We start from the raw sequence: 72089 nt of genomic DNA on the forward strand, positions 1-72089 counted from the left end.
CCACGGATCGATGATATGGCGGCCCGTCCAAACCAACGCAGCCCCACCCACCCGTCCTGACGCACGCACTACCACGCCTACAGCCCCACCCACCCACTAACCCACAGCCACACCCCACACCCCACCCGTCCACGCACACCACACACCACACAACACACCCACGCATCGAGGCCGGCGCTGGCAACTGGCGAGCGGAGAGGCGGCGGCCCCGCCTCCAGTAGCCTCCGGCGCGGCCGGCCCCTACCCCCGTCGCCCCCGGCGTGGCCAGCGCGTCGCCCGTTGCCTCCGCTGTGCCGACCCGGTGCGACGTCACCCCGGCGTGGCCGGCCCGTCGCCTCCGTTGCGCCGGCCTATCGCGGCCTCCTGTCACCACCTCCCCGTCGAAGCGTCCGTCCACGCCCACGGCCCGCCGTCCCCGCACTCCCACCGGACAGCCCGAGCTCTTCTCCCTTTCCTCGTTTCTTTCCCTCTGACCGGAAGTTCTCTCTATCCCTCCACCATCTGCAGGAGCTGGCCATGGAGGTCGTTGACCCTACCACCGATCGAGCTCCTGTCGTCGCGCGCGCGACCCAGCGGATCCGGTCGAGGTCGAGCAGCCACCGCCGGATCTGATGCGCGTGACCCCGCCGGACCTCCCTGCCTCGCCCCTCCGTGCGTGCCACCGGCCCTGCCTCGCCCAGCCACGTCGCCGGCCCTGCCTTGCCAAGAGAAGACGAAGATTCGATTTCTTTTTTACAAATTTTTGTAAGGTTCTTGCAAGAAACCAGGACTAATTTCTTCTTTCTTTTTATGTGGGGGCCTTTTATGTAAAGTGTAACCACCACATATATGAATATATATATATATATATGAATAAGCACTTAAGCAGTTCTGGGTCGTACGTTTCCTTGACCGCATGCTTTTCCTTCACCGAGTACGTTTCCTTAGCGTGTCCACCTATGCATTGTTGTTTTTATATTTAAACAAAACAAAATCTCTTTGCCGTCTGTGGGTTCGAGGATGATGGCAAACATAGAGTCAACTGATAGTAAAGACGAAATCGCCTGACAGCAAAAGATGCAAACTTTGCCGTCTGTTATTTTTGTGGCAGACGGCAAATGGATAGTTGGCTGACGGCAAAGTCTTTGTCGTCTTCCCGATGAAAAGTTGATGGCAAAGTATTCTTTGCCGACTTATCTTTGCCGTCTGAGTTTGCCGTCTGCTTTCTGACGGCAAAATCTGTTTCCTGTAGTGAAAAGAGAAAAGAGAACAAAACCGGTAACGAGGTAACTTGCATGGTGGACAAATTGTTCGTCCATGGGGATGCAATAAATCTCACCTCAGGTGTTTGTGATATATCGTGAAGCAACAGGAATAGCTCACCGCAACTGGAGGTTCATTTGAATATTCATTCGTGTGGGTATAGGGGTCAATATGGGTGTCCACGGCTCCGATGTTGATCATTGATCGGAAGGGGTTCCAGGTCATGTCTATACTTCACCGAACCTATAGGGTCACACGCTTAAGGGTCATCTATCTGCTGAATACTAGACAGGGAGTCTGAGAGAAAATCACCGAAAAAGTTTCGGACACCGGAAAAGTTTCAGACAGCGGAAAAGTTCCGCACAGAGAGGTCACCGAATGAGTTCCGGTGAAACTGAAAAGTTGTTTCAGGGGATACCATAAAGTCAAATTGGTTTCGGCACATGCCTGATAATTCTTGGAGGGTTCCAGAATCATTCTGGAAGCTTTTTGGAATTTTCCGGGATAATAACCGGATATGCTCCGGAGCTGCCAGAACCACTTCAGATGCTTTTCGCAGATGAAAATCACTAAATCGGAATTGTTTCGGAACGCGTTGAAAATAATTTTGGTGGGTACTGGAAATGTTCTAAGCCTACACAAATATTTTCAGTTCGAACGGATGCTGAAAAATATCGTCGTGAATAGTGAAAATCAGCTTTATGGTTACTTTATGGAAAGCCACCTTTTGGGGCTTTGCTCCAAAAGATCTTGGGGATGACATGGATGGATAGGAGCCATTTTTTGGGCCCCTCATGGGGGTGTGGCCGGCCACATGGGGTATCCCCCCTTGGAGACCCTCTTGTTCATTGGTTTCACTCCTAGGTCCTTGTGGAAGGACTTCATTCATGTGCATTTTGGGTTTTTGTGTGAAACTACCCTACCCCTTGGGATTTCCTATAAATAGAGGTGGAGGGGTAGCCCTCCACACTCACTCTTTCTCACATACATGCCATTGCAATGATCTGGCTTCTTCTCTCCCTCCCAGCGAAATAGTTTCGTAGAGCCGAAAGGCTGTCTGGGTTCCGGCAGGAACTAGTTCTGGACGGCGAAGCCCTGCCGGATAGCTGACACCGCATGTGTGCAACTCTGTAGAGAGGTCGTAGTTTCGATCTTATTGCCCTGAGGGGCTGTTCGAGAGTGCCTCCCGAAGGGCTGTCCAAGTGACGGTCCGAGTTATGTGGGTCCTCCCGGAGGGCTGTCCGAGTGACCGTTCGAGTTTCGAAGGTCCTCCCGTAGGGCTGTCCGGGAAACTGTTCGACCGCCTCCCGGAGTGCTGTCTGTATGGCGGATGAGGGCATACATCCTCGCGGTTGGGAGGTTGTAAATCCTAGCTGCGGGGATCTGCACCGCCGATCGTCATCGACTCTACTTCCCGCTGTGCTACGAGTCGGTAACGAAAAAGATCAAACCTTGTATGCAGTCTCCATAGTGGTCCTGGGCTGGTGCGTAGGTCGGAAATTTTTTGTTTTCTGCTGCGTTACCCTACACGGATATCAAAACCATGGCACTATGTATAACAAACCATGTACGGGTAAGATAATTAGTAACTATATATCCAAATCACACAAACATCAATTTGGTAATGTAAAACATTCATGAACAAGAGGCTCACCACAAGGTGGTGCCGGCGACAGAACGGTGCGGGCGATCGACTGTGGTTACGACGAAGATTTAGAAGGCACTAAGTAAACCACACCTACATCTGCAAACTAAGTGTTATTTTTTACCTCAAATTGCATATAAATCAAATACTAGCACATATATTTCCTCCCAAATTACTAAACTCATAAATTAATCACTATACAAAGCATTGCAAGAGCTAATCTAGCAATGAGAGATGAAAGGACAAAGTTGCTAACCTTTGTGATCATTTGAATGGATGGGGGCCTTCAAATCTTGACAAATTTTGGGCAAAATGTGTGATGAGCTCGAGAGGAAGAGGGGAAGAACAGAGAGGAGAGGGGAAAGGGGAAGAACAGAGCGAGCTCGGGTGAACGAAGGGTTTATGTAGGACGACCTTTCGCACCGGTTCTGTTCCATGAACCGGTACTAAAGGTGCTGGAGGGGCCCCGGACTGACAACATCCTGCCACCACTCACTTTAGTACCTGTCTGTGGCACGAACCGGTGCTAAAGGTCGGCCACGAACCGGTACTAATGAAAGCGGCCGGCTAGCCGTTGGAACCGGCACTAATGCACACATTAGTGCCGGCTCCAAAGCAAACCGACACTAATGTGCTTGACATTTGACCCTTTTTCTACTAGTGATTGCCCTTTCTCACATTAAGAGTTGGTGCAAACTTCGCCGGTGCATCCAAACCCCGTGATATGATACGCTCTTTCACACATAAACCTCCTTATATCTTCCTCAAAACAGCCACCATACCTACCTATTATGGCATTTCCATAGTCATTATGAGATATATTGCCATGCAACTTTCCACCGTTCCATTTATCATGACACATTCATCATTGTCATATTGCTTTGCATGATCATGTAGTTGACATCGTATTTGTGGCAAAGCCACCATTCATAATTCTTTCATACATGTCACTCTTGGTTCATTTCATATCCCGGTACACCACCGGAGGCATTCATATAGAGTCATACTTTGTTCTAGTATCGAGTTGTAATCATTGAGTTGTAAATAAATAGAAGTGTGATGATCATCATTTTCTAGAGAATTGTCCCAAGTGAGGAATAAAAAAAAGAGAAAGGCCATAAAAAAAGAGAAGGCCCAAAAAAAAGAAGAGAGAAAAAGAGAGAAGGGACAATGTTACTATCCTTTTACCACACTTGTGCTTCAAAGTAGCACCATAATCTTCATGATAGAGAGTCTCTTGTTTTGTCACTTTCATATACTAGTGGGAATTTTTCATTATAGAATTGGCTTGTATAATCCAACAATGGGCTTCCTCAAATGCCCTAGGTCTTCGTGAGCAAGCAAGTTGGATGCACACCCACTTAGTTTCTTTTGTTGAGCTTTCATACATGTATAGCTCTAGTGCATCCGTTGCATGGCAATCCCTACTCCTTGCATTAACATCAATCGATGGGCATCTCCATAGCTCATTGATTAGCCGCGTTGATGTGAGATTTTCTCCTTTTTTGTCTTCTCCACATAACCCCCATCATTATATTCTATTCCACCCATAGTGCTATATCCATGGCTCACGCTCATGTATTGCGTGAAGGTTGAAAAGGTTTGAGATTACTAAAGTATGAAACAATTGCTTGGCTTGTCATCGGGGTTGTGCATGATGAGAGCATTCTTGTGTGACGAAAATGGAGCATGACTAAACTATATGATTTTGTAGGGATGAACTTTCTTTGGCCATGTTATTTTGAGAGGAGATAATTGCTTAGTTAGTATGCTTTAAGTATTATTATTTTTATGCCAATATGAACTTTTATCTTGAATCTTTCGGATCTGAATATTCATACCACAATTAAGAAGAATTACATTGAAATTATGCCAAGTAGCATTCCACATCAAAAAATTTGTTTTTATCATTTACCTACTCGAGGACGAGCAGGAATTAAGCTTGGGGATGCTGATACGTCTCCAACATATCTATAATTTTTTATTGTTCCATGCTATTATATTATCCATCTTGGATGTTTTATGGGCTTTACTATGCACTTTTATATTACTTTTGGGACTAACCTATTGACCCAGAGCCCAGTGCCAGTTTCTGTTTTCCCCTTATTTCAGTGTTTTGCAGAAAATGAATATCAAACGGAGTCCAAACGGAATGAAACCCGCAGGAACGTGATTTTTGGAACGGAAGCAATCCAGGGGACTTGGAGTGCACGTCAGGGAATAAACGAGGAAGGCACGGGGTAGGGGGGCGCGCCCACCCCCCTGGGCGCGCCCTCCACCCTCGTGGGCCCCTCGTGGCTCCCCTGACGTATTTCTTCCGCCTATATATATCAATATACCCTAAAACCTTCGGGGAACAGAATAGATCGGGAGTTCCGCCGCCGCAAGCCTCTGTAGCCACCAAAAACCAATCGGGACCCTGTTCCGGCACCCTGCCGGAGGGGGGATCCCTCACCGGTGGCCATCTTCATCATCCCGGCGATCTCCATGACGAGGAGGGAGTAGTTCACCCTCGGGGCTGAGGGTATGTACCAGTAGCTATGTGTTTGATCTCTCTCTCGTGTTCTTGATTTGGCACGATCTTAATGTATCGCGAGCTTTGCTATTATAGTTGGATCTTATGATGTTTCTCCCCCTCTACTCTCTTGTAATGGATTGAGTTTTCCCTTCGAAGTTATCTTATCGGATTGAGTCTTTAAGGATTTGAGAACACTTGATGTATGTCTTGCGTGGGATACCCGTGGTGACAATGGGGTATTCTATTGATCCACTTGATGTATGTTTTGGTGATCAACTTGCGGGTTCCGCCCATGAACCTATGCATAGGGGTTGGCACACGTTTTCGTCTTGACTCTCCGGTAGAAACTTTGGGGCACTCTTTGAGGTTCTATGTGTTGGTTGAATAGATGAATCTGAGATTGTGTGATGCATATCGTATAATCATACCCACGGATACTTGAGGTGACATTGGAGTATCTAGGTGACATTAGGGTTTCGGTTGATGTGTGTCTTAAGGTGTTATTTTACTACGAACTCTAGGGCTGTTTGTGACACTTATAGGAATAGCCCAATGGATTGATCGGAAAGAATAACTTTGAGGTGGTTTCGTACCCTACCATAGTCTCTTCGTTTGTTCTCCGCTATTAGTGACTTTGGAGTGACTCTTTGTTGCATGTTGAGGGATAGTTATATGATCCAATTATGTTATTATTGTTGAGAGAACTTGCACTAGTGAAAGTATGAACCCTAGGCCTTGTTTCCTAGCATTGCAATATCATTTACGCTCACTTTTACCATTAGTTACCTTGCTGTTTTTATATTTTCAGATTACAAAAACCTATATCTACCATCCATTTTGCACTTGTATCACCATCTCTTCGCCGAACTAGTGCACCTATACAATTTACCATTGTATTGGGTGTGTTGGAGACACAAGAGACTCTTTGTTATTTGGTTGCAGGGTTGTTTGAGAGAGACCATCTTCATCCTACGCCTCCCACGGATTGATAAACCTTAGGTCATCCACTTGAGGGAAATTTGCTACTGTCCTACAAACCTCTGCACTTGGAGGCCCAACAACGTCTACAAGAAGAAGGTTGTGTAGTAGACATCAGTAAGTTGGGCTGCACTTGCTATACTTTTCTTACAGTGTCGTGATGTTGCTCTTCATGAGCAATGAGATACTTCGTCTCCTTAGCATTAACGAGAAAGGTCGGCAAAGTGGATAAAAGGATTATCCCTTATGTGTTGGATTAGAATGAATAAGAAATGACATTGACTTAATTAAGATCAGGTGTTTGCTTAATATTGACCTCTATATACATTTGTACTAAACTATTATACTTCCCTATAACTTGTTAATAATTACATTTAATAATATTAAATGGTGTTTTTACTTAAATACAATCTTTTTACTATACTTATACCTTTATTTTTAATGATGTAACTAGTTGAGTCAAATATTGACATGAAATTTGTTATCATCTCAGTATAATGTCAATAATTTATTTAACAAACATGTTGCCAATAGTACATAATTTAAAAAATGTTACTTTTGAATAACACGTGAAGTTTATTTATTATATGGGCTTCTCCCTAACTACAATAAAAGTAAAAAATATAATATAATACCTCCATTCTCTATGGATTACTTGGTTGCATTTACATGTATTTTGGTGTGTTTATATGTCTTCATGCGAAAGTAGGACTATCCTGAAATATCTTGGTGGAGGGTTCTAGATGGTGTTCATAAAGTCTACCATGCAGAATAACTATTTGAAGTTTGACATATAATAACTAATAATATTATGGACTGTTGTATGCATTTTAAGTTCATGTACATTTTATTAATTCCCTCGGTGTATAATTATTTATGTATATTCTTGAGGACAAATCCTATATACCTAAGAGATTCAACCCCACTAACCTATTTATCTTGACACGTAAACTATCCACATCACCACACATGCCCCTGAGCAAATTTGCCTCATAAAAAAAATCCCAACAAATCGTGTGATTTTATCTTTATTGCCATTTACCCGTCCACTGGTCACCGAAGTTAATAGAGACCCGCTTTCTCTTCCGTTTTCCCTAATCGACGAGTAATGCTAAGCCTAAGCACCCCTCCGTTCCGCGGGCCACGTTTACTCCCAAATCACAAAAATCCATCACTGCCGCCGCTTCCGCTGCATCTCCCACGATCCCTCCGCCTTGATCCCACATGCCCTTCTTTGCTAGCACCGCCGGCTGCCTCTGCTCCTCCGCCCTTACCTCCTCCTGCGATTGAAAATTAGCACGCCGCGCCGTTGACCTAGCTACTGCGGAGGAGGAGTTCTTGTGTGGCCGGCTGCCCTGCCCAATGCATCGTGAGCGCGTGGCCGAGTCGCCCATCTTCTCGACATCTCCCATGTGGAAGTTGGGAGGAACCCGGCCCCCTCTAGAATTCGGGAAGCCAAATTTGGAGTTTTTGGTTTCCTTGCCTTTGTGGGTTGAAAATTATGCAAGTCAACCTTCCATCATACGTATTTCCGTTATGTGACTCAGGTGATTGGTGTGTATGCTGATCTGATTCGTATTGTAATAATCACCAGAGAGCAAATTGGTCGCCACACCCCAACACGTATCCATTGCCTTTTTGTATCTGGTTGGATGCTCCGCCCAGGATCTGCACAACTGCTAGAGACTACGAAGTGTTTTCTCACTCTATTTCTGCTCCCTGTCGCAGGGTACTGATCCAAGGCATGCATCACTAGACCAGCATAAAAGGTCCACGCCCAAGGTCATCTACGATCAGAGAATCCTTTATGTATAGGCTCGGTGAATCTGACAAGGTATGTAACTATATAGTATTGGCTTCTATTTTCAACAAGGTTTGGTAATGATACGAGATTGTCACTTTCTTTGATTTTGTTCAGAATCATGGATCTGTTATATTATTTTATCCATGATGTCTCTCTGCTCAGCCAAACATGAAAATGTACATGGCTGACCATTTATTTTCATTTTTGCGCATCCCAGGAACTGATAAGATTAAAAAGGAAAGTATGATGTTGATTGTACAGATAGATTCGATACATCAAGGACAATAGTCATGTTAAGATTGTTCTAGAGGAATGAAGATTTAGGACGCCCATAAGTGCCACACGTGTGGGCGTTAGGGGGTCTGCCCACACATTTTATGTGGTGTATAAGAGGAACAGCCCATACACCTACGTGTGGGCAAAACAAGTAATGCCCACACACCTTTTTTTCCCCTCCCGATCCCTCTCACACGCGTGCGTGTGGGCGAAATAGATAACGCCCACACGCCCCGTACGTTAGGCCTCGTACCTCGTGGTCCCGCACGCCCCGCGTGATAGTCACCGCGCGTCCCGCAGTGGCCATGGTCCAGACCCTCGTCCATGTTCGTTTAACTGTAGTTGCCATGTCGCTGAACTTCAGTTGCCATGTCGGACCATGATTTCAAAATTTTAGGAGTTGCCACCCACTAACACTAGGCAGTTGCCATGTAGCACTACAAAAAGGCATGGCAAAAAAACATGTTCGGGTAAAAGAGAGAGTTGCCATGTGCTCACAAGCACGCTAGGGCAGTTGCCATGTAAAGAGAAAGAGTTGTCATCTGCTTACGTGCACGCTAGGGCAGTTGCCATGTACCATGCAAAAACACATGGCAACTCGGGTGAAAGAGAGTTGCCATCTGCTTACAAGCAGAGCTAGGGCAGTTGCCATGTACCCTGCAGAAACACATGGCAACTGCCAGTTTTGGGTGTGGGCGAGGAGACGGGCGTGTGGGCGAAGTGATAAACGCCCACACACCAGCCCACTCTGCGTGCGTGAAAACTGGTGTGTGGGCGAATTGCTAAACGCCCACACACCAGCCCCCCGTGTGGTGAAAAAGGACGTGTGGGCGACCAGATGAATGCCCACACACTAGTTTAGTCCTACGTGGCACACAAAAACTGCTAGAACGCGCCAAGATTCGTGCAGAATTGGTTGGACGAGGATCCATGCGTGTGGGCGAGTTGCCAGACGCCCACACGTGTGGGCTTTAGTGTTTTCGAAGATTTAATATAATTTCTTATGATGACCTTTGTTATGTTCCCACGTATGTATGCAGATGATATTGAAAGTGATTCTTCAGCTGTTGCAACAAAGTGTAAGAAAAATGTATGAGGATGCCATAATTCCTTTTGCTGCTTTGTCGAGGAAGGTTGACATATTTGAACATTCATCAACAACACGTGTTATCTATAAATGGTACGTGCTCAGTTTAAATTTTAACCCTTTTCTTTTATATATTTTTCTGCAGTTGCCACTCATCTTTGTGCACCAATACCTGTCTTCCTCTGCTTAAGTATATTGGTTGTAAATTCAAATAACTTAATCCCTGCTAACTGTGTTTTTTCAAGTGTTCTGCAACTTGCATATGATGAACTGACTAAGTGAGAAGTTATTTGCATTTCTTGATTCCAAGTCGACAAGGATTATATTATCTCATACTTATTAATTAGTTGGCTATGCACTTCTCCACCTTGCTCGTGGGTCAGAAGTCAATATTTATACGACCTTTTTTATTGGCATTTGTGTTTCAGGGATAGTGTCCATAAAGTTTAGTCAACGGAATAGGGAATATATTCATTTATTTCTTGATACTAGATGAGATGGCCCACATCATAGCCTCCATCTCATCTGACCTATGTCCTGGAGAAGGCCCATTTTTATTATTTATATAAAGAACATGTGGAACCACGTAAAATATTTGGAGTTTCGCCATGGGGACATTGCTTCAGTGCCAATATTATCTCCTGCTGCATATTCAGTATAGATGAGAAGTTGAATGCCACACATCACAAATCAGATCAAATCATGTCATTGTTGTGTAGTACCTACTTGCTTGACACCACGCTATTTGTGTCGGTTTTCATTCGCTGAAATCAAAGAAATCGTAAATATGCCTATTGTCCCAAGCCTGAACAATAGAACTAGCACTTCCATTCTTTATTTTCATTTGCCTAATGTAGCTTACAAATTTTCATGCATAGTTTATTTTTGTTGCAAACAGATTTTGGCTTCATCTCGATAATTTGGATCTCAGCGCAAATGTGTACAAGTATTGATGCTCTTTTCTGCCCAGCGCCATGAGATGATGGACTTGGTACTCATCGAGAGAGAGAGATAGAGAGAGAGAGAGAGAGACTATAACTTATGAATCCCCCTTCTTTAGATTAATTATGTCGTATCACTATTAAGTAATTCACTTGATCACATAATTCATATTTTGCAATCTTTATAATTGTACTACATTTTAAATTTCGCATCGTAGATCATACATATCTATTATGCAAAATTTATTTGTTATCATGTTCACGGGACTCAGAGTTCCCGCAGCAACGTGCGGGGTATTATCTAGTACATTAAAAAAGGTAGGTACATATCTTATTTGAAGAAGATACCCAAACATCAGAAAAGACATTCCCTAAGTGAAAAGTAGCGCAATTTGGAGCGCATGCACGTTATTCATGTGATGGCCATCGAAAGCTTCATCTGGGCCCTGGAAAACTTGATCAGGGCCCTCCTAAGCCCGTTTCAGGGCCCCAAGGCCCGTTCCGCTCTCCCCACTCATTCCACGCCGTTGCCTACCCCTCCTCATATACACCTCCTTCTCTCTTCATGTGATGAGCCTCCTCACATTGGGCCCTGCTCACCGACCTTCAATGTCGAGCTTGTCCCGCCAGCCTCCAGAAGCAATTGCCGACGTCGGAAGTTGCATCTGCATTGGGGCCGTCCTCTCGCTAGCCTTACCGTCCTAGCTCCGAGCTGACCGACGATGTCCTACATTCCCGTTGGTGCCATCCTAACCATTGCCAAGCCCACCAGTTAGGCCCCAACGGCACCACCATAGGGTTAGGCCGCGCGCTCGAGCCGAAGACGGGTACCGCCACCCCGGCAGGGGCACACTAGTAGGACACTAATCCCTACCGACTTCGTGAATGGCGGGGCAGTCACCGACGACTCCCACTATGACCAGCCTTACTATTACCTTGTTCCGACCTCTGATGCCAGGTGGCGTGTGACTCTCTAGATGCGTACTAGCTTTGACTTGATTATTTTCATATTGGATAAGACACAAAATGCATAGCACCCCACTGCAAATTTGTACCCCCTCAATCCTGAGTACTTTCTTAATGCAAAACACGGTTATCTAGGATTTGCTACGTATGAAAACATTTGGTCTTATATGTTCATCTTATTCTTTATTACCTCAGTTCCAAAAAAAATTGAAGTTTTAGATTTGTCCTAAGTCAAACTTGGCCCCGCTCACAAAGGTTGAGTCCAGCTCGGAGCTTCGGTCGGACTCACAATTCAGGTACAACGCAATCAAGTGGCTCCTTGGACTTGTTTGCAGCCTAGGGGAAGTGTGGAATCGATCACCCTCTGCCAGGCATACACCATGAAGTGTGCTACTCACGGGCATTAACAGACGACTGAGCGTGTATGGGTAATGATGCACCCTTGCACGGTTAAATCTATTCGAATAGTTGTGCCCACGGTTTAGGACAACTTGAATGATTTACTTGATCATAGAAAAACATCAACTAATAATTAATAAAAATTGCCAACCGTGTGAGTGCCTTGGGGATTATTCTTAATGGGTGATGCGAAAGGAGGTGGGGGGGGGGGGGGGGGGGCAAGATTGTGTTATGTACTTATGTTCGTGCTTAGGTTAGGTGGATAGAGTAGATGTTGTCATGACTCATATCCAATATGGATGGCCTCAGATTTTTTCTTCTTCTTTGTAAGCCAATTTATTTGGCGTTTTCAATAATTAGTAATAGAGTATATGGTTGTGTGCATCACTCAATGTATGGGCAAGGTTTTTTCCCTCATTACAAAAAAATGGAAGTGTGCTACCAAAAAGGGATCTACAGATGAGCTGCGCGCACGCATATCCCAATCAATCTGACAGTGAGAAAGGGCCGGCAGACCTGCCGCTGGTCAGTTTTGATTACCATTCCCTTTACACCTAATTACTACAGTTTCCTTCACACAACCTCATCTAACCTTCAAATGGCCCCCCATCTAGGAGCGTCCTACATATACACATGAACAGCTAGCTGAGAGCTTCTCTGTCAGACACATGCACACACTCACACCGAGAGAGGCGCAGAGGGAATGGGGAGGAAGCCATGCTGCGCCAAGGAAGGCCTGAACAGAGGGGCATGGACGGCAATGGAGGACGAGATCCTGGTCTCCTACATCAACGATCACGGTGAGGGCAAGTGGGGGAGCCTCCCCAAACGAGCTGGTAGGTTACTCACACCATCGTCTCTAATCTATGCTCTTCTCCGAACATTACATCAATACATACAATTGTCGATTATGCGCGCGATTTTCTTTAAGTCGATCGATATCTCCTCCAAACTCTTTCTTGCCATTGCAACTGAAACAAAAAGTGTGTGTGTGCGTATGCTTGAAGAAGCCAGGTGACTGAAACAAGGAATGCGGCAAGAGTGAGATCACTGGTTTAGCTTTAGCATAGCTCGAGATGGTCGTGTTGACGGCGTGTGAGATATTGTGTTCAGGGCTGAATCGCTGCGGAAAGAGCTGCCGGCTGCGGTGGCTCAACTACCTCCGGCCGGGGATCAAGAGAGGCAACATCTCCGACGACGAAGAGGAGCTCATCGTCAGGCTTCACGGGCTCCTAGGCAACAGGTGCACATCTATGTTGTTTTCCTTTCGTTTGCATCGTGCACATTTCTGTTGTGTACATGATCAAGCACTGTATTGCTGTTTACTTACACTTACACTTGCATTTACATGCATATTCCTAATGTAATACGGGGTACGTAGTATATAGTGTGAACGAAGATGTACAAGTGGGTCTTTGGTCGTGGAGGAGTATTAATTAGTCACACTTGCTTGAGAAAATTTAGTACTAGTAATAAACACCAAGGTCATGCTAATACCTTTCCGTTGGAATTTCATTTTCTTTTTCCCTACATGGAAGACAGAGAGAGATGTATGATCAGACAAAGTAGGCCAACACCTTCTAAACGTATATAACTTCTAATCAATATGATCAAGTTATCATGATCACCTGTACACACCTACTATCCATATCAGTCAGCATGCATGTTCCCAATTCAGCCATGCCCGAAGAAAAGAACAACCTCTTGCTGACAGCCTGAATGCGTGTCTCTACCCCAAGAGGTAAACGAGTTATTCGGTCAGCAAAGTTGATGATGACATGCATTAATTCACTTCATGCATGCATGCACAACCACTCTGATCTACTACAAGAATCTACACCATAACTTGAAAAGGCTCCCATGGAGGTCTAGAACGAAATGCCACTCCCTCCCTCCCAGATGTGGCACAACAACCACTGCTAATCAATCTACACCATGACTTGAAAAGGCTCTGATCTACGACAACCACTCTGTCAGTCAGACTGTCAACATATGCAGAAGCTGCAGCTAACCTTGTCAGGCGCAAGTAAATAGGGCCAGCTAGAATTCGCTACTGCTAATCAATTGCATGTGCTTAGCTAATAGTAGTAACTAATCCAGCGTCAGATAACAGTGACCGTGGCCCGTGGCAGGTGGTCGCTGATCGCGGGGCGGCTGCCGGGGCGAACAGACAATGAGATCAAGAACTACTGGAACACCACGCTGAGCAAGAGGAACCAGCAGTCCCACGGCGCCGGCTGCTCGAACCACCCGCAGGCCAAGCCGCTGCCGCCGGCGCCGCAGGCCGGTGGCGAGGCACAGGCCCTGCCGGAGGGCACGAGCAGCAGTCCGATACGGACCAAGGCGCTGCGGTGCACCACCACGGTGCTGGCGGCAGCAGAGGGGTTTCACGAGCAGGGCCGTGCGGCGCCGGAGCACGTTGCGGCGGAGGATCAGCTGGGGGACTGCCTGTCGATCGGGTCGATCGATCTTGACCTGGAGGGCATCGAGCTGGGCTTCATGATGAGCCCGTGGAGCGGCGGCGCCGACGGCGTGGGTGATCAGCATTTCGGTGCTCCCGGGGCTGAGGCTGATGGTCTGGAGGAGCTGCTCGGGCTGGGCGTGGCCGGAGGAGGCGGCGACGGCCATGGCGGACTCGGGGACCTGGAGTTGGCGTGGCTTTGCTAGCCGTGGGAACTGTCAAAATGCCAGATGTGTTTGGCGTGAAATATAGTCACGTACAGTAATTATGACTTGCATAGCTCAGTTCATCTTATATGTACAAATTACAGGGTGGTGCTGTAAACAAAGTACTACTGCCAAATAAGCTGGTGTGCCTTGGTCTTGGTTTCAGCCATCCCTCATTCCTGAAGTGCGCATGGAAATCGATTCGTGGAGTATAAAAAAAAGGAAAGAAAAAAAAACAGAACGCCCACCGTGGGGCTCGAACCCACGACCACAAGGTTAAGAGCCTTGCGCTCTACCAACTGAGCTAGACGGGCTGGTGTTTCTGAAGTGTTCATTTATTGGTGGTATCCTCGCATGCACAGATGACAACTCTGACAAAGAAAACAGCTAAAATGGTGCATATGCATTTGACACTACAGCTTTCTCTCTGTTTTTCTCCCTCTATATCTTTAGGTCCTCAATTTAACCACCAAATATGTGTCACATCACACCCCTCCATGAGCATCACAATAGGAACACTGATTTGGTATTCAGAAACAACAATGGAACAGTTCAAGTTTGACAAGTCAACACCATCTACAAAACAAACCAAGTTGACAACGATGGACAGAAACTAATCAACCCGGGGTGCACGGCTACAGCATACACTTATTTGCAAGGCTGCTCCGTTTCCTGAAGCATCAGCGTTTCTCATGGTGAATTATTACTTTTTTAAACTAATCACATGGTGAAATAGGAGGGCGATAGCGATCCCAGGGACCAGCCAACAATCTACAACACCAATGACACAAAGTACCAGGGACCAGCCAACGATCTACAACAGCCAGTCAGCCCATGTTCAGCTGATCAATCGTCATTCGGGGACGCTTTGCAGCTGCGGCGGCCACGGCGTTCAGCTGGAAAGAAACCCTCTGGCCCTGGCTCTGGCTCTGAGGCTGCTGCTGCTGCTCGTTGCCCGTCTGATCCTGCAAGGAGTTCGGGTTAGGATTGGCAGCGTCCGCGTTGGCACCCTCCTCGTCATCTTCTGCTTCCTCGGTCTGAGTTGGCGGCTTCAATCGGGTAGGAGCTGGTAGTTCTGGCTCAGCAAGGTGTCCTGCTCAGGTGGCAGAGGAATCGAGCCGGGTGGAGCAATAGACTTGGGCAGCGGGATTTTGTTCCTGCTGCGTGCCAGCTCGAGTAGAACCTGCAACATCAGAAAAATGACTTGTCATCCACCTATGTGCATAGAGTACTTTAGTAAAATATAAAACAGGTACTTATTGACTTCAAAGCATAACCAAAAGAGTTGCTCTTAACCTTTATCCACATACGCAAGATCTCCTTTAGGCATATCATACCAGCTAACACACAAGTGAGTACCCTTGTGCACGACCCTCAATCTCTAATATCTTTGTAGTACCTGACATGCTTCATCAACATTTTAGGTATATCTTGAGATGCCAACCTCATACACATAAGGAATCATACCCTGTTTATTTCATGTTTTCCTAAAAGTCTAGCCATGCATTCCAAAAACTTGTTTTCTACTACGCGTAACCTGTTCCCAAGGAATTAGAGGGGGTGGGAGTGGGGGCACCAGTGTATTAGTGAATTGGCAGATAACCGTCGTTACGGAATGTTATTTGGGGAATTCCATACCAGAGGAGGAAGCCCACAGGCCACAGCAGCCATACCTGAGTTGGAATATGCTAAGAGTTCTATTAAGGAAATGATCTTTTGTTCCCTAAGTCAAGAGTCGTTTCAACATAAGCAGTCACGTTCGGCAGCAGTTTGAGTTTGTAGCCGTCCAGGACACTAGTCTTGAGTGGCCTATATAAAGGACCCCTAGCTGCAGCAACTGATGCAATTTACCAATAAAGAAGTCTTCCCTAATCTCTATTGCTCACTACCCCGTCACCTTTCTGATCTGCACTGGCTTTGGTGCCTTCTCGCTGATACCTCGTCAGCCCTCTAGCGCCTCCTGGCCGCAGGCATACCCTCCAGTCTAGAAGCTCTAATAGATGCGCTGCTCTCCCTTCTATGCGATTATTTGACTTAACCCGTGAAGAGTGTCCAAATCAAGCGGAAGTTATCGATAAAACACATAATATATCTAAAGAGTTAAGCCACCTAATAAAGAAACTGAGTATTCTATTTTCCAATTCCAACAGTAAGATGCCTGCCACAGTACCAGCACCATCACTGCACTAACAGAAGAGGGTATTTATTTCTTGCTTGATTCTCAAAAGGTTACATTGTGTATATGGAAATAGTTGCACATGATTCGTAAGACTTTGGACCCTTGAACATAAGCATTCATTTTCCAAACAAGACATGGGCTCAGCTGAACATTCCTAACAAGACATGGGGTAAATTGAATTCTATCTCTGTCAATCTTCTGCCCCAACTGGACTCTCCTTGCATCATCTGCTACTAGCTGCACCCATGGATTTAAATCTCGACATTGCCAGGTTACCCACCAAACTGAGAAAAGTTCAGTTGATTCCAACTTCCTAAAGGATAACAGAGTCATTTTGGCCCTAATGGCAGGTTAATAGGAAAGGTGTTGTCCCCCGAATGGAACAAATTGTGTTTAGCCCTGAAAGTAAATGTTGAACATATTTTAGAAACAAGGGACACTTTGGCCGAGTGGTTAAGGCATGTGCCTGCTAAGTAAATGGGGTTTCACCACGAGAGTTCGAATCTCTCGGGCGTCAATTTTTTTTATTTCTTTCTCAGGTCGAGTGGTTAGCTGCACCCAGTAAATCTCGGCACTCCCTGGTTACCCCACTAAACTGGCAAAATTTCGAACTATTCCAATTTCCTAGAGGATAAAAGAGTCATCTTCGCCGTAGTGGGAAAAGATGAATCTGGGTTTGAATCCTACCCTCCTGTGTTTTACTTGTAGTAATTTCAGTATAACCCTGACTGGTATGATGGTCCCTCGGACAGCAGTAAATGTAGACAAAAATGACATTTTGTTGTGAGCTCGAGGACTCGAAACCGCAATCTCTGCGTGGGTCACGAATGGCGGCTTCTGACCAACCACCATATCTGAGGCTTTGATGTGTTCTTATTGTGGAACACATTCATTTAATCCAGTATCCACCCTCATCTGAAATTAAATTTTCCCCAAATATATCTCTCAGCCAAGAGCCCAAGACCCAGCAATTAACTGAAATCTCAAAAGCACAGATCAGTTTTTGTTCCTTCCGCAACACATCTGCGCATCCTCTGTTATGGCTATTATTTCCCCAATTGAAGTCCACAGCACTACTCCCTCTGATCTAGTGTTTAAAGTGGCCCCTTCTCCTCGTCAAACACCAATTGAAGGTAAGTACCAGAAGATAACTGCGCGTCTTGCACCAGTTCGTAGGATCTGGTAATTAATCGGAATCTAAGGAAGATATAGAATAGCTAGGGTTTGCGGTGGTTGGTCGTACCTCGCGGGGCGGCGGCTGGGAGAAGGAGAAGTTGACCTTGGCCTGGATGGCGAGGCGGACGTCGTCGGCGTCGAGCTGGGGCTTGCCGGCGTGGTCGGCGTAGACCTGGGCGTCGCCGAGCACGTCCCCGGCGTAGCGGTAGGCGAGGTCGAGGAACTGGTGCACGACGCGCGGCTCGTACTCGCCCTCGCCGAGCCCCATGGAGCGGAGGAGCTCCCGCACCACGCGCGCGTCGCGGGGCTCGTCCGGGCTGCCCGACGCCCCTCCTCCGGCCGCCGCGGGCTGGAGCGATGGCCGCACGCCGCCGCCGCCGTCCATGGTCTGATTGCTGGCTGTGGTGTCTGGGGTTCGGGAGTGGGGCGAATAGGGTTTAGATATATACCGTGGCAATCATTTTGGAGCCAAACGAACGTTTAGATACGTGCGGAACATGCGGGACTCACCAACTGACGCTTTGGCCGAGTGGTTAAGGCGTGTGCCTGCTAAGTACATGGGGTTTCCCCGCGAGAGTTCGAATCTCTCAGGCGTCGCTGTCCCTTTTTATTTTCTCTTTCTTTTTTCTTTTTCTCTTTATTCTTTCTGTGGCCGCCCAACTTTCGTGAGAAAATTTCAGATCGTATCTTTTCTCCTTTTTCTCTCTGTGGCCGCCCAACTTTCATGACAAAATTTCAAATCGTATCTCTCAGGCTAATTACTCGCGGCAGTTTTATAAAGTTAAGGAGACAATATATGATTTGAAATTAGCAAGGACAAGGCAAACAAATCTTGTCTGGTTTAACACATGCATCACAAAATTTTATTTATCTCATGGAAGCTTTCTAAAAAGCCTTGACAACTTCGAGGACAGCAGAAGAGCTCTCTTCTTGCCTCAACAAGGCAAAGCGCAGATCATTTCAGTAAAATAAAATTAAAATATACATTTATAAGTGCACCGGAGAGTCACTTCAACTAGCCAAGTTCTTAGCACAAACCCATGGACGAGACTTACGCCGCAATCAACCAAAGGAATGGAAAAATAAAAACAACGCTTTCTAAATCTTCTCTGTGATATTTTGTATCCAATAAAAGAGGTTGGTGATCAGAGTTCCCAAAGCCTAAATGCACGATAGCCACCTCTGAGTATCATAGCCTCCATAGCCCATAGGGCATTGGACATTACCCCAGTCTAGGCGTTCTTGAATCATTCCTCTTTGCCATGTGAACAGGTCCTCCTCATATCCCAGATCATCAAGTCGACAATCATCCATAGCTTGGCGAAATGTTGTCATATGTCCTTTGGATCATAAGATTCCTCCCTCCTTTTCATTGTTAAACAATATTTCATTAAAATCTCATAGCATAGCCCATGGTAAATTATGTCTGGCTTGTTCTCATTCATTCATGTGTCTTATGTTTTGTCCTACCACTTGAACTCTCCTACACATCAGTAAACCACCAAATCCTATCCAGTCTCTCCTCGGTTCTGTCGTCAATATAATTTGGATCCGAGTAAAGTTGGCTTACTTTACCTTCTCTCTTCCTAAACATAGCAACCCCACCTTTACGACCATCACTTGGTTCGAAATTATCAAAACCATCTTCAATCTCTTCCTTAGACAATCAGCAGGATAAGAATCTAGGGTAAGAATCTCTCAGGCGTCGCTGCCCCTTTTTATTTTCTCTTTCTTTTTCCTTTTTTTTCTTTACTCTTTCTGTGGCCGCCCAAGTTTCATGAGATAATTTCAGATCGTATATTTTCTCCTTTTTCTCTCTGTGGCCGCCCAACTTTCATGACAAAATTTCAAATCGTATCTCTCAGGCTAATTACTCGCGGCAGTTTTATAAAGTTAAGGAGACAATATATGATTTGAAATTAGCAAGGACAAGGCAAACAAATCTTGTCTGGTTTAACACATGCATCACAAAATTTTATTTATCTCATGGAAGCTTTCTAAAAAGCCTTGACAACTTCGAGGACAGCAGAAGAGCTCTCTTCTTGCCTCAACAAGGCAAAGCGCAGATCATTTCAGTAAAATAAAATTAAAATATACATTTATAAGTGCACCGGAGAGTCACTTCAACTAGCCAAGTTCTTAGCACAAACCCATGGACGAGACTTACACCGCAATCAACCAAAGGAATGGAAAAAATAAAAACAACGCTTTCTGAATCTTCTCTGTGATATTTTGTATCCAATAAAAGAGGTTGGTGATCAGAGTTCCCAAAGCCTAAATGCACGATAGCCACCTCTGAGTATCATAGCCTCCATAGCCCATAGGGCATTGGACATTACCCCAGTCTAGGCGTTCTTGAATCATTCCTCTTTGCCATGTGAACAGGTCCTCCTCATATCCCAGATCATCAAGTCGACAATCATCCATAGCTTGGCGAAATGTTGTCATATGTCCTTTGGATCATAAGATTCCTCCCTCCTTTTCATTATTAAACAATATTTCATTAAAATCTCATAGCATAGCCCATGGTAAATTATGTCTGGCTTGTTCTCATTCAGTCATGTGTCTTATATTTTGTGCTAGCACTTGAACTCTCCTACACATCAGTAAACCACCAAATCCTATCCAGTCTCTCCTCGGTTCTGTCGTCAGTATAATTTGGATCCAAGTAAAGTTGGCTTACTTTACCTTCTCTCTTCCTAAACATAGCAACCCCCCCTTTACGACCATCACTTGGTTCACAATTATCAAAACCATCTTCAATCTCTTCCTTAGACAATCAACAGGATAAGAATCTAGGATAAGAATCTCTCAGGCGTCGCTGCCCCTTTTTATTTTCTCTTTCTTTTTCCTTTTTTTCTTTAATCCTTCTGTGGCCGCCCAATTTTCGTGAGATAATTTCAGATCGTATCTTTTCTCCTTTTTCTCTCTGTGGCCGCCCAACTTTCATGAGAAAATTTCAAATCGTATCTCTCAGGCTAATTACTCGCGGCAGTTTTATAAAGTTAAGGAGACAATATACGATTTGAAATTAGTAAGGACAAGGCAAACAAATCTTGTCTGGTTTAACACATGCATCACAAAATTGTATTTATCTCATGGAAGATTTCTAAAAAAGCTTTGACAACTTCGAGGACAGCAGAAGAGCTCTCTTCTTGCCTCAACAAGGCAAAGAGCAGATCATTTCAGTAAAATAAAATTAAAAAATACATTTATAAGTGTACCGGAGAGTCACTTCAACTAGCCAAGTTCTTAGCACAAACCCATGGACGAGACTTACACCGCAATCAACCAAAGGAATGGAAACATAAAAACAACGCTTTCTGAATCTTCTCTGTGATATTTTGTATCCAATAAAAGAGGTTGGTGATCAGAGTTCCCAAAGCCTAAATGCACGATAGCCACCTCTGAGTATCATAGCCTCCATAGCCCATAGGGCATTGGACATTACCCCAGTCTAGGCGTTCGTGAATCATTCCTGTTTGCCATGTGAACAGGTCCTCCTCATATCCCAGATCATCAAGTCAACAATCATCCATAGCTTGGCGAAATGTTGTCATATGTCCTTTGGATCATAAGTTTCCTCCCTCCTTTTCATTGTTAAACAATATTTCATTAAAATCTCATAGCATAGCCCATGGTAAATTATGTCTGGCTTGTTCTCATTTAGTCATGTGTCTTATGTTTTGTCCTACCACTTGAACTCTCCTACACATCAGTAAACCACCAAATCCTATCCAGTCTCTCCTCGGTTCTGTCGTCAATATAATTTGGATCCGAGTAAAGTTGGCTTACTTTACCTTCTCTCTTCCTAAACATAGCAACCCCAACTTTACGACCATCACTTGGTTCACAATTATCAAAACCATCTTCAATATCTTCCTTAGACAATCACCAGGATAAGTGTTGGAAATATGCCCTAGAGGCAATAATAAAATGGTTATTATTATATTTCCTTGTTCATGATAATTGTCTATTGTTCATGCTATAATTGTGTTATCCGGAAAACGTAATACATGTGTGAACACATAGACCATAACATGTCCCTAGTGTGCCTCTAGTTGACTAGCTCGTTGATCAATAGATGGTTACGGTTTCCTGACCATGGACATTGGATGTCATTGATAACGGGATCACATCATTAGGAGAATGATGTGATGGACAAGACCCAATCCTAAGCATAGCACTAGATTATGTAGTTCGTTTGCTAAAGCTTTTCTAATGTCAAGTATCATTTCCTTAGACCATGAGATCGTGCAACTCCCGGATACCGTAGGAATGCTTTGGGTGTACCAAACGTCACAACGTAACTGGGTGGCTATAAAGGTGCACTACAGGTATCTCCGAAAGTGTCTGTTGGGTTGGCACGGATCGAGACTGGGATTTGTCACTCCGTATGACAGAGAGGTATCTCTGGGCCCACTCGGTAATGCGTCATCATAATGAGCTCAATGTGACTAAGTAGTTAGTCACGGGATCATGCATTACGGAACGAGTAAAGTGACTTGCCGGTAACGAGATTGAACGAGCTATTGGGATACCGACGATCGAATCTCGGGCAAGTAACGTACCGATTGACAAAGGGAATTGTATACGGGATTGCTTGAATCCTCGACATCATGGTTCATCCGATGAGATCATCGTGGAACATGTGGGAGCCAACATGGGTATCCAGATCCCGCTGTTGGTTATTGGCTAGAGAGCTGTCTCGGTCATGTCTGCATGATTCCTGAACCCGTAGGGTCTACACACTTAAGGTTCGATGACGCTAGGGTTATAAGGAAGATTTTTATGTGATTACCGAATGTTGTTCGAAGTCCCGGATGAGATCCCGGACATCGCGAGGAGTTCCGGAATGGTCCGGAGGTGAAGATTTATATACGGGAAGTCATCATACGGTCACCGGAAGTGTTCGGGGGTATGCCGGTATTGTACCGGGGCCACCGAAGGGGTTCCGGGGGTCCACCTGCCCCGGAGGGCCTTATGGGCTGTAGGTGGAAGGGAACCAGCCCCTAAGTGGGCTGAGCGCCATCCCCCTAGGGCCCATGCGCCTAGGGTTGGGGGGAACCCTAAAGGGGGCGCCACCCTTGCTTGGGGGGCAAGCCCCCTCCCCCTTGGCCGTCGCCCCCCCTCTAGATCTCATCTAGAGGGGCCGGCCCCGTTTCCCCTTCTCCCTATAAATAGAGGGGTGGAGGGAGGGCTGCAACAACACATCCAAGGCGCAGCCCCTCCCCTCCCCAACACCTCTCCTCCTCCGCGTGAGCTTGGCGAAGCCCTGCCGGAGAACTGCCACTCCATCACCACCACGCCGTCGTGCTGCTGTTGGAGCCCTCTTCCTCAACCTCTCCCTCCTCCTTGCTGGATCAAGGTGCGGGAGACGTCACCGGGCTGCACGTGTGTTGAACCGGAGGTGCCGTTGTTCGGCGCTAGGATTGGAATCCACCGCGATCTGAATCGCTACGAGTACGACTCCCTCATCCGCGTTCTTGCAACGCTTCCGTCTTGCGATCTTCAACGGTATGAAGATGCACTCTCCTCTCTCTCGTTGCTAGTTACTCCATAGATTGATCTTGGTGATGCGTAGAAATTTTTTAATTTCTGCAACGATCCCCAACAGTGGCATCATGAGCTAGGTCTATGCGTAGTTTCTATGCACGAGTAGAACACAAGTTGTTGTGGGCATCGATTTTGTCAATTTACTTGCCGTTACTAGTCTTATCTTGATTCGGCGGCATCGTGGGATGAAGCGGCCCGGACCGACCTTACATGTACGCTTACGTGAAACAGGTTCCACCGACTGACATGCACTAGTTGCATAAGGTGGCTAGCGGGTGTCTGTCTCTCCCACTTTAGTCGGATCGGATTCGATGAAAAGGGTCCTTATGAAGGGTAAATAGAAATTGGCATATCACGTTGTGGTTTTGGCATAGGTAAGAAACGTTCTTGCTAGAAACCTATAGCAGCCACGTAAAAATTTGCAACAACAATTAGAGGACGTCTAACTTGTTTTTGCAGCATGTGTCATGTGATGTGATATGGCCAGAAGAATGTGATGAATGATATATGTGATGTATGAGATTGATCATGTTCTTGTAATAGGAATCACGACTTGCATGTCGATGAGTATGACAACCGACAGGAGCCATAGGAGTTGTCTTAATTTATTTATGACCTGCATGTCAACTGAAACGTCATGTAGTTACTTTACTTTATTGCTAACCGTTAGCCATAGTAGTAGAAGTAATAGTTGGCGAGACAACTTCATGAAGACACGATGATGGAGATCATGGTGTCATGCCGGTGACGACGATGATCATGGCGCCCCGAAGATGGAGATCAAGAGGAGCAAAATGATATTGGCCATATCATGTCACTATTTGATTGCATGTGATGTTTATCATGTTTTACATCTTATTTGCTTAGAACGACGGTAGCATAAATAAGATGATCTCTCACTAAAATTTCAAGAATTGTGTTCCCCCTAACTGTGCACCGTTGCTAAAGTCCGTTGTTCCGAAGCACCACGTGATGATCGGGTGTGATAGGTCCTAACGTTCGCATACAACGGGTGTAAGCCAGATTTACACACGCAATACACTTAGGTTGACTTGACGAGCCTAGCATGTACAGACATGGCCTCGGAACACGGAAGACCGAAAGGTCGAACATGAGTCGTATGGAAGATACGATCAACATGAAGATGTTCACCGATGATTACTAGTCCGTCTCACGTGATGATCGGACACGGCCTAGTTGATTCGGATCATGTATCACTTAGATGACTAGAGGGATGTCTGTCTGAGTGGGAGTTCATTAATAATTTGATTAGATGAACTTAATTATCATGAACTTAGTCTAAAATATTTACAATATGTCTTGTAGATCAAATGGCCCACGCTAATGTCAACCTCAACTTCAACGCATTCCTAGAGAAAACCAAGCTGAAAGACGATGGTAGCAACTATATGGACTGGGTCCGGAACTTGAGGATCATCCTCATAGCTGCCAAGAAAGCATATGTCCTTGAAGCACCGCTAGGTGAAGCACCCGTCCCAGCAAACCAAGACGTTATGAACGCTTGGCAAACACGTGTTGATGATTACTCCCTGGTTCAGTGCGGCATGCTTTACAGCTTAGAACCGGGGCTCCAAAAGCGTTTCGAGCAGCACAGAGCATATGAAATGTTCCAAGAGCTGAAAATGGTTTTCCAAGCTCATGCCCGGGTCGAGAGATATGAAGTCTCCGACAAGTTCTACAGTTGTAAGATGGAGGAGAATAGTTCTGTCAGCGAGCACATACTCAAAATGTCTGGGTTGCACAACCGCTTACCTCAGCTGGGAGTTAATCTCTCGGATGATGCGGTCATTGACAGAATCCTTCAGTCGCTCCCACCTAGCTACAAGAGCTTTGTGATGAACTTCAATATGCAGGGGATGGAAAAGACCATTCTTGAGGTATATTCAATGCTGAAATCAGCGGAGGTGGAGATCAAAAAGGAACATCAAGTGTTGATGGTGAATAAAACCACTAACTTCAAGAAAGGCAAGGGTAAGAAGAAATTCAAGAAAGACGGCAAGGGAGTTGCCGCACCCGGTAAGCAAGCTGCCGGGAAGAAAACAAAGAATGGACCCAAGCCTGAGACTGAGTGCTTTTATTGCAAGGGAAACGGTCACTGGGAGCGGAACTGCCCCAAGTATTTAGCGGATAAGAAGGCCGGCAATACCAAAGGTATATGTGATATACATGTTATTGATGTGTACCTAACCAGCGCTCGTAGTAGCTCCTGGGTATTTGATACCGGTGCAGTTGCTCATATTTGTAACTCAAAGCAGGAGCTGCGGAATAAGCGGAGATTGGCGAAGGACGAGGTGACGATGCGCGTCGGGAATGGTTCCAAGGTTGATGTGATCGCCGTCGGCACGCTACCTCTACATTTACCTACGGGATTAGTTTTAAACCTCAATAATTGTTATTTAGTGCCAGCTTTGAGCATGAACATTGTATCTGGATCTCGTTTGATGCGAGATGGCTACTCATTTAAATCCGAGAATAATGGTTGTTCTATTTATACGAGAGATATGTTTTATGGTCATGCCCCGCTGGTCAATGGTTTATTCTTAATGAATCTCGAACGTGATGTTACGCATATTCATAGTGTGAATGCCAAGAAATGTAAGGTTGATAATGATAGTCCCACATACTTGTGGCACTGCCGCCTTGGTCACATTGGTGTCAAACGCATGAAGAAACTCCATGCAGATGGACTTTTGGAGTCTCTTGATTATGAATCATTTGACACGTGCGAACCATGCCTCATGGGCAAAATGATCAAGACTCCGTTCTCCGGAACAATGGAGCGAGCAACCAACTTACTGGAAATCATACATACTGATGTGTGCGGTCCAATGAGCGTTGAGGCTCGCGGTGGCTATCGTTATGTTCTCACCCTCACTGATGACTTGAGTAGATATGGGTATGTCTACTTAATGAAACACAAGTCTAAGACCTTTGAAAAGTTCAAGGAATTTTAGAGTGAGGTTGAGAATCAACGTGACAGGAAAATAAAGTTCTTACGATCAGATCGTGGAGGGGAATATTTGAGTCACGAATTTGGCAGACACTTAAGGAAATGTGGAATTGTTTCACAACTCACGCCGCCTGGAACACCTCGGCGTAATGGTGTGTCCGAACGTCGTAATCGCACTCTATTGGATATGGTGCGATCTATGATGTCTCTTACCGATCTACTGCTATCATTTTGGGGTTATGCTTTAGAGACTGCCGCATTCACTTTAAATAGGGCTCCGTCGAAATCCGTTGAGACGACACCGTATTAATTATGGTTTGGAAAGAAACCTAAGCTGTCGTTTCTTAAAGTTTGGGGATGCTATGCCTATGTCAAGAAACTTCAACCTGAAAAGCTCGAACCCAAGTCGGAAAAATGCGTCTTCATAGGATACCCGAAGGAAACCATTGGGTATACCTTCTACCTCAGATCCGAAGGCAAGATCTTCGTTGCCAAGAACGGGTCCTTTCTGGAGAAAGAGTTTCTCTCGAAAGAAGTAAGTGGGAGGAAAGTGGAACTTGATGAGATGACCCCTCTCAAACCAGAAAGTAGCGCAGCACAAGAAAATGTTTCTGTGGTGCCTGCACCGACTAGAGAGAAAGTTAATGATGACGATCATGATCAAGTTACCACTGAACTTTGTAGGTCCACAAGGACACGTTCCGCACCAGAGTGGTACGGCAACCCTGTCCTGGAAATCATGTTGTTGGACAACAGTGAACCTTCGAACTATGAAGAAGCAATGGCGGGCCCAGATTCCAACAAATGGCTTGAAGCCATGCAATCCGAGATAGGATCCATGTATGAAAACAAAGTATGGACTTTGACAGACTTGCCCGATGATCGGCGAGCGATAAAAAATAAATGGATCTTTAAGAAGAAGACGGACGCGGATGGAAATGTTACCATCTATAAAGCTCGACTTGTCGCTAAGGGTTATCGACAAGTTCAAGGAGTTGACTACGATGAGACCTTCTCACCCGTAGCGAAGCTGAAATCCGTCCGAATCATGTTAGCAATTGCCGCATTCTACGATTATGAGATATGGCAAATGGACGTCAAAACGGCATTCCTTAACGGCTTCCTTAAGGAAGAATTGTATATGATGCAGCCGGAAGGTTTTGTCGATCCTAAGAATGCTGACAAGGTATGCAAGCTCCAGTGCTCAATCTATGGGCTGGTGCAGGCATCTCGGAGTTGGAACATTCGCTTTGATGAGATGATCAAAGCATTTGGGTTTACACAGACTTATGGAGAAGCCTGTGTTTGCAATAAAGTGAGTGGGAGCTCTGTAGCATTTCTCATATTATATGTTGATGACATACTATTGATGGGAAATGATATAGAATTCTTGGAAAGCATAAAGGCCTACTTGAATAAGTGTTTTTCAATGAAGGACCTTGGAGAAGCTGCTTACATATTAGGCATCAAGATCTATAGAGATAGATCGAGACGCCTCATAGGTCTTTCACAAAGCACATACCTTGACAAGATATTGAAGAAGTTCAATATGGATCAGTCCAAGAAGGGGTTCTTGGCTGTATTGCAAGGTGTGAGATTGAGCACGGCTCAATGCCCGACCATGGCAGAAAATAGAGAAAAGATGAGTGTCATCCCCTATGCCTCGGCCATAGGGTCTATTATGTATGCCATGCTGTGTACCAGACCTGATGTAAACCTTGCCGTAAGTTTGGTAGGAAGGTACCAAAGTAATCCCGGCATGGAACACTAGACAGCGGTCAAGAACATCATGAAGTACCTGAAAAGGACTAAGGATATGTTTCTCGTTTATGGAGGTGACGAAGAGCTCGTCGTAAAGGGCTACGTCGATGCTAGCTTCAACACAAATCTGGATGACTCTAAGTCACAAACCGGATACGTGTATATTTTGAATGGTGGGGCAGTCAGCTGGTGCAGTTGCAAGCAAAGCGTCGTGGCGGGATCTACATGTGAAGCGGAGTACATGGCAGCCTCGGAGGCAGCACATGAAGCAATCTGGATGAAGGAGTTCATTGCCGACCTAGGAGTTATTCCCAATGCATCGGGGCCAATGACTCCCTTCTGTGACAACACTGGAGCTATTGCCCTTGCCAAGGAGCCCAGGTTTCACAAGAAGACCACACTACTGGAATCAGGGATTTTGCCGTCTGCCAGTTCTTTGTCGTCCGCTAGCAGACGACAAAGAAGGTCTTTGCCATCAGCTACCCCAAAAGCAGACGGCAAACAACTGGCAGACGACAAAGAAGGTCTTTGCCATCTGTCACTTCTTTGCCGTCTGCTGGCTGACGGCGAAGAGAGAGGTGGCCCCCACTAACGAGCCGATTAGAAAAAACTTAACGGCCCCCTCTTTGCCGTCTACTAGCAGACGACAAAGATAAAAAAAGCGGACGACAAAGGCTCGGCGGACGGCAAAGGCTAACTAACCTAACCTAACTAACGGTCGATCGAGCCCCCCCGCCCGTTACTCCTCTCTGTTTCTCTCCCTCTCTCCTCCCCGACGCCATGCCACTAGATCCACCCACCGCCGCCCCCGCCACCGCCCCCGCCCCGCCCCCGCTTGCCCCATCGCCCCACCACCCCGCCGTCCCCACCCCGCCCGCCGACGCCCCGTCGCCCCACCATCCCGCCGCCCGGCGCCGCCCCCGCTTGCCCCGTCGCCCCACCACCCCGCCGCCCCCATCCCACCCACCGACGCCCCGTCGCTCCACCATCCCGGCGCCCCAGCGCCCCGGCGCGCCACCACGTCGCCGGCCCACCCGCCCCACTGCCCCGACAGTCCCATTGCCCCGGCGCGCCACCACGTCGCCGGCCCACCCGCCCCACTGCCCCGACCGTCCCGTTGCTCCGGTGAGTTATTTTTTTCTTTTTTTTCTCTGTTTTTTCTTTTTTTTTTGCTGTTTAATTGTTAGTGATAGATTTAGTGCTAGATATGTGTTATATAGTGTTAGTGTTAGAAGAAAAGAAGAAAAGAAGTAGAAGAAAAAAGAATATGTAGAATAAAAGAAGAAGAAGAAGAAAAGAAGTAGAAGAAGTAGAAGAAGAAGAAAAGAAGAAAAGAAGTAGAAAAAAGATGAAAAAAGAAGAAGAAGAAAAGAAGTAGAAGAAGAAGAAAGGAAGAAAAGAAAAGAAGTAGAAAAAAGATGAAAAAAGAAGAAGAAGAAAAGAAGTAGAAGAAGTAGAAGAAGAAGAAAAGAAGAAACGAAAAGAAGTAAAAGAAGTAGAAAAAAGGTGAAAGAAGAAGAAGAAGAAAGGAAAGAAGAAGAAGAAGAAGAAGAAGAAGAAGAAGAGAAAGAAAGAAGAAGGATAGAAGGAAACACCCCGACCCCCTGACCCCGACACCACACCCCGACACCCCGACCCCCTGACCCCCCTGACCCCGACACCCCGACCCCGACACCACTCCCCGACCCCGAAACAGCACCCCAACCCCGACACGGCACCCCGACACCGACACGACACCCCGACCCCCGACACCTCCCGAAAAGGTGCTCTTTGGCCTTCCAGAGGCCGACGGGGTCATATATTTGTGAATTATGAGTTAGGTCATATATTTTTCGATTTTGTTATGAAAAACATCATATATAATTATGCTGATCGGGTAGATTTAAATGTGCAGTTGTTTCATCGCTGCGAGGTTTGGTGTTCGACAACCTCGCCGTGCGTTTGACGAGCTCTGCCCCTTTGTTCGTGGGTGAGCAAAAATGACATGTCCTCCTCCCCCATTAATTATTTGCTCTGTTCCGGTGTTCGTGCCAATGAAACTTGATAGCTAGCTATATATGTGTCTTGAATCATCAGTATGCGTAACCAATATGTGTCTCCCGTTCGAAAGCGTTATAGTTATAAATATGCATGCATTTGCATATTTATAACCTTGATTCTTTCGAATTGTCCAATGCTATCCATGGAAAGCCCGAGTATGTGTAGATTGAGTTCGTTTTCCCATATGCTTTGCTCCGGATCCGACGCATAAATTTCGTCAGTGCCTCCCCTGTTGTTCTCCGGGTACACATCCTCTTTGTTTATTGCAAAGACGTGTATCAGGAGAACAACGGGGAGGTGCTGCCGAAATTTTGCGTCGGATCCGGAGCATAGCATGGGAAAATGAACCCAATCTACACATACTCGGGTGGGATTAGGACCTACCATTACCTATTAGAGTGTAGGTTGCATGGACGTAATAAAATTGACAAAGTAGATCAACTGATGAATATATACATGGTGAATTATATATATATATTTGTTGTGTGTCCAGTAGCTCTGAAAGTCAAGATGAGTGATCGTGCGTGGATGTATACCGGTCACACTGGTCAGAACAAATGGAGCGCTGAATGGTTCACAAAAACCAAGGGGTTTGTGCAAGCCACATTTGCAAATGGCCAGAGGAAAACCTGGTGCCCCTGTTTCCGGTGCGGCAATTGGGAAAAGAGGACAGAGGCTGAAATGGGCAAACACCTGCAGAAGAGTGGTTTTACGCCCGATTATACGGTGTGGACCTATCATGGTGAGTCTGCCCAACGTGACAGAGCTGAGGTGGATCGTCGTCGCACCGACGAGCATGGTACCGGGATGGAAAACATGGTGCAAGACTATGATGATGCTCGGGATTCGGACGAGGAGATGGAGGAATCTGCAAAGGCCTTCAATGAAATGTTGGAGTCTTCAAAACGTCCGGTCCACGAGCACACTGAGCTTTGTCAGTTGGATGCCATCTCACAAGTAATGGCTCTGAAGGCTCAGTTCAACTTGGGCAGAGAATGCTACGACGCAATAATGACAGTATTTGGACGCTTTCTACCCAAAGGCCATGTAATGCCTGCAAACCTGTACCAGTCGGACAAAATCCTCCGTGCACTAAAGATGCCCTTTGAGAAGATACATGCCTGTGAGAAAGGATGTGCCTTATTTAGGCTTGACTATGCGGACTTGAACTATTGTCCCATTTGCAAGTCTTCCAGGTATGTTGTGGTAGACAACGGTATGGGTGAGAAGACATAGACCAAAATCCCCGTTAGTGTTCTTCGGTATATGCCAATCGTACCAAGACTTCAACGTCTTTTCATGGTCGAAGAGACGGCCAGACAGATGACATGGCACAAAACAGGCAAAAGAACCGAACTAGATGTAGATGGGAATCTGATGATGGTACACACATCGGATGGTGTTGCGTGGAAAAAGTTTGATGAATTACATGCTGACAAAGCGGCAGATCCGAGGCATCCTCGAGTCGGCATCAGCACGGATGGGTTCAGTGTGTTTGGTATGACGGCAGCCCAATACAGTTGTTGGCCCGTATTTGTGTTTCCACTCAAACCCCCCCGGACAGATTATGCAAAGAAAGAACATTTTCCTGACGTTGATAATTCTAGGGCCCAACTATCCAGGGAAAAATATGAATGTGTACATCCAGCTGCTTAAGGACGAATTGCAAGAAGCCTGGGATAATGGGTTCAAGACATACGACGCCTATAGCAAACGGAACTTCATAATGCGTGTCTGGTACATGTACTCGACGCATGACTTGCTGGCGTATCCGCTATTCGTTGGCTGGTGTGTGCATGGAAGGTTCCCGTGCCCCACATGCAAGGGAGCTCTTGATTTTCGTTGGCTTCAGGCCGGTCGCAATTTTCTTGCTTCGACATGCATAGACAGTTCCTGGATCCTCGCCATAAGTTAAGGAAAGACAAGAAGAACTTCATCAGAGGTAGAGTTGTCAAAAACTCTGCACCACCTGCGTTGACAGGCCAACAGACCATGGATCAGTTAAACACTCTCGAGCCAGATCCAGAGCGTCCAGGGCTTCAAGGGGTATAATTCTAAGCACGTCTGGATTCACAAGACATGCTTATGGGATCTGCCTTACTTCAAAGACCTCCTTTGCCCACACAACATCGACGTGATGCACACTGAGAAGAATATCGCCGAGGCACTTTTTGGTACATTGTTCGGCATAGATGGGAAGTCAAAGGATAATACTAAGGCTAGAGTCGATCTAGAGGCGCTATGTGATAGGCCATTACAAAACATGAAAGAACCGAAAGGAAAGCAGAACTGGACAAAGCCAAAGGCATGGTTCAATCTTGGAAGGCCAGCTATGAGGGAAATTATCTTGTGGGTGAAAATGCAGTTGATGTTCCCCGATGGGTATGCAGCGAATCTAAAGAGGGGAGCGAGTCTTGATAAATTGAAGATATTTGGTCTCAAGAGTCATGATTGGCACATATGGATTGAGCGGGTAATGCCGGTGATGTTGGGTGGCTTCATCCCTGAGGATGAATGGCTAGTACTGGCAGAACTCAGCTATTTCTTCCGTGTTCTTTGTGCGAAAGAACTATCGCCTGGCGTGCTAGAAGAAATGGAAGAGTTGGCGCCGGAGTTGATCTGCAAGTTAGAGAAGATCTTTCCACCGGGCTTCTTTAATCCAATGCAGCATTTGATTTTGCATCTCTCGACCGAGGCAAGATTGGGGGGCCCGTGCAAAATCGTTGGTGCTACCCAACTGAGAGGATGCAGAAGACGCTTCGACAAAAATGTAAAAATAAACGTAGAATTGAAGCATCGATGGCTGAGGCATTCATCACTGAGGAGGCGGCAAACTTCGTGACAGCACACTACGAAGCCAAAAATCGTCATTTGCATAATCCGAAGCCTCGGTACAATGCTGACGAACCTCAAAAGGGTGGATCCAACCTCAGCCTACTCAAAGGGAATCTCACACCAGCCAGTGGTTCAAAACTAGTATCTTTGGATAACAAAGAATGGCGGACCATTACGTTGTATATCTTCAACAACCTGACAGAAGTGCGGCCGTACATCAAGTAAGTTCTCGGTACATTGTTTCGCAATAGCTATTTCCTTTGAACTGCTCTTATTCCTGGATATTTCATACAGTCGATACGTTGCCATATTCTCGTATGGAGCGGTAATCCAAAAGGATTCCGTCGAAGAGTATGAGCTTCTCGCAAAGCAAGGAGGCGGCTATCCCGGTTTCATCTCTTGGTTCAAACAAACGGTAATTTCTATTAGACCATTTCATTACATTCGCTAATTTCTGCCTAATGCAACAATCCTTTCGTATTAAACTTGTAGGCTAATTCAGAGTCTATGGACGCCGAATTGAGACGAGTCGCTAATGGTTTTGACTATAAGGTCCGTTCATTTGACAAATATGACATCAACGGGTATCGCTTTCGTACCTATGGCAAAGAGCTACCTATGGCCGACCGAAAGTCTACAAATTGTTGTGTATCTGCTATCGGCGAAGGAGGTACCGAGTATTATGGGAGAGTTGAAGCAATTTATGAACTTATATTCTATGGTGACAACCTACGGAATGTCGTACTCTTCAAATGTTATTGGTTTCAGCCGAAGGAGACTAGAAGGACTCATGAACATATAGGGCTAGTTGAAATCAAACAAAGCACCCATTTAGATGTTCCTGATGTCTATATTACAGCTCAACAGGTGACCCAAGTATTCTATCTACCGTGGGCCTGCCAAACTAATCCAAATCTGAAAGGTTGGGATGTCGTTTATGAAGTGCCGCCACGTGCTAGACTATCTCCCCCAAAGGAAGAGGATTATGAACCTCACATTAACCCAGACACATATGAAGGAGAATTCTTCCAAGAGACACGTCTTTCCAAAAAGCATTTCAAGAACCGCTATACTTCACCCCAAAACATTGAAGTAGACAGCGACAGTGAATCCGACATCAACCCAGAGGAGGAATAAGAAGAGCCGGAACAAGAAGAGGTTACTGTTGCGGATGACCTGTCAATGCTTGACCGATTACGTCAAGGTGGCCTTCCACATGTTGATGCCACTGAACCTATGAGCCCGTCATTGATTATAGTGATGATGATGATTATGCATTTATTGATGATAGTGATCGAGATTATTAGTAGTGTCAGGTATATAATTTTTTTATGTTGTACTTGATGATGATACACTTAAGTGATATACATATTATTATTCATGTCGGTATTATTTTTATGTTGTACTAATTTCGTTTACTCTTTGTCATGGCAGGTGTTGAAAGATGGTGGGCGCTGGTAAGTTTCTTCTAGTGTTTTGCTTAACAAATGCATAAAGACCTAGACTTAGCCTTATTTCCTCCAATATGCTTACCACAATGACCTAGAGTTAGCTTCTTTTCCTCCAAAATGACTTAATAAGCTTACTGACCTCCAAAACCATCCATTTTACCTAAGTTATCTCTAAAACAATCTATACTTAGCTTTGTTTCCTCCAAAATGACCCAAGTTAGCTCTAGTATGCTTAGTTAACTAGGTTTGCCCAATAATGACATGTACTTAGCTTACTTATGTCAAAAATGGCATAATTAGCTTAGTTAGCTCATAAACAATCCATTTTACCTAAGTTAGCTCTAAAATGACCCATTATAACTTAGTTAGCTCATAAATGATCCATTTTACCCAAGTTAGCTCTAAAATGACCCATTTTACCTAGACTAACTCCAAAATGATCCATTTTATCTATGTTAGCTCTAAAATGACCCATTTTACCTAGGTTAGCTCCAAAATGACCCATCTTACCTAGGTTAGCTCCAAAATGATGCATTTTACCCAAGTTAGCTCTAAAATGACCCATTTTACCTAGATTAGCTCATAAACGATCCATTTCACCTAGGTTAGCTCACAAACGATCCATTTTACCTAGTTTAGCTCCAAAATGACCCATCACACCTAGGTTAGCTCTAAAATGATGCATTTTGCCAAAGTTAGCTCATAAACAATCTATTTCACCTAGGTTAGCTCATAAACGATCCATTTCACCTAACTTAGCTCAAAAACAATCCATTTCACCTAGGTTAGCTCCAAAATGACCCATCTTACCTAGGTTAGCTCTAAAATGATGCATTATACCTAAGTTAGCTCATAAACGATCTATTTCACCTAGGTTAGCTCATAAACGATCCATTTCAACTAAGTTAGCTCATAAATGATCCATTTCACCTAAGTTAGCTCATAAATGGCATATACTTCTTCTTCTAGTCACCTTTTTCTAACTTTCTTATTTGCCTTTTTGCAGATTTCATTCACTTCACGGAAGCTAGCTTGCTATGATGGAGTGCTTGTTTTTTCTTTCATTCTCCTCTAGTATTCTTCTAGCTTGCTATGATGGAACTTGCTATCTTGATGAAACTTTGCATTGTAATATGTATGGATGGAACAATGTGTATGTGCAACTTGCTATGTATGAATGGATGGAACTATATATGTATGCACGATGAAACTTATGTGCTGGATATGTCATATGTTTGCTGTTAAATAGCCCTGTGAAATATATATATATATATATATATGTCATATATTTGCTGTGAAAATTGCTGGATTTAAAAAAACAGGAAAAAAGAGGCACCTTTGCCATCAGCCGCTGATGGCAAAGGCGCCTTTGCCGTTTGCCGCGGACGGCAAAGAAGCCACGCGGCAGCCACCTGTGCTCCCTGGGAGCTGACCCATTTGGTCAGTTTGCCTATAGCGGCGGACGGCAAAGGCTTTGCCTACAGTGGCAGACGGCAAAGGCTTGTCCCGCAGTGACGTCCAGCTGACGTCATTCGGAGGACGGCAAAGGCCGGATGCTCTTTGCCGTCAGCGACGAACGGCAAAGGCTGCCGTTAGCCGCCTAACGGACTAACAGCACATTTATTGCCGTCGGCTTTCTTTGCCGTCAGCCGCTGATGGCAAAGGCCCCTTTGCCGTCCGCTTCAGAAAGCAGACGGCAAAGAAGCTCTTTACCGTAGCCTACTTTGCTGGAGCCTTTGCCGTCCGTCATCCTTGCCTTTGCCGTCTGCCGTGGCAGACGGCAAAGTAGCTGATTCCTGTAGTGCCAGGCACATCAAGCGTCGCTTCAACTCCATTCGTGAAAATGTTCAAAATGGAGACATGGATATTTGTAAAGTGCATACGGATTTGAATGTCGCAGATCCGTTGACTAAACCTCTTCCACAGGCGAAACATGATCAACACCAGAACTCTATGGGTGTACGATTCATCACAATGTAACTAGATTATTGACTCTAGTGCAAGTGGGAGACTGTTGGAAATATGCCCTAGAGGCAATAATAAAATGGTTATTATTATATTTCCTTGTTCATGATAATTGTCTATTGTTCATGCTATAATTGTGTTATCCAGAAATCGTAATACATGTGTGAACACATAGACCATAACATGTCCCTAGTGAGCCTCTAGTTGACTAGCTCGTTGATCAATAGATGGTTACGGTTTCCTGACCATGGACATTGGATGTCATTGATAACGGGATCACATCATTAGGAGAATGATGTGATGGACAAGACCCAATCCTAAGCATAGCACTAGATCGTGTAGTTCGTTTGCTAAAGCTTTTCTAATGTCAAGTATCATTTCCTTAGACCATGAGATCGTGCAACTCCCGGATACCGTAGGAATGCTTTGGGTGTACCAAACGTCACAACATAACTGGGTGGCTATAAAGGTGCACTACAGGTATCTCCGAAAGTGTCGTTTGGGTTGGCACGGATCGAGACTGGGATTTGTCACTCCGTATGACGGAGAGGTATCTCTGGGCCCACTCGGTAATGCGTCATCATAATGAGCTCAATGTGACTAAGTAGTTAGTCACGGGATCATGCATTACGGAACGAGTAAAGTGACTTGCCGGTAACGAGATTGAACGAGGTATTGGGATACCGACGATCGAATCTCGGGCAAGTAAAGTACCGATTGACAAAGGGAATTGTATACGGGATTGCTTGAATCCTCGACATCGTGGTTCATCCGATGAGATCATCGTGGAACATGTGGGAGCCAACATGGGTATCCAGATCCCGTTGTTGGTTATTGGCTAGAGAGCTGTCTCGGTCATGTCTGCATGATTCCCGAACCCGTAGGGTCTACACACTTAAGGTTCGATGACGCTAGGGTTATAAGGAAGATTTGTATGTGAGTACCGAATGTTGTTCGGAGTCCCGGATGAGATCCTGGACGTCACGAGGAGTTCCGGAATGATCCAGAGGTGAAGATTTATATATGGGAAGTCATGATACGGTCACCGGAAGTGTTCGGGGGTATGCCGGTATTGTACCAAGGCCACCGAAGGGGTTCCGGGGGTCCACCGGTAGGGTCCACCTGCCCCGGAGGACCTTTTGGGCTGTAGGTGGAAGGGAACCAGCCCGTTAGTGGGCTGGGCGCCATCCCCCCTAGGGCCCATGCGCCTAGGGTTGGGGGGAACCCTAAAGGGGGCGCCCCCCTTGCTTGGGGGGCAAGCCCCCTCCCCCTTGGCCGCCGCCCCCCCTCTAGATCTCATCTAGAGGGGCCGGCCCCCTTTCCCCTTCTCCCTATAAATAGAGGGGTGGAGGGAGGGCTGCAGCAACACATCCAAGGCGCAGCCCCTCCCCTCCCAACCACCTCTCCTCCTCCGCGTGAGCTTGGCGAAGCCCTGCCGGAGAACTGCCACTCCATCACCACCACGCCGTCGTGCTGCTGTTGGAGCCCTCTTCCTCAACCTCTCCCTCCTCCTTGCTGGATCAAGGTGCAGGAGACGTCACCGAGCTGCACGTGTGTTGAACGCGGAGGTGCCGTTGTTCGGCGCTAGGATCGGAATCCACCGCGATCTGAATCGCTACGAGTACGACTCCCTCGTCCGCGTTCTTGCAACGCTTCCGTCTCGCGATCTTCAACGGTATGAAGATGCACTCTCCTCTCTCTCGTTGCTAGTTACTCCATAGATTGATCTTGGTGATGCGTAGAAAAATTTTAATTTCTGCAACGATCAACAATAAGAATCTAGGATATGAATCTAGGATAAGAATCTTGGTTCACAATTATCAAAACCATCCCCGCAAGAGTTCGAATCTCTCAGGCATCGCCGTCCCTTTTTATTTTCCCTTTCTTTTTCCTTTTTTTCTTTATTCTTTCTGTGGCCACCCAACTTCCATGAGATAATTTCAGATCGTATCTTTCCTTTTTCTCTCTATGGCCGCCCAACTTTCATGAGAAAATTTCAAATCGTATCTCTCAGGCTAATAACTCATGGCAGTTTTATAAAGTTGAGGAGACAAGATACGATTTGAAATTAGCAAGGACAAGGCAAACAAATCTTGTCTGGTTAACACATGCATCACAAAATTTTATTTGTCTCATGGAAGCTTTCTAAATAAGCTTTGACAACTTCAAGGACAGCAGAAGAGCTCTCTTCTTGCGTCAACAAGGCAATGGAGCAGATCATTTCAGTAAAATAAAATTAAAAAATACATTTACAAGTGCACCGGAGAGTCACTTCAACTAGCCAAGTTCTTAGCACAAACCCATGGACGAGACTTACACCGCAATCAACCAAAGGAATGGAAACATAAAAACAACACTTTCTGAATCTTCTCTCTGATATTTTGTATCCAATAAAAGAGGTTGGTGATCATAGTTCCCAAAGCCTAAATGCGCGATAGCCACCTCTGAGTATCATAGCCTCCATAACCCATAGCGCATTGGACATACCCCCGTCTAGGCGTTCTTGAATCATTCCTCTTTGCCATGTGAACAGGTCCTCCTCATATACCAGATCATCAAGTCGACAATCATCCATAGCTTGGCGAAATGTTGTCATATGTCCTTTGGATCATAAGTTTCCTCCCTCCTTTTCTTTGTTAAACAATATTTCATTAAAATCTCATAGCATAGCCCATGGTAAATTATGTCTGGCTTGTTCTCATTCAGTCATGTGTCTTATGTTTTGTCCTACCACTTGAACTGTCCAACACATCAGTAAACCACCAAATCCTATCCAGTCTCTCCTCGGTTCTGTCGTCAATATAATTTGGATCCGAGTAAAGTTGGCTTACTTTACCTTCTCTCTTCCTAAACATAGCAACCCACCTTTATGACTGTCGGAGTAAATGGCCACGGGTAGCCTAACCGACTCCCCCTGGCTCTTCGAAAAATTATCAGGCCAATCGAGCCTTCAAGCATCCAGAGCATGGGGCCGCCTTCCTCTGGCCAGCTATCCCCAAGGCCGACTACCAGAAGGCGACCCGGCCTCAAAAACCTTCCCGAAGAAAGCTACGAGATGGCCGACTCCAGGAAGCCGGCCCCAAGAGGACCGACTCCCAGAAGCCGGCCATGAAGAAGGCCGACTCCCAGAAGCCGGCCAAGACTGCACCCACCAGGGCTGCACCCACATAACGGTGATAAGATGGGGCGTGGCCGCAGTACAACCTACCACCCCGAATCCTGGAACATGCATGGCCACAGGGCGCCGTACGGGTCAGCCATCCCCCGTCCGGCGCGGCACTGTAGCCATGTTGACCTCGACGTCACCCACGACAAGCGCCAGTACGGCCCGCGGGCGGCGGGCCCCTTTAGCTAGAGAGACGCTCAAAGGCGGCCCGGCCTCCCCTAGTCGGCCGGGGGCGTAGCCGGCTCCCAATAGCCGGCTACCTCCCTCCCTCGAAACATGTGCATCATTAAGGAGACAAGACGAGGTGAGGCTACAGTGAGAGCCCGCTAGGCGGCGGCACTGTAGCCACGCTTACCTCGACAACGCCCTCGTCATCAGGGGCGAGGCAACAGTAACCAGCCGGCGACAAGGCCCCCAGGCGGTGGGGCCGGCCTATCGGCCAAGAGGCCGACAGCCGGTGGGACCCACCAGTCGGCGGGCCCTAACGATCGGCGGAGAAGCCGGCGAGCACAGACACTGACGGCTGGGACCCGCACCTAGCCGGATTACCATTGTACCCCTGGGGGTAGGCCTATATAAATCCCCCGGGACACCCATGCAAAGGGTTGATCTCATAGAGTTTTACACACCACACAGGGAGAAAAGGAGAGCTTGCCTTGCCCTTCTTCTTCCCCTAGCCAAACAGCTCAAGGAGCACTTGTAGCTACTTGTGTTGATCTAGTGATCATGCGGAGACCTCGCATAGCAGGACTAGGGGTGTTATCTCCACGGAGAGCCCCGAACCTGGGTAAGATTCGCCGGCGTGCATGTCTTCGCCTTATCCCGTTTCAAGGCACCGGCGATATCTTACTGGCTCCCAGAATGATAAGCCACCCGTTGGCATATGTCGCACCTACCACCCGACATTTGGCGCCCACCGTGGGGCCAGGTGCACTGTCGTCCGGAGACCTGTTCTGGACGGGAACCCTTTTCCTCCCCCGCGAGCGTAGCCAGCCCGCTACGCCCGATGGCGCTTGCCCTGACGCGCTGCAAGGCGTCGACGACGCCTGCGCGGCGAGCTGCCTCGCCGACCTTCTTGGCGAGACTCGCATCTCCGACGAGCCCGCGTCCGACGCGGGCACAGACTACCCCGAGAGCCGCCTCGTTAGCCTCCTCGACCAGCTTCACGTCTCCAGTGAGCTTGCTGTGGACTTGGAGTCGGTCGGCTCCAACGACCCGATGCTTGTCGACTCCGACACGGCATCGCTTGACGCCTTCCCCACCGACGTGGTGATCATCGACGACCCTCTCCCTCGAGCCGACAGTGGCAGCAGCGCTGTCACTGAGGTGCTGGTCATCAGCCACGGCGCCGTCTCGGGCGAGAACGCCCACGACGCCCTACAAGCGGCGCTGCACGACTTGTCCGTCCCCATCCCGGCCAACGCCGACGCCGAGACTCTGGAGGCACGCCTCCTCGCCCTCATCGCGGAGGGCCAGAAGATAGCATCCATGAGACGCCTCACTGAGGCTCACCAGCGCGAAGTCGACCGTGCCGCCTTTGGTATGCCGCCTCCTGGCGGGCCAAGCCGAGTCGGCCTCGTCAAGAAGCGCGGCGCGGCCATTGCCAGCATGCTGGGAGCAGACCGCCCAGTCTACGCCACGCCACTCGAGAACCTGCGTGCCGCTCAGGCGGCCGTAGACGAGCTGAACGGGCTGGGGGCTGATGAGCTCCCCTACATGACTAGACGCATCCAGCAGCTGATCGACGCGGCCGCAGAACGGCATGAAGCCGGCGCCCGCGCTGAGAGTCCTCCCCCACGCCGAGAACACGCCGCGACATCCCAGATGCCGACTGCAAGCGGCGCCCGCGCAAGGAAAGACAAGGAGCCGGCTGCTAGCCGCAGCCGGACTCGGGTCACCATTGAGCGCGACGCAGAAGGCCGCCCCCGAGCGGTGGAATGACAAGGCAATCCGCCTCCCCCCCCCGCCTCGTGGGGAGAGATATCCCACCCCGCCGCCTGTCATGCATCCGACTCTCGGTGGCCGACTAGGCCACCGCGAAGGAGTCGGCGAGAATGATGCCCGCCACCAGATCGACCGCCTAGCGCGATCCCTGGCGCTAGAAGAAGAAGATGATGTCGGCCTGCCTTGCTTTGGCCCCCGCATCCGTGACGAGCCCTTCCCCATAGGGTTCTCACTCCCAAGAGACACGCCAAAATACAACGGCTCCGTGAAGCCGGAAGATTGGTTGATCGACTACTCTACCGCAGTCAGCATAGCAAACGGCAACAGGCGCGTTGCCGTGAAGTACGTCCCTCTCATGCTTCAGGGCACAGCACGCACCTGGCTGAATAGCCTCAAGCCCTACAGCATCAACAACTGGCTAGACTTCACAGAAGTCTTCGTCCGCAACTTCACCAGCACATACAAGCGGCCTCCCAAGCCCCGCCAGCTCTCCTTATGCGTCCAAGGGCCCAGCGAATCGACTCGCGGCTACCTCACGCGTTGGGCCGAGCTCCGCAACTCCTGCGAGGGGGTGCACGAGGTTCAAGCCATAGAGTACTTCACCGCCGGGTGCCGAGAGGGCACCCTCCTCAAGCACCGACTCCTCTGCGACGAGCCGACCACCCTCGACGAGCTGCTAATCATAGCAGACAAGTACGCCACGGCCGACTCCTTGATGAAGACCGAGCTCCGAGTGGACGCCTCTGGAAAGGTGCTCGCTCCGGCTCCCATGACGCCGGCTGGTGACTCTAACCGCCGCCCCTACCAGAACGACCACAAGCGCAAGGCCCCTATGCCGCCTTCCACCAGTCGGCAAGTAGCCACCGTCGAAGACGAACAGCCCGAAGAGTGGCCCGTTCCCAAGAAGAAGGGCGGCAGGCCGGCTTGGCAGCCGGCCTTCTCCTACGAGCAAACTCTCCATGCCCCCTGCAAGTTCCACAGCGGCGCGAAGCTGTCCAACCACACGACCCGGGAGTGCCATTGGCTCACGCGGATCTCCAAGGGCGAGGGGTTGGTCCCGCCTCCACCTCCTGTCCCACCGCCTCCAGCCCCTCAGCAGCCGGCTGTTCGACCAGCAGTCGGAGCCATTCAGGATGAGTTCCCGGATGAGCATGCCGCCTACGTCATCTTCACGAGCCAGATTGAAGACAAGCGCAGTCGGCGCCGACAACACCAAGAAGTCAACGCGGTCGCCTCCAGCAACCCCGAGTTCATGCATTGGTCTGAAAGGCCTATCAGCTGGAGCCGGGCCGATCACCCAGAGGTGATGCCGTCTCCCGGCTCCTACGCATTGGTGTTGGACACCACCCTCGCGACGGAAAGGCGAGCTGCCCGTTTCTCCCGCGTGCTGATTGATGGTGGAAGCAGCATCAACATACTGTACCGAGACACCATGGAGAAGTTGAACCTCAAGGCGAAGCAGCTCATGCCAAGCCGGACTGTGTTCCATGGCATCGTACCCGGCCTATCCTGTTCCCCAATCGGCAAGATCAAGATGGATGTTCTCTTCGGAGACAAGGATCACTTTCGCCGAGAAGCGATCTGGTTTGAAGTAGTGGATCTAGAAAGCCCTTACCATGCCTTGCTTGGCCGACCTGCCCTGGCCAAGTTCATGGCTGTGCCCCACTACGCCTACCTCAAGATGAAGATGCCGAGTTCAAAGGGGATCATCACCATAGCCGGAGACTACAAGAAGTCCATCGAGTGCGCTGCGGCCAGCAGCCGACTGGCCGAGTCCCTCATGATTGCTGAAGAGAAGAAGATGCTGGACCGAGTCGTGGCCATGGCCGGCAAGCAGCTGGCCTTGTCCCCCAGCCCCAAGGAATATGATGCTCAGGGCTCCTTCCAGCCGGCCAAGGAGACAAAGAAGATACCTCTGGACCCGGAGAACCCGGAGAGGTTTGCTGTCATTGGTGCAAACCTGGACAGCAAATAGGAAGGCGAGCTCGTCGACTTCCTCCGTGAGAATCAGGACATCTTTGCATGGTCCCCAAAGGACATGCCGGGTGTTCCGAAGGATTTCGCCGAGCACAAGCTACATGTCCGAGCGGACGCGAAACCAGTCAAGCAGCCTCTCCGCCGACTGTCGGAGGAGAAGAGAAGGATCGTAGGAGAAGAGATAGCCCGGCTCCTGGCCGCCGGCTTCATTATGGAGGTGTTTTTTCCAGAGTGGCTTCCCAACCCGGTCTTGGTGTTGAAGAAGAACAATAAATGGCGTATGTGTATAGATTACACCAGCCTCAACAAAGCCTGCCCCAAAGATCTGTTTGCCCTACCATGGATCGATCAAGTGATAGACTGCACAGCTGGATGCGAGCTGTTGAGTTTCTTGGATGCTTACTCAGGATACCACCAGATCAAGTTGGACCCAGCCGACCGCCTGAAGACCGCCTTCATCACACCATTCGGAGCTTTCTCCTACCTGACTATGACATTCGGCTTGAGGAATGCCGGTGCCACCTTTCAGCGTTGCATGCAGAAATGCCTCCTCAAGCAACTCGGCAGAAATGCCCACGTCTATGTAGACGATATTATGGTGAAGACGGCGAAGCGTGGCACCCTGCTGGAAGACCTCAGAGAAACATTTGCCAACTTGCGTCGATTCCAGATCAAGCTCAACCCTGAGAAATGCGTGTTCGGAGTACCAGCCGGCCAGCTTCTAGGCTTTTTGGTCTCCGAACGCGGCATTGAGTGCAACCCAGTGAAGATCAAGGCCATAGAGAGAATGGAGATTCCTACCAAGTTGCGAGACGTTCAGAAGTTTACCGGGTGCCTGGCCTCCCTAAACCGCTTTATCAGCCGGCTAGGGGAGAAGGCTCTCCCCCTGTACCGACTCATGAAGAAGTCCACCCACTTCGAGTGGAACGACCAAGCAGACCAAGCTTTCCACGAGTTGAAGAAGATGCTAACCACACCACCTGTCCTGGCAGCGCCGACTGAGAAAGAGCCCATGCTCCTTTACATTGCTGCGACTAGCCGAGTGGTCAGTACAGTCATCGTGGTCCAGCGCCCAGAAGAAGGCCGAGCTCAGTTAGTCCAGAGGCCGGTGTATTATTTAAGCGAAGTACTGTCCACCTCAAAGCAAAACTACCCGCATTACCAGAAGATGTGCTATGGAGTGTACTTCGCCGCCAAGAAGCTGAAGCCCTACTTTCAAGAGCATCCCATCACGGTCGTATGCACTGCCCCGCTTGCCGAGATCATAGGCAGCGGGGATGCATCCGGCCGGGTGGCTAAGTGGGCCATTGCGCTGGCTCCCTACACGATCTTCTACCAGCCCCGCACCGCCATCAAGTCCCAAGCATTGGCCAACTTCCTTGTCGACTGGGCCGAGACCCAGTACCTACCGCCGGCTCCCGACTCCACTCATTGGCGGATGCACTTTGACGGATCCAAGATGCGCACCGGCTTGGGAGCCGGCATCGTCCTCACCTCTCCCAAGGGCGACAAGCTTAGATACACATTGCAAATCCATTTTGCCGCCTCCAACAATGTGGCTGAGTACGAGGCGCTCATACACGGGCTCCGGCTAGCCAAAGAACTCGGCATACGCTGGATCCTGTGTTATGGCGACTTGGATTTGGTGGTCCAGCAGTCATCTGGCGACTGGGACGCCAAGGACGCAAACATGGCGAGCTATCGATTCCTCGTCCAGCAAATCAGCGGATACTTTGAAGGGTGCGAGTTCCTCCACGTGCCACGGGCCGACAACGAGCAAGCAGATGCCCTGGCACGGATCAGCTCCACCCGACAAGCTATACCAACCGGCGTCTCTCTCTAGCGCCTCCTCAAACCGTCTGTCAAGCCGTCTCCGGAATCAGACTCTATCTTCGTACTGCCTGCCCCTGATGCAGTCGGATCCGACTGGGGGAACCCAGCAAGCGGCTCGAGGACTGCGACAAGCGGCCCGGGGACTGCTGTAGTCGCACCCGGCTCGGGGACTTCAGAACCCGGCCCGGGGACTGCAGCAGTCGGCCCGGGGACTGCAGCAGTCAGCCCGGGGACTGCAGCAATTGGCCCGGGGACTGTAACGACACAACAGGCGGTGGCCGACTCCAACTCTCCACCACCCAACCCACCCACCCGGGTCACAGTAGCAGTACTGACAACAGAAGAAGTCACAGCTCCATCATGGGCCCAGCCCATCCTCAACTTCCTAGTAAACAGAGAGCTGCCGACTGATGAGATCTCGGCAAGACTAGTTCAACGCCGAGCCAGAGCATACGCAATAATAAAAAGAGAACTTGTTAAGGGTAGCGTCACTGGAGTCTTCCAGCGCCGCGTCGAGCCAGAGAAGGGCATAGCAATCCTCAAGGATATCCACCAAGGCGAATGCGGCCACCACGCGGCCTCAAGATCACTTGTCGCCAAAGCTTTCCGCCATGGTTTCTTCTGGCCGTCTGCTTTGGAAGACGCCAAGGAATTAGTCAAATGCTGCAAAGGATGCCAAGTCTTCAGCTCCAAGCAACACCTGCCGGCTTCTGCACTCAAGACCATCCCCCTCACCTCGCCCTTTGCCGTTTGGGGGCTGGACATGGTGGGCCCATTCAAGACAGCCCGCGGCGGCATGACACATCTGCTTGTCACCGTGGACAAATTCACCAAGTGGATTGAAGCGAAGCCAATCAAGAAGCTGAACGGGCCGACTGCCGTGACATTCATCGCAGACATCACCACTCGGTATGGTATACCACGCAGCATCATCACCGACAATGGCACAAATTTTGCCAAGGGAGCACTGGCACGTTTCTGCGCGACACAGGGCATCCGACTGGACTTAGCGTCCGTTGCCCACCCGCAGTCAAATGTCCAGGTCGAGCGAGCAAATGGCCTCATCCTCTCCGGCATCAAGCCCCGACTGGTCGTACCACTGGAGCGTTCGGCCGGTTGCTGGCTCGATGAGCTGCCGGCTGTCCTCTGGAGTCTGCGTACTACCCCGAACAAGTCAACCGGCTTCACTCCTTTCTTCCTTGTATATGGTGCCGAGGCTGTCATCCCAACTGACATCGAGTTCGACTCGCCTCGGGTCACCATGTACATGGAGGCGGAGGCCAAGGAAGCGCGAGAAGACGGTGTCGACCTGCTGGAAGAAGGCCGGCTGTTAGCACTCAGCCGGTCCGCCATCTACCAGCAGGGTTTGCGCCGTTACCACAACCGGAAGGTCAAGCCAAGATCCTTCCAAGAAGGCGATCTTGTGCTCCGGCTGATCCAGCGAACAGCCGGCCAGCACAAGCTCTCGGCCCCTTGGGAAGGCCCTTTCATCATCAGCAAGGCCCTAGGCAACGACTCCTACTACCTGATCGACGCACAGAAGCCGAGGGCACGCAAGAGGGATGATTCCGGCAAGGAGTCGGAACGACCATGGAACGCCAATCTCCTGAGAAGATTTTACAGTTAAAAGCAGTATGTATCACGCTACCTTTTTGTATTAAGTACAAGACAACGGGCCCCCCGAGGCGCACTCGGGGACTACCCTCCTTTATCTATGAATGACGAATGTCATACCCATGAATGTACTATTACATTTGATTCTCTATCTGGCACCGGGTTCGACTAGTCGGCCCGGGGACTGCCGCCTTGAGTTATATTAAAAGTTCTACCTGAAGTCAGACAAGTAGTGTGCCAGCACCCGAGCCCTCTCTTGTTGTAAGTCGCAGCTCGAAGAACCGACTATCCGACTGGCAAGAGCCAAAGGCAGGAAAGGATGCCCACACGAAAAATGGCTAAGGACTAACGAACTTATATAACACAAGCCGGCCTCCATCCACGCCTACCGGCTGTCAGAACAGCCGGCTGGCCGGCTTCCCAGTCACTTCGCTACAATCCAAGAAAGCTAGAGTACTTGCCCTCCCAACCGGCCAAGCACCTCTCCAGCCACAGACTGCAGAGCAGCTGTCCGGCTGGGAAGGTGGCAACCAAGGGAGGGCGGCAAAGGAAACAACCAAAGGATGAAAAGCAAGAACAATGGAAAGCCAAACACATGCATGATTATTTTTACACATAAGGCCTTCAACAGGCCGGTAGTCAATATAGTTTGAATACACCCCCAGTGGGTGGAACTGCGCAAACTTAACAAAATATTTTTCAAAGAGTAATAAAACAGGAAAGTAAAGGCGGCAGATTAGGCTAAGGGCGCAACAGGGGAGCCGGGCTGGTCGGTGGAGACGGCAGCGCCGGCTGGAGGAGTGGCTGGCTGGCGAGTCTCGGCTTGATCATCCCCGGCTGCAGGCGGTGCGCTCACACGCGCCTTGTTGATGGAGGCATGGTCATGCTGAGGCTGGCCGGCTGCTCCACCATCTGGCACGGCGTCTTCACCCTCCTCCTCCTCCTCCTCCTCCTCGCCCTCGTCGCTGGAGTCGATCTCCTCCGCCGAGTCCTCGCCATCTGCTGGGTTCAGCCCGAACCAGTCCTCCGGCTGGGCAACGCCGTTATCATCCACCTCAGGAGCAAAGGCGCTGGTGTTGGTGTAGTCGGCGATCGCCGAGGCACGCTGGATGATAGCTGGCCGCACCTGCTCCAGCTCCGTGTCGGCCTCCTGCCGCCAGGTGGCCAGCTGGTCCAAGCTCAGCTCAAGATACCAGGCTTTGACGAACTCCAGCGCCCGCCTGGCGCCTGACCGAGCTGCAGAAGCCTTCCAGGCCTCGAAGCGGCCGGCCGCTACCTCCAGCCAGTCGGCAGTCCGACTGAGGGTGCGGGGAATCACCTCGCCGGGCCAGAGAGCAGCCAGCACCTACGCCCCAACACGTTGAAGCCGGTGGAGCATGCGGTGAGCCAGCTGGAGGCGGGCTTGAATCGCCAGGAGCTGTTCCTCAAGCGACCGGCGAGCGTTCGGCACGATCTCAGTGCCAGCCTGCCTTTGCGCCTCGCGGTGGGCCTCGACGACCTGGTTGGCGGCAGTAGAGTAGCCAGGGAAGTACTCTGCACAAGAAAGAAAGAAAGAGAAAGAAGAGAAAAATACAAAGTTAGAGAATGAACCAAACGGCAAGCGGCAAGCAAAGAACGAAGAAGAAGGCGGCCTACCGTCTTCGATCTGGCCGTAGCCGTTGATCAACGACTGCCTCGCCTCGGCCCAGCTCGCCGCCTCGGTCTCGTATTCGGCTTGGAGGGCGGCCTCGCTATCCTGCACCGCTTTCAGGGCCGCCTTGTGGCTCTCCTCCTGGTCGGCCAGCTTCTTGACCAGGCGGTCACGCTCCTGAGCCAAGGCGTCGAAGTCGGCTTCCTTAGCACGAAGGGTGGCCCGGGTCCCACCCAGCTGCTCCCTCAGTTTGGCGTTGGCCGCTGCAGATATGGCAGAGAAGAAAAGAGCAATAAGAAAGAAATCGTCAAGAAAGATCCGACCTGACTGCTCAGCAGTTGGCCCAAATCTCGGGGACTACACCCAGTGGGTGCGCTGACGCGCCCCCACGTGAGATAAAAGATGAAGCACTTACCCCGGCTCTCAGTTTGATCAGCAGTCTTCTGGGTCAGCTCCTGAGCCTGGGAGTTGAAGGCAGCCACAGGAGGTTGTGGTAGTCCTGCAAGTCGGACAGAGAAGTGAATGAGAACAAGATAGCAACAAAGCCTACCGAGAAGTTCCAAGCCGCCTGCTCAGCAGCCGACTCGGAACTCAGGGACTACACCCAGTGGGTGCGCTGACGCGCCCCCACAGAAGAAACCAAGATCAAGAAGCAAAAAATAGGAAGACTCACCCGAATGGCCGCCCGTGTCGCGAGGAACTCGTCATTATACTGCCTCAGCACTGTGGCCTGGGACTGAAGCCGGTTCCGGACTTCTTGCGCCGCCACATTCACCACGACCGTCCCACCACCCGGCGTCCACCCCGAGCTGGCGCCAGCCGTCTCCACGTCCTGCGCCGACGAGCTGGAGCCCGCGGCCTTCTGCGGGTCCGGAGCCGAAGTTGCCTTCCCCGCGCGCTGGCGCGATGGCGACCGGACCACCAGGTCCGTCCTTACAGCCGGCTCGCCTCCAACCGATTGTGCAGGCGGCGCGTTAGGCCGACTGCCTTGGGCCGCCCCGGCCGGCGAGGGTGGTGCCGCCTCCCTCTCCTGGACGACGACGTCGTCCTCCCTCTGCAACCCCGGCAGGTCGCCGCCGGCTTCGTCCGGCGGGGGCTCCAGGATCTCAGGCGCCGCGTCATGCGGGGGGGTGACAAGCAAGGCCCCCTCCGCTGCCGCTGCGGCTGCAGCCTCCGCCTGGGCCTTAGCCGCCGCGTCGGCTCGTGCCTTCGTCGACTCCTCCGCCTCCTCCTATGCCGCCTTGGCGGCAGCCGCCCTTAGCTCTTCCGCCTCCCGCTCCTCCCGCGCCTCCCGCGCGTTTTGCTCCGTCGCCGCTTGAAGCTCGGCGCGGGGGTCCACACGACGGGTGCTCCCGGATCCTCCCGGCGATCCAACCACGGAGGCGGCAGTAACCCGCTCAAGAGAAAGCGGAGCCCTGATTTTTAAGACAAGACAAGGATTCAGAAATCGACAAGCAAAGAAGAAGGAGTATGCAAGAGAATCTACACTTACGCCGAAACCGTTTGCGGCTGCTTCACCACCTTGCGGAAGCGGGCCGCCTTCGCGGCCGCCTCATCCCGTCTGGTCGCCGCCGCCCTGCCCTTGGGCTTCTTCAGCCGACTGCCGAACAAGCCCGACGCGGCCCGGCGCTTCTGCGCGCCGCCCCGAGCAGGCGGCACGGCGGAGGAACCCGCGCCTTGGTCGGACGCCGGCTGGCGGTGTGGGACGATTTCCGCCTCGTCGTCATCCGGCCAGTCGTCGAAGCTGGCTCCAAGCCCGGAGCCACCTGCTTCGCCGCCTCCCGCCTCGGTGTTGTCGTCCATGGCGGCCGCCCCCAAGTCGGGGTCCTCCAAGTCATGCTCCGCCCGGTTGGGGAGAAATCGGCGATCCACCCCCGTTGTCCCGGCCGCAGATCGAAGGAGAGGGCTCTGCCAAGACGTGCCAACTGGTCAGAGTCGGCCAAGAAAAACTTGGTGACAAAACTAAAAGAAGAGAAGATAAAGAAAGCATACCGTAGGCGGGGGATGAGCACGGGAGTACGGCTCTTTGCCAAACTGCCACTCTGCGGAGAGCTTGCAGTTCGCGAGATAATTCACCAGATGAGCCACCTCGTCATGAGGCATCTCCTTGGTGCACACCCAACTCGGATCGAGTTGGCCGCTCATCTGACTGATCAGATGAGGGCGGCTTTGAATCGGGAGCACCCGGCGCACGACAAAGGCGGCCAGCAGGTCGGACCCAGTCAGGCCCTCCGACTGGATCATTACCCGGAGTCGGGCGACGGCGGCGGCTCCAGCCGGCGACAGCGTCATGGCCCGATAGGACCACTGGGGCCGCCTCCCAGCCGGCGGGCCGGCTACGTAAGCCGGCAAGTTGACGTAGTCGCCTTGCAGGGCGACGTTCTTCACGTAGAAGTACGATTTCTGCCAGCGCTTCACTGACTGGATCAGCGTGATGACAGGGAAGGGGTTGTCGGCAGCCGGCCTCCGCATTGCGATGAAGGCGCCGCTCTGAGCCGGCACGCCCTGCATGCGGGTGCCGAGCTTGGTTTGGAAGAATTCCCCCCAGAGCTCAAGGGTGGGAAGAACGCCAAGAAAGCCCTCGCACAGAGTGACGAAGGCGGACAGCAGCACCACCGTGTTTGGAGTGAGGTGGTGCGGCTGGAGCTGATAAAAGTCGAGGAAGGAGCGGAAGAAGGCGCTCGCGGGCAGACCAAGGCCGCGCAGGAAGTGTGAGCGAAAGATTACCCGCTCGCCTTCCTCCGGCGCCGGCGTGATCTCCTTCTCCGGCGCGAGACGGACCTGCACCTGGTCCTTGCCGGGCAACCGCCGCGTCTTGCGAAGGAAGTCGATGTGGTCCGTATGGACGTTGGAGCCGTCCCAGTCTCCGCCGTACTGCATGATGGCAAGAAGCTGGCGAGAAAGGGTGCGGCGGCGGAGAAAGCACGGCCCCGCGGCAGCGAAGCTGCGGGGTGGTGCGAAGATTGGTGGGACGGCGCGGCGGCAAGATGCTGCTACGATGGAAAGAAGGAGGAAGAAGATGGCGGAGAGAGGATGAGCGTGCGAGTGTCTGCCGCTCCCCCTCCTCCCCCTACTTATAGCCTCGTGCGGCGAAGCCGAGGAGGCGAGGCGTGGGGGGAACATGGGATTAACTGCGCCCACTCCCCCATGTCCCGCGATTATTGTGCCCTAACGACGTGCAGAAACTGCCGCCGGAAGGCGTGCGACCCGCTTTGGGCCACAGAGAATCCGCGCCTGGGCCTAGGCGTAGGAGTGATGGGCCCCCGGCCTGCGGCGACGTCCTATCACGCGCGTGGGTTGGAAGGCTTTTTTCAGCCGAAGGGTGCCACCTGGTACGCGGGCGGCGAGCGGCCGGCCCGCAACCCGGCGTGCGCACCAGCCGACTCCCGCCTTCAGACTTCAGAAGTTTCGCCAAGACGGCGCACCCGACCGAAGCCGGCTCCCAGCTGCTGGCTCATCAAGATAAGAAGCTGACCGAGCTTCTCGACCTCCTCTCAGCCTCGAAGGCCAACCAGCTTCGGGGACTACTGTCGGAGTAAATGGCCACGGGTAGCCTAACCGACTCCCCCTGGCTCTTCGAAAAATTATCAGGCGGAGAAGCCGGCGAGCACAGACACTGAGGGCTGGGACCCGCACCCAGCCAGATTACCATTGTACCCCTGGGGGTAGGCCTATATAAATCCCCCGGGACACCCATGCAAAGGGTTGCTCTCATAGAGTTATACACACCACACAGAGAGAAAAGGAGAGCTTGCCTTGCCGTTCTTCTTCCCCTAGCCAAACAGCTCAAGGAGCACTTGTAGCTACTTGTGTTGATCTAGTGATCATGCGGAGACCCCGCAGAGCAGGACTAGGGGTGCTATTGTTGGGGAACGTAGCAGAAATTCAAAATTTTCTACGCATCACCAAGATCAATCTATGAAGTAATCTAGCAACGAGGGGAAGGGGAGTGCATCTACATACCCTTGTAGATCGCGATGCGGAAGCGTTGCAAGAACGCGGATGAAGGAGTTGTACTCGTAGCGATTCAGATCGCGGTTGATTCCGATCTAAGCACCGAACCACGGCGCCTCCGCGTTCAACACACGTGCAGCCCGGTGACGTCTCCCACGCCTTGATCCAGCAAGGAGAGAGGGAGAGGTTGGGGAAGACTCCGTCCAGCAGCAGCACGACGGCGTGGTGGTGATGGAGGAGCGTGGCAATCCTGTAGGGCTTCGCCAAGCACCGCGGGAGAGGAGGAGGGAGAGGGGGTAGGGCTGCGCCAAGAGAGAGATGTTCTCATGTGTATGGCAGCCCCAAAACCCCCACTATATATAGGGGAGGGGGAGGGGCTGCACCCCCATCTAGGGTTTCCCCCCCAAGGGGTGCGGCCAGCCCTAGATCCATCTAGGGGGGCGGCCAAGGGGGGAGAGGGGGGCGCACCACTAGGTGGGCCTTAGGCCCATCTGAGCCTAGGGTTTCCCCCTCCCCCCCTTCCTGCACCCTGGGCCCCTTGTGGGAGGCGCACCAGCCCACCTAGGGGCTGGTCCCTTCCCACACTTGGCCCACGCAGCCCTCTGGGGCCAGTGGCACCACCTGGTGGACCCCCGGGACCCTCCCGGTGGTCCCGGTACGTTACCGATATCACCCGAAACTTTTCCGGTGACCAAAACAGGACTTCCCATATATAAATATTTACCTCCGGACCATTCCGGAACTCCTCGTGACGTCCGGGATCTCATCCGGGACTCCGAACAACATTCGGTAACCACGTATATCTATTCCCTATAACCCTAGCGTCATCGAACCTTAAGTGTGTAGACCCTACGGGTTCGGGAACCATGCAGACATGACCGAGACGTTCTCCGGCCAATAACCAACAGCGGGATCTGGATACCCATGTTGGCTCCCACATGTTCCACGATGATCTCATCGGATGAACCACGATGTCGGGGATTCAATCAATCCCGTATACAATTCCCTTTGTCAATCGGTATGTTACTTGCCCGAGATTCGATCGTCAGTATCCCGATACCTTGTTCAATCTCGTTACCGGCAAGTCTCTTTACTCGTTCCGTAACACATCATCCCGTGATCAACTCCTTGGTCACATTGTGCACATTATGATGATGTCCTACCGAGTGGGCCCAGAGATACCTCTCCGTTTACACGGAGTGACAAATCCCAGTCTCGATTCGTGCCAACCCAACAGACACTTTCGGAGATACCTGTAGTGCACCTTTATAGCCACCCAGTTACGTTGTGACGTTTGGTACACCCAAAGCATTCCTACGGTATCCGGGAGTTGCACAACCTCATGGTCTAAGGAAATGATACTTGACATTAGAAAAGCTCTTAGCAAACGAACTACACGATCTTGTGCTAGGCTTAGGATTGGGTCTTGTCCATCACATCATTCTCCTAATGATGTGATCCCGTTATCAACGACATCCAACGTCCATGGTCAGGAAACCGTAACCATCTATTGATCAACGAGCTAGTCAACTAGAGGCTTACTAGGGACATGGTGTTGTCTATGTATCCACACATGTATCTGAGTTTCCTATCAATACAATTTTAGCATGGATAATAAACGATTATCATGAACAAGGAAATATAATAATAACCAATTTATTATTGCCTCTAGGGCATATTTCCAACAGTCTCCCACTTACACTAGAGTCAATAATCTAGTTCACATCACCATGTGATTAACACTCACAGGTCACATCACCATGTGACTAACATCCAAAGAGTTTACTAGAGTCAACAATCTAGTTCACATCACTATGTGATTAACACTCAATGAGTTCTGGTTTGATCATGTTATGCTTGTGAGAGAGGTTATTAGTCAACGGGTCTAAACCTTTCAGATCCGTGTGTGCTTTATGAATATCTATGTCATCTTGTGGATGCTACCACGCGCTACTTGGAGCCATTTTAAATAACTGCTCTACTATACGAATCTGGTTTACTACTCAGAGTCATCCGGATTAGTGTCAAAGTTCGCATCGACGTAACCCTTTACGACGAACTCCTTTTCACCTCCATAATCGAGAAAATTCCTTAGTCCACTAGATACTAAGGATAAGTTCGACCGCTGTCATGTGATCCATTTCCGGATCACTATTGTACCCCTTGACCAACTCATGGCAAGGCACAGTTCATGTGCGGTACACAGCATAGCATACTGTAGAGCCTACGTCTAAAGCATAGGGGACGACCTTCGTCCTTTCTCTCTCTTCTACTGTGGTCAGGTCTTGAGTCTTACTCAATACTCACACCTTGTAACACAGCCAAGAACTCCTTCTTTGCTGATCTATTTTGAACTCTTTCAAAATCATGTCAAGGTGTGCGTTCTTTGAAAGTATGATCAGGCGTCTTGATCTATCTCTATAGATCTTGATGCCAATATGTAAGCAGCTTTATCCAGGTCTTCCTTTGAAAAACTCCTCTCAAACAACCCTTTATGCTTTCCAGGAATTTTACATCATTTCGGATCAACAATATGTCATTCACATATACTTATCAGAAATGTTGTAGCGCTCCCACTCACTTCATTGGAAATACAAGTTTCTCATAAACCTTGTATAAACCTAAAATCTTTAATCATCTCATCAAAGCGTACATTCCAACTCCGAGATGCTTACTCCAGTCCTTAGAAGGATTGCTGGAGCTTTGCATACTTGTTAGCATCTTTCAGGATTGACAAAACCTTCTGGTTGTATCACATACAACCTTTCCTCAAGAAAATCGTCGAGGAAACAATGTTTTGATATCCTATCTGCAAGATTTCAGAAATAATGCAGTAACTGCTAATACAATTCCAACAGACTCTTAGCATCGCTACGAGTGAGAAAGTCTCATCGTAGTCAACTCCTTGAACTTGTCGGAAAACATCTTAACGACAAGCCGAGCTTTCTTAATGGTGACACTTACCATCATTGTCTGTCTTCCTTTTAAAATCCATCTGCACCCAACAGCCTTACGACTATCAAGTATTTCTTCCAAAGTCTGTACTTTGCTTTTATACATGGATCTCTCTCGGATTTCATGGCCTCAAGCCATTCGTCGGAATCCGGGCCCACCATCGCTTCTCCATAGCTCGTAGGTTCATTGTTGTCTAGCAACATGACTTCCAAGACAGGATCACGTACTACTCTGAAGTAGTACGCATCCTCGTCGTCCTACGAGGTTTGGTAGTGACTTGATCCGAAGTTTCATGATCACTATCATAAGCTTCCACTTCAATTGGTGTAGGTGCCACAGGAACAACTTCCTGTGCCCTGCTACACACTAGTTGAAGTTATGGTTCAATAACCTTATCAAGTTTCCACCATCCTCCCACTCAATTCTTTCGAGAGAAACTTTTCCTCGAGAAAGGACTCGTTTCTAGAAGCAATTACTTTTGCTTCCAGATCTGAAATAGGAGGTATACCCAACTGTTTTGGGTATTCTATGAAGATGCATTTACCCGCTTTGGGTTCGAGCTCATCAGCCTGAAACTTTTTCACATAAGCATCGCAGCCCCAAACTTTCAAGAAACGACAACTTAGGTTTCTCTAAACGGTGTCGTCTCATCGGAATTGCGTGGTGCCCCCTTTTTAAAGTGAATGCAGTTATCTCTAATGCCTAACCCATAAACGATAGTGGTAATTCGATAAGAGACATCATGGTATGCACCATATCCAATAGGGTGCAGTTATGATGTTCGGACACACCACTACACTGTGGTGTTCCAGGCGGTATTAATTGTGAAACACTTTCCACAATGTCTTAATTGTGTGCCAAACTCGTAACTCAGATATCTCTATGATCATATCATAGACATTTTACCTCTTGTCACGACGATCTTCAACTTCACTCTGAAATTACTTGAACCTTTCAATAATTCAGACTTGTGTTTCATCAAGTAAATATTCTCAGCATCTACTCAAATCATCTGTGAAGTAAGAACATATCGATATCCACTGCGTGCCTCAGCACTCATTGGACTGCACACATCAAATGTATTACTTCCAACAAGTTGCTCTCTTGTTCCATCTTACTGAAAACGAGGCCTTTCAGTCATCTTGCCCATGTGGTATGATTTGCATGTCTCAAGTGATTCAAAATCAAGTGAGTCCAAACGATCCATTTGCATGGAGTTTCTTTCATGCATATATACCAATAGACACGGTTCGCATGTCTCAATCTTTTCAAAAACGAGTGAGTCCAAAGATCCATCTACATGGAGCTTCTTCATGCGTTCTATACCAATATGACTCAAGTGGCAGTGCCACAAGTATGTGGTACTATCATTACTATCTTATATCTTTTGGCACGAACATGTGTATCACTGCGATCGAGATTCATTTTAGGTGCAAGACCATTGAAGGTATTATTCAAATAAACAGAGTAACCATTATTCTCCTTAAATGAATAACCGTATTGTGATAAACATAATCCAATCATGTTTATGCTCAATGCAAACACCAAATAACAAATACTTAGGTTTAACACCAATCTCGATGGTAGAAGGAGCATGCGACGCTTGATCACATCAACCTTGGAAACACTTCCAACACATATCGTCATCTCACCTTTAGCTAGTCTCCGTTTATTCCACAGCTTTTATTTCGAGTTACTAACACTTAGCAACCGAACCGGTATCTAATACCCTGGTGCTGCTAGGAGTACTAGTAAACTACACATTCATATAATGTATATCCAATATACTTCTGTCGACCTTGCCTGCCTTCTCATCTACCAAGTATCTAGGGTAGTTCTGCTTCAATGACCGTTCCCCTCATTACAGGAGCACTTAGTCTCGGGTTTGGGTTTAACCTTGGGATTCTTCACTAGAGCAGCAAATGATTTGTTGTTTCATGAAGTATCCCTTTTGCCCTTGCCCTTCTTGAAACTAGTGGTTTTATTAACCATCAACAATTGATGCTCCTATTTGATTTCTACTTTCGCGGTGTCAAACATCGCGAATAGCTCAAGGATCATCATATCTATCCTTGATATGTTATAGTTCATCACGAAGCTCTAACAGCTTGGTGGCAGTGACTATGGAGAACCATCACTATCTCATCTGGAAGATTAACTCCCACTCGATTCAAGCGATTGTGGCACTCAGACAATCTGAGCACATGTTCAACGATTGAGGTTTTCTCCCTTAGTCTGCAGGCTTAAGACACTTGTCAGAGGTCTCATACCTCTTGACGTGGGCACTAGTCTGAAATCCCAATTTCAGTCTTCGGAACATCTCATATGTTCTGCGACGTTTCAAAACGTCTTTGGTGCCATAATTCTAAACCGTTAGCATTACGCACTGAACTATCACGTAGTCATCAAAACGTGTATGTCAGATGTTTTGCAACATCTACAGACGACGCTGAGGTTCAGCACACCGAGCGGTGCATTAAGGACATAAGCCTTCTGTGCAGCAATGAGGACAATCCTCAGTTTACGGACCCAGTCCGCATAATTGCTACTACCAACTTTCAACTAAATTTTCTCTAGGAACATATCTTAAACAGTAGAACTAAATCGTAAGCTATGACATAATTTGCAAAGACCTTTTGACTATGTTCATGATAATTAAGTTCATCTGATTAATGAACTCCCACTCAGATAGACATCCCTCTAGTCATCTATGTGATACATGATCCGAGTCAAACTAGGCCGCGTTCGATCATCACGTGAGACGGACTAGTCATCATCGGTGAACATCTCCATGTTGATCGTATCTACTATACGACTCATGTTCGACCTTTCGATCTCTTGTGTTCCGAGGCCATGTCTGTACTGCTAGGCTCGTCAAGTCAACCTAAGTGTTTTGCATGTGTTCCGAGGCCATGTCTGTACATGCTAGGCTCGTCAACACCCGTTGTATTCGAACGTTAGAATCTATCACACCCGATCATCACGTGGTGCTTCGAAACAACGAACCTTCGCAACGGTGCACAGTTAGGGGGAACACGTCTCTTGAAATTTTAGTGAGGGATCATCTTATTTATGCTACCGTCGTTCTAAGCAAATAAGATGTAAACATGACAAACATCACATGCAAATCATAAAGTGACGTGATATGGCCAATATCATCCTGCGCCTTTGATCTCCATCTTCGAGGCGCGGCATGATCACCTTCGTCACCGGCATGACACCATGATCTCCATCATCATGATCTCCATCATTGTGTCTTCGTGAAGTTGTCTCGCCAACTATTACTTCTACTACTATGGCTAACGGTTAGCAATAAAGTAAAGTAATTACATGGCGTTTTCATTGACACGCAGGTCATACAATAAATTAAGACAACTCCTATGGCTCCTGCCGGTTGTCATACTCATCGACATGCAAGTCGTGATTCCTATTACAAGAACATGATCAATCTCATACATCACATATATCATTCATCACATCCTTTTGGCCATATCACATCACATAGCATACCCTGCAAAAACAAGTTAGACGTCCTCTAATTGTTGTTGCATGTTTTACGTGGCTGCTATGGGATTCTAGCAAGAACGTTTCTTACCTACGCAAAAGCCACAACGTGATATGCCAATTTCTATTTACCCTTCATAAGGACCCTTTTCATCGAATCCGATCCGACTGAAGTGGGAGAGACAGACACCCGCTAGCCACCTTATGCAACTAGTGCATGTCAGTCGGTGGAACCTGTCTCACGTAAGCGTACGTGTAAGGTCGGTCCGGGCCGCTTCATCCCACGATGCCGCCGAATCAAGATAAGACTAGTAACGGCAAGTAAATTGACAAAATCGACGCCCACAACTACTTTGTGTTCTACTCGTGCATAGAAACTACGCATAGACCTAGCTCATGATGCCACTGTTGGGGAACGTAGCAGAAATTCAAAATTTTCTACGCATCACCAAGATCAATCTATGGAGTAATCTAGCAACGAGGGGAAGGGGAGTGCATCTACATACCCTTGTAGATCGCGATGTGGAAGCGTTGCAAGAACACGAATGAAGGAGTCGTACTCGTAGCGATTCAGATCGCGGTTGATTCCGATCTAAGCGCCGAACCACGGCGCCTCCGCGTTCAACACACGTGCAGCCCGGTGACGTCTCCCACGCCTTGATCCAGCAAGGAGAGAGGGAGAGGTTGGGGAAGACTCTGTCCAGCAGCAGCACGACGGCGTGGTGGTGATGGAGGAGCGTGGCAATCCTGCAGGGCCTCACCAAGCACCGCGGGAGAGGAGGAGGGAGAGGGGTAGGGCTGCGCCAAGAGAGAGATGTTCTCATGTCTATGGCAGCCCCAAAACCCCCACTATATATAGGGGAGGGGGAGGGGCTGCACCCCCATCTAGGGTTTCCCCCCCAAGGGGTGCGGCCAGCCCTAGATCCATCTAGGGGGGCGGCTAAGGGGGGAGAGAGGGGGGCCGCACCACTAGGTGGGCCTTAGGCCCATCTGAGCCTAGGGTTTCCCCCTCCCCCCCTTCCTGCGCCCTGGGCCCCTTGTGGGAGGCGCACCAGCCCACCTAGGGGCTGGTCCCTTCCCACACTTGGCCCACGCAGCCCTCTGGGGCCGGTGGCACCACCTGGTGGACCCCCGGGACCCTCCCGGTGGTCCCGGTACGTTACCGATAGCACCCGAAACTTTTCCGGTGACCAAAACGGGACTTCCCATATATAAATCTTTACCTCCGGACCATTCCGGAACTCCTTGTGACGTCCGGGATCTCATCCAGGACTCCAAACAACATTCGGTAACCACGTATATCTATTCCCTATAACCCTAGCGTCATCGAACCTTAAGTGTGTAGACCCTACGGGTTCGGGAACCATGCAGACATGACCGAGACGTTCTCCGGCCAATAACCAACAGCGGGATCTGGATACCCATGTTGGCTCCCACATGTTCCAAGATGATCTCATCGGATGAACCACGATGTCGGGGATTCAATCAATCCCGTATACAATTCCCTTTGTCAATCGGTATGTTACTTGCCCGAGATTCGATCGTCGGTATCCCGATACCTTGTTCAATCTCGTTACCGGCAAGTCTCTTTACTCGTTCCGTAACACATCATCCCGTGATCAACTCCTTGGTCACATTGTGCACATTATGATGATGTCCTACCGAGTGGGCCCAGAGATACCTCTCCGTTTACACGGAGTGACAAATCCCAGTCTCGATTCGTGCCAACCCAACAGACACTTTCGGAGATACCTGTAGTGCACCTTTATAGCCACCCAGTTACGTTGTGACGTTTGGTACACCCAAAGCATTCCTACGGTATCCGGGAGTTGCACAACCTCATGGTCTAAGGAAATGATACTTGACATTAGAAAAGCTCTTAGCAAACGAACTACACGATCTTGTGCTAGGCTTAGGATTGGGTCTTGTCCATCACATCATTCTCCTAATGATGTGATCCCGTTATCAACGACATCCAATGTCCATGGTCAGGAAACCGTAACCATCTATTGATCAACGAGCTAGTCAACTAGAGGCTTACTAGGGACATGGTGTTGTCTATGTATCCACACATGTATCTGAGTTTCCTATCAATACAATTTTAGCATGGATAATAAACGATTATCATGAACAAGGAAATATAATAATAACCAATTTATTATTGCCTCTAGGGCATATTTCCAACAGTTATCTCCACGGAGAGCCCCGAACCTGGGTAAGATTCGCCGGCGTGCATGTCTTCGCCTTATCCCGTTTCCAGGCACCGGCGATGTCTTACTGACTCCCACAATGATAAGCCACCCGTTGACATATGTCGCACCTACCACCCGACAACGACCATCACTTGGTTCACAATTATCAAAACCATCTTCAATCTCTTCCTTAGACAATCAGCAGGATAAGAATCTAGGTGAGTTTTCGACAAGAAGATCACTTGGGGGTTAACTTGTCGCTGGATATTTGGTTTATTGGGTCATACTAAAACGATCATATTGTCGCAATGTTACCCATTGTGCAATAGTTCAAACATAGAAGTTCATTCTGTCCGATCAACTTCCTCGGAGGCCGTTGATATCTGGTTTATTGGGTCCGACTCCATCGTGCCATTATTTGTCTTCGACTTTTTCATATTGTCTGGTTTCTACAGGGTATTGAGCTCCCCATTCTTCACCTCTGGAGTAACTCCTAAAACAAGATGCCCTTCCTCAATTTTCTCCACTATTGCAAGCACACCTGTCGAGCTAGATTTTCCATCTCCATCAGGTTCAGTACCCTTCGAATTAGATGGTAGAATACATGTACACCCTTGTCGGTAATGTTGGGAGTACAAGTGAAGTTTTATTTTTATTTTAGATATTACCCCTATTTGCAGAACACTGTTGCATCCATGGATTGATATCTTGGTTTCTCACTGAGAGAAAGCTACCACTTGCTAGAAGCTCCTGGATTTGGGAGCCCAACTCATTGTTAGGCTATATACTTAGCAATCAACACACATGAGAAGAGCTTTACCCAGATACATGGCCTTGGATCAGGGTAATCTCCTACTTCTTGCTTGTCTAGATTGATTGCTCTAGTCTCGTATGAGTGTTGGGGAATGTAGCAGAAATTCAAAATTTTCTACGCATCACCAAGATCAATTTATGGAGTAACTAGCAACGAGAGAGAGGGGAGTGCATCTTCATACCCTTGAAGATCGCGATGCGGAAGCGTTGCAAGAACGCGGTCGGTGGAGTCGTACACGAAGCGATTCAGATCGCGGCCGAATCCGATCTAAGCACCGAACAACGGTGCCTCCGCGTTCAACACACATGCAGCCCGGTGACGTCTCCGGTGCCTTGATCCACCAAGGAGAGAGGGAGAGGTTGGGGAAGACTCCGTCCAGCAGCAGCACAACGGCATGGTGGTGATGGAGGAGCGTCGCACTCCAGCAGGGCTTCGCCAAGCACTGCGAGAGACGAGGAGAGAGATGGGTAGGGCTGCACCAAGAGAGAGGGAGACTCGTGTCTCTGGCAGCCCCAAAACCCCCACTATATATAGGGGAAGGGGAGGGGGCGCCGGCCCCCTAGATCCATCTAGAGGGGGGCGGCGGCCCCTCGAGGGGGCAGCGGCCCCCTTAGGGTTTCCAACTAGGCAGCGGCCCCCAAGGGTTTCCATCCCTAGGTGCCTTGGGCCCTTGGGGGGGCCCACCAGCCCACTAAAGGGCTGGTTCCCACCCAACTACAGCCCATTAGGTCCTTCGGGGCAGGTGGACCCCTGGAACCCCTTCGGTGGTCCCGGTACAATACCGATAAACCCCGAAACCTTTCCGGTGACTGAAACTGGACATCCCATATATAAATCTTCACCTCCGGACCATTCCGAAACTCCTCGTGACGTCCGGGATCTCATCCGGGACTCCGAACAACCTTCGGTAACCACATACTATTTCCCATAACAACTCTAGCGTCACCGAACCTTAAGTGTGTAGACCCTACGGGTTCGGGAACCATGCAGACATGACCGAGACGTTCTCCGGCCAATACCTAACAGCGGGATCTGGATACCCATGTTGGCTCCCACATGTTCCACGATGATCTCGTCGGATGAACCACGATGTCGGGGATTCAATCAATCCCGTATACAATTCCCTTTGTCAATCGGTATGTTACTTGCCCGAGATTCGATCGTCGGTATCCCAATACCTCGTTCAATCTCGTTACCGGCATGTCACTTTACTCGTTCCGTAATGCATGATGCCGTGACTAACTACTTAGTCACATTGAGCTCATTATGATGATGCATTACCGAGTGGGCCCAGAGATACCTCTCCGTCATACAGAGTGACAAATCCCAGTCTCGATTCGTGCCAACCCAACAGACACTTTCGGAGATACCTGTAGTGTACCTTTATAGCCACCCAGTTACGTTGTGACGTTTGGTACACCCAAAGCATTCCTACGGTATCCGGGAGTTGCACAATCTCATGGTCTAAGGAAATGATACTTGACATTAGAAAAGCTCTTAGCAAACGAACTACACGATCTTGTGCTATGCTTAGGATTGGGTCTTGTCCATCACATCATTCTCCTAATGATGTGACCCCGTTATCAATGACATCCTATGTCCATGGCCAGGAAACCATAACCATCTATTGATCAACGAGCTAGTCAACTAGAGGCTCACTAGGGACATGTTTTGTCTATGTATTCACACATGTATTACGGTTTCCAGTTAATACAATTATAGCATGAACAATAGACAATTATCATGAACAAGGAAATACAATAATAACCATTTTATTATTGCCTCTAGGGCATATTTCCAACAGTCTCCCACTTGCACTAGAGTCAATAATCTAGTTCAGATCACTATGTGATTGCAATGAATCCAACACCCATGGTGTTTTATCATATCTCGCTTGTGAGAGAGGTTATTAGTCAACGGGTCTGAACCTTTCAGATCCATGTGTGCTTTACAAATCTCTATGTCATCTCCTAGATGCAGCTACCACACGCTATTTGGAACTATTCCAAATAACTGCTCTACTATACGAATCCGGTCTACTACTCAGAGTCATCCAGATTAGTGTCAAAGTTTGCATCGGCGTAACCCTTTACGACGAACTCTTTTAACACCTCCATAATCGAGAAAATTCCTTAGTCCACTAGTTACTAAGGATAACCTTGACCGTTGTCCTGTGATCCATTCCTGGATCACACTTGTACCCCTTGACTGACTCATGGCAAGGCACACTTCAAGTGCGGTACGCAGCATAGCATACTGTGGAGCCTACGTCTAAAGCATAGGGGACGACCTTCGTCCTTTCTCTCTCTTCTGCCGTGGTCAGGTCTTGAGTCTTACTCAATACTCACACCTTATAACACAGCCAAGAACTCTTCCTTTGCTGATCTATTTTGAACTCCTTCAAAATCTTGTCACGGTATGTGTTCATTTGAAAGTACTATTAAGCGTTTTTGATCTATCCTTATAGATCTTGATGCTCAATATTCAAGTAGCTTAATCCATGTTTTCCATTGAAAAACACTTTTCAAATAACCCTATATGCTTTCCAGAAATTCTACATCATTTCCGATCAACAATATGTCAACAACATATACTCATCAGAAATTCTATAGTGCTCCCACTCACTTCTTTGGAAATACAAGTTTCTCATAAACTTTGTATAAACCCGAAATCTTTGATCATCTCATCAAAGCGCATATTCCAACTCCGAGATGCTTACTCTGATCCTTAGAAGGATCGCTGGAGCTTTGCATACTTGTTAGCATCTTTCAGGATTGACAAAACCTTCTGGTTGTATCACATACAACCTTTCCTCAAGAAAATCGTCGAGGAAACAATGTTTTGACATCCTATCTTCAAGATTTCATAAATAATGCAGTAACTGCTAATATAATTCCACCAGACTCTTAGCATCGCTACGAGTGAGAAAGTCTCATCGTAGTCAACTCCTTGAACTTGTCGGAAAACATCTTAACGACAAGTCGAGCTTTCTTAATGGTGATACTTACCGTCATTGTCCGTCTTCTCTTTTAAAATCCATGTGTACCCAACATCCTTACGACCATCAAGTAGTTCTTCCAAAGTCTATACATTGTTTTCACACATGGATCCTCTCGGATTTTATGGCCTCGAGCCATTTGTCGGAATCCGGGCCCACCATTGCTTCTCCATAGCTCGTAGGTTCATTGTTGTCTAGCAACATGACCTCCAAGACAGGATTACGTACCACTCTGAAGTAGTACGTATCCTTGTCGACCTAAGAGTTTTGGTAGTGACTTCATTAGCTTCCACTTCAATTGGTGTAGGCGCCACAGGAACAACTTCATGTGCCCTGCTACACACTAGTTGAAGTGATGGTTCAATAACCTCATCAAGTCTCCACCATCCTCCCACTCAATTCTTTCGAGAGAAACTTTTCCTCGAGAAAGGACCCGTTTCTAGAAACAATCACTTTTGCTTCCGGATCTGAAATAGGAGGTATACCCAACTGTATTGGGTGTCCTATGAAGATGCATTTATCCGCTTTGGGTTCGAGCTTATCAGGCAAAACTTTTCAGATAAGTGTCACAGCCCCAAACTTTTAAGAAATGACAACTTAGGTTTCTCTAAACCATAGTTCATACGGTGTCATCTCAACGGAATTACATGGTGCCCTATTTAAAGTGAATGCGGTTGTCTCTAATGCCTAACCCATAAACGATAGTGGTAATTCGATAAGAGACATCATGGTATGCACCATATCCAATAGGGTGCATTTATGATGTTCGGACACACCATCACACTATGGTCTTCCAGGCGGTATTAGTCGTGAAACAATTTCCACAATGTCTTAATTGTGTGCCAAACTCGTAACTCAGATATTTATCTCTATGATCATATCATAGACACTTTATCCTCTTGTCACGATGATCTTCAACTTCACTCCGAAATTACTTGAACCTTTCAATATTTCAGACTTGTGTTTTATCAAGTAAATATACTCAGCATCTACTCAAATCATCTGTGAAGTAAGAACATAACGATATCCACTGCGTGCCTCAGCACTCATTGGACTGCACACATCAAAATGTATTACTTCCAACTAGTTGCTTTCTTTTTCCATCTCACTGAAACCGAGGCCTTTCAGTCATCTTGCCCATGTGGTATGATTTGCATGTCTCAAGTGATTCAAAATCAAGTGAGTCCAAACGATCCATCTGCATGGAGTTTCTTCATGCATATATACCAATAGACATGGTTCGCATGTCTCAATCTTTTCAAAAACGAGTGAGTCCAAAGATCCATCAACATGGAGCTTCTTCATGCGTTTTATACCAATATGACTCAAATGGCAGTGCCACAAGTATGTAGTACTATCATTACTATCTTATATCTTTTGGCATGAACATGTGTATCACTACGATCATGATTCAATAAACCATTCATTTTAGGTGCAAGACCATTGAAGGTATTATTCAAATAAACAGAGTAACCATTATTCTCCTTAAATGAATAACCGTATTGCGATAAACATAATCCAATCATGTCTATGCTCAACGCAAACACCAAATAACAATTATTTAGGTTTAACACCAATCTCGATGGTAGAGGGAGCATGCGATGCTTGATCACATCAACCTTGGAAACACTTCCAACACATATCGTCATCTCACCTTTAGCTAGTCTCCGTTTATTTCGCAGCTTCTATTTCAAGTTACTAACACTTAGCAACCGAACCGGTATCTAATACCCTGGTGCTACTAGGAGTACTAGTAAAGTACACATTAATATAATGTATATCCAATATACTTCTGTCGACCTTGCCAGCCTTCTCATCTACGAAGTATCTAGGGTAGTTCTGCTTCAGTGACCGTTCCCCTCATTTCAGAAGCACTTAGTCTCGGGTTTGGGTTCAACCTTGGGTTTATTCACTAGAGCAGCAACTGATTTGTCATTTCATGAAGTATCCCTTCTTGCCCTTGCCCTTCTTGAAACTAGTGGTTTTACTAACCATCAACAATTGATGCTCCTACTTGATTTCTACTTTCGCGGTGTCAAACATCGCGAAAAGCTCAAGGATCATCATATCTATCCCTGATATGTTATAGTTCATCACGAAGCTCTAGTAGCTTGGTGGCAGTGACTTTGGAGAACCATCACTATCTCATCTAGAAGACAACTCTCACTCGATTCAAGCGATTGTAGTACTCAGACAATCTGAGCACATGCTCAATGATTGAGCTTTTCTCCCTTAGTTTGTAGGCTAAGAAACTCGTCGGAGGTCTCATACCTCTTGACGTGGGCACGAGCCTGAAATCCCAATTTCAGCCCTTGAAACATCTCATATGTTCCGCGACGTTTCAAAAACGTCTTTGGTGCCTCAATTCTATACCATTTTAACATTACGCACTGAACTATAACGTAGTCATCAAAGCGTGTATGTCAGATGTTCGCAACATCCACAAACGATGCTTGAGGTTCAGCACACCGAGCGGTGCATTAAGGACATAAGCCTTCTGTGCAGCAATGAGGACAATCCTTAGTTTACGGACCCAGTCCGCATAATTGCTACTATCAACTATCAACTAAATTTTCTCTAGGAGCATATCTTAAACAGTAGAACTAAAGCGTAAGCTACGACATAATTTGCAAAGACCTTTTGACTATGTTCATGATAATTAAGTTCATCTAATCAAATTATTTAATGAACTCCCACTCAGATAGACATCCCTCTAGTCATCTAAGTGATACATGATCCGAGTCAACTAGGCCGTGTCCGATCATCACGTGAGACAGACTAGTCATCACCGGTGAACATCTCCATGTTGATCGTATCTTCTATACGACTCATGTTTGACCTTTCGGTCTTCCGTGTTCCGAGGCCATGTCTATACATGCTAGGCTCGTCAAGTCAACCTAAGTGTTTTGCATGTGTAAATCTGGCTTACTCCCGTTGTATGTGAACGTTAGAATCTATCACACCTGATCATCACGTGGTGCTTCGAAACAACGAACTTTCGCAACAGTGCACAGTTAGGGGGAACACTTTCTTGAAATTTTAGCGAGGGATCATCTTATTTATACTACCGTCGCTCTAAGCAAATAAGATGTAAAAACATGATAAACACCACATGCAATCAAATAGTGACATTATATGGTCAATATCATTTTGCTCCTCTTGATCTCCATCTTCGGGGCGCCATGATCATCATCGTCACCAGCATGACACCATGATCTCCATCATCGTGTCTTCATGAAGTTGTCTCGCCAACTATTACTTCTACTACTACGGCTAACGGTTTAGCAATAAAGTAAAGTAATTACATGGCGTTATTCAATGACTCGCAGGTCATACAATAAATTAAGACAACTCCTATGGCTCCTGCCGGTTGTCATACTCATCGACATGCAAGTCGTGATTCCTATTACAAGAACATGATCAATCTCATACATCACATATATCATTCATCACATTCTTTTGGCCATATCACATCACACGACACATGCTGCAAGAACAAGTTAGACGTCCTCTAATTGTTGTTGCAAATTTTTACGTGGCTGCTATAGGTTTCTAGCAAGAACGTTTCTTACCTACGCCAAAACCACAACGTGATATGCCAATTTCTATTTACCCTTCATAAGGACCCTTTTCATCGAATCCGATCCGACTAAAGTGGGAGAGACAGACACCCGCTAGCCACCTTATGCAACTAGTGCATGTCAGTCGGTGGAACCTGTCTCACGTAAGCGTACGTGTAAGGTCGGTCCGGGCCGCTTCATCCCACGATGCCGCCGAATCAAGATAAGACTAGTAACGGCAAGTAAATTGACAAAATCAACGCCCACAACAACTTGTGTTCTACTCGTGCATAGAAACTACGCATAGACCTAGCTCATGATGCCATTGTTGGGGAACGTAGCAGAAATTCAAAATTTTCTACGCATCACCAAGATCAATCTATGGAGTAACTAGCAACGAGAGAGAGGGGAGTGCATCTTCATACCCTTGAAGATCGCGATGCGGAAGCGTTGCAAGCACGCGGTCGGTGAATTCATACACGAAGCGATTCAGATCGCGGCCGAATCCGATCTAAGCACCGAACAACGGTGCCTCCGCATTCAACACACATGCAGCCCGGTGACGTCTCCCGTGCCTTGATCTAGCAAGGAGAGAGGGAGGGGTTGGGGAAGACTCCGTCCAGCAGCAGCACAACGGCATGGTGGTGATGGAGGAGCGTGGCACTCCAGCAGGGCTTCGCCAAGCACTGCGAGAGACGAGGAGGGAGAGGGGTAGGGCTACGCCAAGAGAGAGGGAGACTCGTGTCTCTGGCAGCCCCAAAACCCCCACTATATATAGGGGAAGGGGAGGGGGCGCCGGCCCCCTAGATCCATCTAGAGGGGGCCCCCTTAGGGTTTCCAACTAGGGGGGGGGCAGCGGCCCCCTAGGGTTTCCAACCCTAGGTGCTTGGGCCCTTGGGGGGGCGCACCAGCCCACCAAGGGGGCTGGTTCCCACCCAACTACAGCCCATTAGGTCCTTCGAGGCAGGTGGACCCCCGGAACCCCTTCGGTGGTCCCGGTACAATACCGATAAACCCCGAAACCTTTCCGGTGACTGAAACTGGACCTCCCATATACAAAACTTCACCTCCGGACCATTCCGGAACTCCTCGTGACGTCCGGGATCTCATCCGGGACTCCGGACAACCTTCGGTAACCACATACTATTTCCCATAACAACTCTAGCGTCACCGAACCTTAAGTGTGTAGACCCTACGGGTTCGGGAACCATGCAGACATGACCGAGACGTTCTTCGGCCAATAACCAACTGCGGGATCTGGATACCCATGTTGGCTCCCACATGTTCCACGATGATCTCATCGGATGAACCACGATGTCGGGGATTCAATCAATCCCGTATACAATTCCCTTTGTCAATCGGTATGTTACTTGCCCGAGATTCGATCGTCGGTATCCCAATACCTCGTTTAATCTCGTTACCGGCAAGTCACTTTACTCGTTCCGTAATGCATGATCCCATGACTAACTACTTAGTCACATTGAGCTCATTATGATGATGCATTACCGAGTGGGCCCAGAGATACCTCTCCGTCATACGGAGTGACAAATCTCAGTCTCGATTCGTGCCAACCCAACAGGCACTTTCGGAGATACCTGTAGTGTACCTTTATAGCCACCCAGTTACGTTGTGACGTTTGGTACACCCAAAGCATTCCTACGATATCCGGGAGTTGCACAATCTCATGGTCTAAGGAAATGATACTTGACATTAGAAAAGCTCTTAGCAAACGAACTACACGATCTTGTGCTATGCTTAGGATTGGGTCTTGTCCATCACATCATTCTCCTAATGATGTGTCCCCGTTATCAATGACATCCTATGTCCATGGCCAGGAAACCATAACCATCTATTGATCAACGAGCTAGTCAACTAGAGGCTCACTAGGGACATGTTGTGGTCTATGCATTCACACATGTATTACGGTTTCCAGTTAATACAATTATAGCATGAATAAAAGAAAATTATCATGAACAAAGAAATACAATAATAACCATTTTATTATTGCCTCTAGGGCATATTTCCAACAATGAGAAGTAGGGTTTGGTGTTTACAATGGTGTAGATCTCAAGGATCGCAAGGTGTTTCTAACAAATGGTTGAGGCTGGGAGTACATTGTTAGCTAAGGAAACTATTCTACGTATCTTACATTCTTAAGAAGTTGCTCCCCGATACTATCAATTCTATCAACATGCACACACTCCACATCATCATCCATGTCACGTCAGCAGTTCAATTCCAAATGCCAGCCAATCCTCTAACCAGCCCTCTTCCACATGTTCATTCATGCACACTCAGACTGTTGTTTTGACTGCTCACCTTCGGTGTATGACTATTCTCCTTCCATCTGAGTTGAACCCGCCCTTAATTCTCCATTCAGACTCCAAGGTAATCTTGTGATGGTTGCCTTCCAACTCGTTGACCTGAACCAAGGTTGTTAACCTTCTCACGTCGAAGCTTGGTGGAGTCATGCTCTGTTCGGTGCTCCCTGTCTGTAGCAACCTGCAGATCCCCGCCGCCCCTTCTCTCTCTCTCTCTCTCACACACACACACACACGCACACACAAACACACACACACACACACACATACACACACTTTGCAAATCAGATGTCAAGGTACATTGTTCATTGGTTTCTCTTCACATCAGATCATCTCTCTCATGGTTCATTTCTATTGGTTTCTTTTCATATATGATCATCTCTCTTATGGTCCATCCATCTGCTGGTTTCTCTTAATTTATCCAGTAATTTCTTCTTTTATCTTTTGGTGATTTACTGGTTCTAAATATGTACAAGGGTAGAATCCAGTATATTACTTTTCTGTACCTGGTGGTTCCTTTAATAGGATATGATGGTTGTTTGTCAATTTGATATTGTTATTTAGATTTGCACAAGATGTAGACAAATCATTCTATGTGTTGCCAATTGTTTCTTTGGTTTCAATATCAAGGCCTTGTGGTTTTGTTACATATATTGTACTCATGCTTGAAATCTATGTGACGTTGATGTTTCAGAGATAATATGTTCATGGAAGTATATTCAAGAGAGTTGGAAATATATCATTGATTTTTGACTCACTGCGGGAAGAAGGGGTCTATCATAGTGCATCTATATCATCTAGACGGCGTCCTGAAGATGGTCTATTTTCTTCATTTATATGAAGAACATGTTGCACCAGACAACAATATTGAGAGGTTCATCACCGAGACATTTACACATTGCTTCTATGTATCTTGACTGGATTTGACGAGTTTTTTAGTTGTATGATGTTTTCTAAGAGAAGCAACATGAATATTTTGTTAAATTTTTCGCTGCCCCTACTATATTACTCCCTCCATGCGGAAATACTTGTCCTAGAAATGAATAAAATGGATGTATCTATAACTAAAATAAGTCTAGATACAACCAGTTGAAGGACAAGTATTTCCGGACGGAGGGAGTACATGATAACCTTCCTCTGATATGCATGTGAATGATTATAGAACAGTGA

The 72089-nt window shown here is 48.2% G+C and overlaps 1 protein-coding gene, 2 non-coding genes and 1 pseudogene across 3 annotated transcripts; 2 read left to right on the top strand and 2 right to left on the bottom strand.

The window, feature by feature from the left end:
* The first annotated feature begins 12439 nt into the window (after positions 1-12439).
* Positions 12440-14692, top strand: LOC109741699 (transcription factor MYB1). Its single transcript, XM_020300771.4, has 3 exons — positions 12440-12692; positions 12970-13099; positions 13989-14692. The coding sequence occupies exons 1-3, from the start codon at positions 12560-12562 to the stop codon at positions 14521-14523; spliced, it is 798 nt and encodes a 265-aa protein (XP_020156360.1). The 5' UTR covers positions 12440-12559; the 3' UTR covers positions 14524-14692.
* A 72-nt stretch (positions 14693-14764) lies between these two features.
* On the bottom strand, positions 14765-14837 carry TRNAK-CUU (transfer RNA lysine (anticodon CUU)). Its single transcript has one exon. It is a non-coding gene; the product is annotated as a tRNA-Lys (tRNA).
* Positions 14838-15021: 184 nt separating this feature from the next.
* LOC109741679 (transcription initiation factor TFIID subunit 9-like) lies at positions 15022-18309 on the bottom strand (annotated as a pseudogene).
* An 84-nt stretch (positions 18310-18393) lies between these two features.
* On the top strand, positions 18394-18475 carry TRNAS-GCU (transfer RNA serine (anticodon GCU)). The gene has a single exon. It is a non-coding gene; the product is annotated as a tRNA-Ser (tRNA).
* Positions 18476-72089: the final 53614 nt, after the last annotated feature.

Source organism: Aegilops tauschii, chromosome 3 (assembly GCF_002575655.3).
Source record: "Aegilops tauschii subsp. strangulata cultivar AL8/78 chromosome 3, Aet v6.0, whole genome shotgun sequence".
Taxonomy (NCBI): Eukaryota; Viridiplantae; Streptophyta; class Magnoliopsida; order Poales; family Poaceae; genus Aegilops; species Aegilops tauschii.

What these genes read in the sequence shown, in the direction of transcription:
- LOC109741699 (XM_020300771.4), top strand. Translation starts at nt 12,560, where the DNA reads ATGGGGAGGAAGCCATGCTGCGCCAAGGAAGGCCTGAACAGAGGGGCA. An exon ending in GAGCCTCCCCAAACGAGCTG is followed by an intron (nt 12,693 to 12,969) that starts GTAGGTTACTCA and finishes TATTGTGTTCAG; the next exon opens with GGCTGAATCGCTGCGGAAAG. An exon ending in CACGGGCTCCTAGGCAACAG is followed by an intron (nt 13,100 to 13,988) that starts GTGCACATCTAT and finishes GGCCCGTGGCAG; the next exon opens with GTGGTCGCTGATCGCGGGGC.